The sequence below is a fragment of the Lactuca virosa genome, chromosome 3 (assembly GCF_052849685.1).
Source record: "Lactuca virosa cultivar CGN04683 chromosome 3, Lactuca_virosa_CGN04683_v6, whole genome shotgun sequence".
Taxonomy (NCBI): Eukaryota; Viridiplantae; Streptophyta; class Magnoliopsida; order Asterales; family Asteraceae; genus Lactuca; species Lactuca virosa.
In genome coordinates this window covers 278,122,110-278,194,198 of record NC_136428.1, presented here as the reverse complement: position 1 = coordinate 278,194,198, position 72,089 = coordinate 278,122,110, and the positions used below count along the sequence as shown (strand labels likewise).

Here is a 72,089-nt window from a genome sequence, read left to right as displayed (position 1 = left end):
GCCTCACGAAGCAAACTATCCGACGCATGATTTAGAGCTGGGAGCCGTGGTTTTCGCCCTCAAGATTTGGCGGCATTACCTCTATGGAGTCCGTTGTACCATTTACACGGACCACAAGAGTTTGAGGTACCTCATGGACCAACCGAATCTGAACATGGGGTAGCATCGGTTGTTAGATGTTGTGAAGGATTATGATTGTGAGATCGTTTACCACTCGGGCGATGCCAATGTGGTGGCCGACGCCCTGAGCCGCAAGGCGGTGACGACTCCAATTTTAGATATATGTTTGAGGATGACAGTGATTACTCCATTGCTAGAGTAGATTAGAGAGGCGCAAGTTGAGGGCCTGAAGGAGGAGTGCTAGAAGTGCAAGCGGATTGTAGGCCGAGTGTCCTCGTTGGATTATGACATCCGAGGGTTGTTGACCCTGCATGGGAGGTTCTGGGTTCCGTACTGGGGCGGAGTACGACAGGTTCTAATGGATGAGGCACACAAGTTGAGGTTCTCCATCCATCCTGGGGCAATGAAGATGTATCGGGATCTTCACCTTGATTATTGGTGGCCCTGCATGAAGCGGGATGTTGCTTGGTACGTGGAGCGGTGCTTGAACTGCGGGAAGGTCAAGGCCGAACATCAGTGTCCCCACGGAAAAATGCAGCCGTTGGACATTCCCGTGTGGAAACGGGAAGATATCACTATGGATTTCATTGCCAAGCTTCCGAGGACCGCACATGGAGTAGATTCGATATGGGTCATCGTGGATCGGTTGACCAAGAGTGCTCATTTTATCCCGATCCAAGTGAGCATCTCGGCCGAGATATACGTGCACAAGATAGTGGCACGACATTGAGTGCCTGTCTCGGTGGTGTCAGACCGAGATGTTCGTTTCACTTCCAGGTTTTGGAAGCGGTTTCACGAGGAGATGGGTAATCGTCTCCACTTCAACACCACCTTCCACCCTTAGATAGACGATCAGAGCAAGAGGACGATACAGACTCTCGAGGACATGCTACGCACATGTGTTTTGGATTTAGGTGGCAGTTGGGATACGTTTCTTCCGTTAGCGGAATTTTCGTATAACAACAGTTACCATGCCAGCATAGACCGACCTCCCTTCGAGATGCTCTACGGGAGGAAGTGTAAGACCTCAATTTCTTGGGGCGAGGTCGTTCAGAGAGTCATGGGGAGTACTGAGGTAGTACTCAAGACTACAAAGCGGATCCAGCAGGTCCGGAGTAGGCTCTAGACTGCTCAAAGTCGGCAGAAGAGCTACGTCGACAAGCGGCGTTCAGACTTAGAGTTTTAGGTGGACGATATGGTCCTCCTGAAGGTGTCACCTTGGAAAGGTGTCATCCCGTTTCGGAAACGGGGCAAGCTGGTCCCCAGGTACATTGGTCCTTTCAGGGTTATAGCCCAGGTGGGCAAGGTGGGGTATCGGTTGTATCTACCAGCAAAGGTCAGTCAGATCCACAACACTTTCCATGTTTCCCAGTTGCTGAAGTACTTAGTGGATGATTCATCGATTGTGCCCTTGGAGGATATTCAGGTTGACGACAGCCTGAACTACATTGAGAGGCCAGTGGCGATTTTGGATCGCAAGATGAAAACCTTGAGGAACAAGGTTGTTCAGTTAGTGAAGGTGCAGTGGCAGCATCGCAAGGGTTCAAAGTGGACATGGGAGCCCGCGGAGGAGATGAGGGAGTACTACCCGGAGTTGTTTTCAGACGCAGCAGACTTCGAGGACGAAGTGTAATACAAGTGGGGGAGAATTGTAACGCCTGGTTTCCGGTATACATTTACTCATTAATTTATTTATTTTAGGAGGGTAACTCGACGAGTTGGTGGCCCTAACTCGTCGAGTAGAGGGGCAGAAGATGCGCGGAGTTTAAGCTATCTACTCGACGAGTCAAGAGCCCTCGACTCGGCGAGTAGATCGGACAGAATGAAACCCTAATTTCGGGGTTTTTCACCCTATTTAAGCTCCTTAACCCCCACACCTTGGCCTCATTTCCATCATTCATGTCCCAACCCCTAATCCACGAAACCCTGGAGCTTTATTTGAGAGTGTGAGCTATTTTGAGTGATATTTGTGTACTTTTGTAGCTTGTGGAAGAAGAAGAAGATAGATGGCTCAAGAGGGAAAGAGTAGATCCAGAAACAACACTCCATTTTCTACATTTTCTGGTAATCAAGTTTCTATTTTGGCTATTAGTTCATTAGATCTCTTTATGTCCTCTTTATGTGGGTTTTTGGTCCAACAGTGATAACGTTTGGAGAATGATCGACCCAAGTGGGTATTCTTCCAGATCTTGGACCTAGAGGGGTTGATATGACATAAAGGTGCAAACTTTATGCCATTGGAGCCCCCATGCAAGCCATAGAGTGTCATATTGTCCTTTTTAGCCCCAAAAGGCCATGCATGTGGGGAAAAGTGGGAACTTTACGTGTCCAAGTAGTGTTAGGGGTTTAGATCTGAGGTTGTAAGCTTTAGTTTGGTGTATGGATGGCTTAAGGACCAAGTTTTAGGTCCCAAGGAATTAGGGTTTGAGCTAAACCCTTTAGGAAGAGGTATTAATGGTTAAAGTTAGAAACTTTACCCTTAAAAGGGCATTTTTAGGGCTTATGTGAAGTATGAAGCTTGGATCTGAAGTGTAAGGGCTTAATCCATTAAGATAGCCCGAACAGACAGAGGAACTCGGCGAGTCCAGAAAGGGACTCCATGAGTTGAAGTCGGGTTGTCCCGATTCTATGCCAGTTAGAACTCGACGAGTCTGTGAAGGGACTCGACGAGTTAACTCGGTTGGTTACGAGTCTGAGTAGTATAGGAACTCGTCGAGTCAGGATGTAACTTGACAAGTTGAGTCCGCTGGGAGTTGACCTTCACTTTGACTTTGACCAGGATGTTGACTTTGACTAGGGGTAAAATGGTCATTTTACCCTAAGAAGGATTATCAGATTTTGATTAAGGATTATTGTGAAATTTATAGCCAGGGAGTCGCTGGAGCAGCCGTCAGAGATTCCTCACACGAGATTTCACAGCTAGCATACGAGGTGAGTTTTCCTCCGGTAGGACGGGTCTAAGACACCAAGGCCATCCCGTATATGCATGTTTAGTAGCTGAGTGTGGGCGAGGCCCGTATCTCCTAGTTAGACGAGTGTGGGCAGGGCCCGTATCTCATAGTTTAGTTTGAGCATGGAATTATGACTGATTGATAGATTTAGCTATACTTGTTGTTTGTGTGATACTTGTATGTATGTTTAGTAGCTGAGTGTGGGCGGGGCCCGTATCTCGTAGTAAATGAGTGTGGGCGGGGCCCGTATCTCATAGTAGTTGAGTGTGGGCAGGGCCCGTATGTCATAGCCAGCAGAGTGTGGGCGGGGACCGTATCTCCAAGTTAGCGGAGTGTGGGCGGGGCCCGTATCTCCATGAATGTGGGCATGACCCGTATCTCCTAGCTGTATGTTATTTTGTATGTGGTAGTTTGGCGAGACTCACTAAGCTTTGTGCTTACAGTTTTCAGTTTTGGTTTCAAGTACTTCCGGTAGCAAAGGGAAGAGCTCGGGATGATTGCAGTGCACACACCATTTGTTCCACCTGGGACGTTTTAGACTCTGATATTTTGACATATGATTTTGATACAATATTTTATGATGATGATTCGAGATACATTACTTATGTTTTATGAATGATGGATGGTATTTATGGTTTTATGAATAATTAAAAATGAAATATTTGGACTGTATTTTTAGGATGTTTCACAGCCCCTCCAGCCACTAACATTTTCGGATTAGGCCCATTATTTACCAAACAACCCTTCGTCATGAAATTATTTACATTTTAAGTCCAATTGATACAATTTAGACACCAAATTCCTGAAATTATAACATTTAACTCCCCTGCTAACACTGATCAATTATTACTACTTTAGGGCTATTATTTAATCATTTTATTTATTTAATTTTATTTATTTATTTATTTATTTATTTATATTTTTATTTATTTTATTTTAAATGGAATGTTACATCACTCATGGAACTTCTGATGGGTTATAAGCATAACATCATTCCTATGGTGTTCATGCAACCCTAATTGCTTTGATCTAGGTTTTTCTAAGTAAACATACAACATTGAATACCAAAGCAATAAACCCTAATTAACTAGCATACAAATCTGAAAAACACATATGATTAGGGTTAGAAAGTTTACCTTGATTGTTATGTAGCAATAACAATCACAATCCTTCTTAATATTGACTTCTGAAAGCTTAGTGCCCCAAGTGTTGCACCTCTAATGGAGTCACAAACACCATGAGCAACAAGATGAACAAGGAGAGAGGGAGGAGGCACCAAAAACATCCTATGGTTTCTCTTAGAAGGTTAGACACGTTTTTGGGAGCCTTAGGGGTCCTTATATAGTTGTGAGGGCTGCTAGGGTTTAAGGTGAAACCCTAATTTTCTACTTAGGCCTTAAGCAACCCATGGAGTCCCTCTAGAAAGCCCTTAGACGAAAATCCTATGGGCTTTCCATAGATTTCGTCCAATGCCCTTTCCATCGGAATCCATAGCCCAATTTGCAACTATCACATAATTGCAATATCAGTCCCCTTTATTTAATTAATCTCTTTTAGCCACAAAATTATTTCTTAATTAATTCTTGACTAATATGAATTAAACAATATGATTTCTCTTTTAATATATTATTCATATAAATAAATAAATAAATAAAGCCACCAAGACTAATCCTTATAAGTGTAAGAATACCAAATTCTTGCCACTATTAGAATATGTTAGATTCTAATATTTTATGCAACGATCCTTTTGTAATGTCACAGCACCAAAGCCACCAAGACTTTGCCAAAATACTCTATTGGAGATTGTTACAAGGCAATTCCATAGATATGAAGTCTCACATTCAAATTACATTCCTTTGAACATCCTTCTTGCATAAAAGTTTCTTATCAAGACATAGATTCTTATCGTCCAACTCCCAATATGGAAACATTTCCATATTTTCCATACGATAACTCATTATTAATAGAATCATATCTAATCATAATAATGTCATTATGTTCCATTCAATACGTTACTTCCAACTGCGCACAAGCGACCAATCCTTAGCGAACCTTAGATTGTCCTTGACAGTTGTTTAATCAATTTAGTCAAATCCGGTTCTGATCCTTTTCCCTCTTAATGCACTAAGCATTTGGGAAATCAGAATGGTTAGATATTATAGCATATGCAATTGATCCTATACCCAAAGCGTATGAGACGCGATTCATAATGTCTTACATAAAGACGTGATACTTTACCAGTCTCCTGCTATAATATTTCTATTTGCCATATTCTCATAATTTTGATTATGAAGATGGATGCCGTAATCATAACCAAATTTTGAGAACGCAATTATCCTTTCCATATATAGAATTTCCTTACGTTGAACCATTTCAACATAACATTCATATATATTTGACTACATTTGACTTAAATTTCTCGATCCAAGCTTTTAGATTTTGAAACGAAGTATAATATTCTCTCCCTTAATTATAGAAAAACAATTTTTTTCAACCCCTGCAACTTTGCAAAGTGAAACCTTTTGTTTTCTATAATTAATATTGCTAACTTGCAACATAATAATCATGCTCCCACTAACATGATAATTATTACTTTTACTAGCATAACACTTATGCTTCCACTAGCTTTGACATGTACTCCGAAAACAGGTGGACTTCTAGAAATCAATACTTACTGATTTCCAAAGTTCATATTTCTAATACGAGATGCTTCGATAAAACTTTATCAAGCTTCTCAAACTTATACACCTTTCCCTAGAAATCTCATATGTGTGTCTAAACCATTTTAGAACTTATAGGAATAAGTCTTAAATTTTCAAACTAATTGCCAAATCTCACAATTCGAACTATGAAGAGTGATGTCGTAATCATAATCGAATTTGAGAATGCAATTTACACAATCGCTATCTCCGTAAAATCTTCCTAGTGAAAGCGTTTCCTCACAATTATTTCCATGAAGGAGAGAAACCTTATGACACTTAGATTTTATGGTGTATGTGTTCCTATCCATGCGAATTTGTCATAACCATAATCATAAGATAATGTTCGTGACAAATCCAAACTCTTATGGACAGAACTTGTTCATTCTTAATTTCTTGCCATTAAGGGTCCTACCATTGTTTTCAAGTCTTTGAGTAGCTCACTCCTACTTATCAATGTACTTTCCATTGATCATGGTGCATTTCCTCTATGCAATCAATTGAGAACTCGTAGAACTCATATGCATAAGTAACTTTACTGGAATGGCATAGAAACAAATTTGTGTCAACACGATAGGTTACAAACCTCAAGTCGTGTGCTAGTATCTAACAGGTTTACTCTTGATTAGTTCTTGAATCTTTTCAAGATCATTTAGACTCCCACTGACCTCTTGACATATAAGATTATCTTGTCAAGAAACATTTCTTGACAAACAAATACTCAAGAGTTAGTGCGAATTCTTATCAAGACAAAACCTACATACAATTGGTCTTAGTTGGTCTTTGTCTTATCCAAGACATCACAACTTACCAATTTCAAATGTACAAGAGTAAGAAAACCATTTTTCTACTCCACATTTGATGAGTGTGTTCAACCTTTTCTTAAGACGATGTCACTCAAATCACAATCTTGGAGTACGACTCTAAGACTTGATTTTGGAACGAAGTATGATTCGCCTTTTGATTTAACCATTTCAACAATTACTGATTCTTCTTCTTAGCTATACTAGTGCACTAAGGTGTCCTTAGAGGATCAATTGTGATATGGTTTCATAATCAATAAGATGGTCATAAAACATGATACTAAAGTACTCTCCCATCTTTTCAGATTGGAGAAACTTTTATCTTTCTGCCTAATTGATTCTTCTTATCCGTTCTACCATTCATTGAAACTTTTCAATGATTCATAATTGCACTTAATATTTTAATCATAACCACATTTACTAGACTTTTAGTAAATCATGAAGAATAATCTTATTGTTATTTGTGGTGGAGTCAACTAGTGCACAACATTGCGTACCAGATCTCCTAGTCTTTCACTTGACTCACATACTTATGTGAACAAGGAATTAATCTTAATTTTCTAAGTACCAAGATTTCCATACATCACATGACTCAAATCATATGATTCCAAGCTTCTGTCCTATTGAAACTTGGGCAATGGGAATCTTTCCTTACTTAGAAAATCACGACACTACCATAAATAACACAACTAAAAATCACATCCACTTAATATTGCTTATAATAGAAACACAAAAGAATCAATTTTCACAAATGACATTGCAAAGGGATATAAATAAGACAAAACTCAAAATTTATTTTATTTATAAAAGGTGCGGAAAACTTGTCCTTACAACGCAAATTCGAATGAAAACTATGATATTACATATTCCTAAGCAATCTATCATAACTCTAAGCAGCAGCTCAAAAAATCCGATCTTCGAATCATGCGATCTAAATCCATTTCTTCGTGATCAGACTCAGCTCACTTCTTCCTTTAAGCTTCCTTTCTTTTGTTCGATCCTACAAACATCAAAATGTAATCTTATCACATCATGTATTAAGAATCTAAAATAGAAAACTTAATAGAGTTAGATTTACCTAAAGTAGTTCATACATCTTGACTCTCCATCTCTTAGATCTCTCAGGTAGTCAGGGCAACTTCGTAACCAATGCCCCCTCTTTTGGTAGTAGAAACATATGGATTCTTATGGAATGGTACACGGGACTATCTCAGACTCAGCCTTTCTCTTGCGTAGAGAAAACTTTTCTGGACTTCCAATGTTGCCATTGCCCATAAGAAGGTTGGGATATTGATTTACCAGACAAATTTGCTCGACCAGTGCGCCAAATTATTGCTGATTTAGCAGCAATAAGCAAATAAGTCAAATCAATGAGGGTCACGTCGTGGTCTATCATATAGTACTCTCTAATGAACTCACTATATGATTCGGGAAGTGACTGAAGAACCAAGTCAACAACCAACTTCCTTGAGACATCGACACCCAACATTCCCAATATGTCAATATGCAACTTCATATCCAAGACATGAGCACATACAAACTTTCCATCTTTGTGACTTTTTGCCAATAGGGCTTGAGTGACTTTGACTTTTCAAGTCTTCAAACACGTGGGTCAGGGAGAATTATTGGAGGAGGTGGAGGAAGTGAAGCATGATTTCCATTTCCACAATCCAATCGTGGAACACCATCTTCAAGTGGAAAACTTTTTTCAATGGATTCAGGATGACCATAGTTGTTAGATTTTGACATCTACAAAACGGGAGAAATTCAAGTTAGTTGATAAAATCCTCAATCAGTGTTGCAGAAATCGGCCTTGGCGGCCGATTAATCGGCGATTAATCGCTTGGCGGCCTCGAACCGATTACGATTAGGGTGCTTGGCGGAAATTGGTGAAAATCGGTCAAACTCGGGCTTGGCGGTCCTTGGCGGCCTTGGCGGTCCTCGGCGGTCATAGGCGGGAAATATTTAAAAAATTCAAAAAAAAATAATTTTCAAATATTACACAAAAATTTTAAATTTTTAAATTTTTAAGCTTTCAAATTTTAAAATATTATACTAAAATTTTTAAAATTTCAAAATTTTAAAATTTAAAATTTCCAAATACTTAATTTTTTAGGAAATATTAATTTTTTAAATAATTTTATTAATAATTTAGGGTTCCTGATTAATCGCCGATTAATCCCCGCCGAGTCTGATTAATCGCTTATCGCCAGTCGACCGCCGAGCTACCGCCGAACGATTTTTACAACCTTGTCCTCAATATAGCACCCAAATGAAATATTGAGGCTAGGATCCAACACAATATTCTACAATTTGGAAGAGGGATGCCATAATCCAATTTGCAAAACATTTGAAGGTAGGTAAATGACGATTTACCAATTTCCACCATGAAAAACGAAAATTGAAAATTAGGTTTTAAATGAATTGAAACTCCTAGATCTTTTGAGATTCATTGAACTTTTCAATGGCATGTTTAATCTCGATTATGCCCATCATGTTTGTGACTGGGATGCCGAGGATCACAAACAAGGTGTGGATAACCATGCAAATATACTTGGTACCCCCAATGTTACAGTCACCTAATCAATGTGCCGGTTAGCCACACACGCTCCATTGATCTATGACAAACATCGAGTCACCCTTTGCCCCCTTCGCTAGACTCAAATTAGTGTGTCGGTTAACCAGACACGCTCCACTAACGTCTTGGCAAGGGTACAAAGTGTAATTTCATGGAATAGCATCAATTCCATATTTTTCCTAAAGTAACTAAGATTTGGGAATTTATAAAAGTGTTTAGTTACTTCGTATTTCATTATACTTATAATGGAAGGTTGTGTCCTATCCTACCCGTTCGGCTAACAACCCTCCACTAGTCAAGAGTGCGGTTGGTAAGAGTGGATACCCATTCAATCGCCATTTTATAGGCAATTTCCTTAAACACCCCTTAGAGACCAGCTTCATGAATGAGGCATACTAACGGTAAGACTGACTCTTTATTTATACATATATAATATGTTAAACCTCTAAATGTTATATAGTATAAGGTGTATTTTATACTTTTAAAAATACTAAGTGGTTTAAACTTATTAATAAATTAGACCTTTAATTTGATTAATCTTAAACCATATAATTATGATTTATTAATTATCTCTTTTAATTAAAAATTTAATTAAATTAATTAAATTAATAAACCATAAGTGTGTAAATTGAACTTTTCAAAACTTTAGGGTTTTAGAATTTAATATTTCAATATTAATACCTTTTAATTAAAATTAAATTCCAAAACTTGAGGACAATTTTTGAAACCTTTCAAAACATTAGGGTTTAACTATTTAAATTTCAAAAACTAAACTTTTAAGCTCAAATTTAAACTATAAAACCTATAGGGTGCAATTTGAAATTTTTACAAATTACTAGGTTAAATATTTGATTAATAATAATCCTATATTATCCATATTTAATCAAATCCATCAATTTTGATGAGGATAACGATTCCAAACTTTAAAAATCGGATTTTGGCAAGAAAAACGAGTTTTGGCAATTATCCTCAATAAAATCTGGCTAGAAAATCGGAATTCCCGGCACCAGATCCTTGGACTCGTTGAGTCCACTTTGGAACTCGTTGAGTAGGACCTACTCATCGAGTCCATACAGGGACTCGGCGATTCTGGCATACAGAAACCAAAAAATTCGATTTTCAAGATCTTTGGTGGTTCACTTTTGCATCTATTTATTAGAAAAACGACCTAGGCTCTGATACCACTGATGGGTTATAAGCATAACATAATTCCTATGGTGTTCACGCAATCCTAATTGCTTTGATCTAGGTTTTTCTAAGTAAACATACAACATTGAATGCCAAAGCAATAAACCCTAATTAACTAGCATACAAATCTGAAAAACACATATGATTAGGGTAGAAAGTTTACCTTGATTGTTATGTAGCAATAACAATCATAATCCTTCTTGATCTTGACTTCTGAAAGCTTAGTTCCCCAAGTGTTGCACCTCTAATGGAGTCACAAACACCATGAGCAACAAGATGAACAAGGAGAGAGGGAGGAGGCACCAAAAACGTCATGGGGTTTCTCTTAGAAGGTTGGACACGTTTTGGGAGCCTTAGGGGTCCTTATATAGTTGTGAGGGCTTCTAGGGTTTCAGTTGAAACCTTAATTCTCTGCTTATATAGTTGTGAGGGCTGCTAGGGTTTCAGGTGAAACCCATGGAATCCCTCTAGAAAGCCCTTAGACGAAAATCCTATGGGCTTCCCATAGATTTCGTCAAATGCCCTTTCCATTGGAATCCATAGCCCAATTTGCAACTATCATATAATTGCAATATCAGTCCCCTTTATTTAATTAATCTCTTTTAGCCACAAAATTAATTCTTAATTAATTTTTGACTAATATGAATTAAACAATATGATTTCTCTTTTAATATATTATTCATATAATATATTAATAAATCATAATTATTCCTCTTTCTCCTTAGTTCATCCTATCAGTTGCTATGGTGAAGGCAACCCAAAAGGACCATGCTCATAATTGGATCAAGTACATACCAAAATAGTTATGGGCTTAGACACCTAATCCAACAACTTCCACCAACCCTGCAATCATTCGTGCATGCTAATTATACATAACGTTGGATTCCATAGACAGTAGAATACTTGATGCTACCCTAAGCCCACAACTAGACAAGGAACAAGAAATAAGGCTAAATCAAACTTTCTTAGGCTATAAAATCTTAGTTATGTACAACTATGATGCACATACTAAGCAATTTCAGTAAATATGTCAATTCCATCTAGCATACAAGAGATTCTCCTAGGCTATCAAACATCATACATCAGGAAAATCTATCATGCAATGCCTGAGGATCCCTAGCCTACGAACTAGAATGCAATTCTATCATATAATCATCATAAGCAAATAATAATGTGGGTATCTTGGTGTATACTTTCTTACTCCGACTGATCGTACACATCTCATCCTTCATTGGTTACTTTTAAAAACAATTTTGCAAATAATTTTGAAAACAATTTTGAAACCAATTTTGAAAACTTTACAGATCCTTAGTTTGAGTCTAGATTCACACGAATGCTCATCCAATTCTCTCAAACCAGGGCTCTGATACCAACTTGTAACATCCCAAGATCAAGGAAAAAAAATTTCATTTTGAAACTAATGCAATATCCAAAAACATCACAAAATCATAGTTTCCAAAAGTCATAAAACAAGAATTAGAGTATCCCCAAAATCATAATCTCATAAAATCCAGGATGATGTGCATGATCAAGTCTTCGCCTTGCCCCTGTCCTCTGAAGTACCTAAAACCATAAATTAAACCGGTATGCCAAAATTTAGTGTGTTCCCCCAAATTACCACACATAACCAAACCGATAACAACATGCATGCATGAACCTTCAGCCTGACTGGACTGCCTCACATGCCTACAACCTATCTGGACCGCTCTACGGGCCTTCGGCCTGAATGGACCACCTCACAAGGCCTACATCCTATCCAGACCTCCCCGGGTATCTTGGCCTTCAGCACAAAGCAAGACCGCCTCAACCTAACTACAATATGTTGACATATACAACAGATAACCATACACACATATCTAGCAGTACAGGTACCATACTGGTCTACCAATCTATCACATAACAAGCATAACATTATCCTATATACCAGGATATCTAATCCAGTGGGTTGGCTGGTGCGTTTGACCCACAAGTACAGTAAGGAAAACTCACCTCACAGTCTGAAAGATAGTTGAACAGATCACTGCTCCAAATGTTGACTCGACCTGTAACGTCGTGATTTTTACCATAATTTTTTTTTTCTTTTTAAAACATTTATTTAACAGAATACGTTAGCAGAAGACTTAGTTTTTTTTAAATCAAAACATTTTCAAAACCACAACGTTACTTCGAAAACTCAAACATAATTCCAAACCATTAAACTGTAAACAAAAGTATTTTTAAAGTAAATAATCAAAAACATGTCCAAGAGTGGTATCGTTAATACAAATCTACTACCCATAAGAACCCCTCTCACCAAGGCCAATCTTCTAAACTGGCTGTACCAATCATGAGACACAAAAGAGAAAAGATACAAGTGTCAGCCCCTGTTGAGTGAGTTCATGAAGTTGCATGTAAAACATACAAACCCCAAATTGGTCAATCATTCATTTTATGATGAAGCATAAAAATGATAGACAAATACCACTTAGAGAATGACTGCATATTATAATTATTCAGTCACATATTCAACCGCATACATGCATATACGTTTAACCACAATTCTACCACATAACATATATGATAAACCAAATACAACATAAGCAACCGCATAACATATAAATAATCACATTTCATATTTAAGCAACTTTTAATTGTTCAACCTTTTGTTAATAATCAACCTTTGTTATATATTCAACCTTTTAATATGCAACCAACCTTTTGTTACATGTTCAACCTTTTATTAACAACCAATATTTGTTATATATTCAACATTTTAATATGCAACCAACCGTTTGTTACATGTTCAACCTTTTATTATATCTATCCAACCGATTGATAGAAAAGTGTCTCTTAGTGCTACCTAACCCAAGAGAAACACCCCGTTCACTACTTGTGTGCACGGCCAGCCGAATGCTCTAAGTGGCTCATGACTTCCACCCGAAACACCAACCCCGTGACTCCACTTTCGCTACTTCGACTTTGCAAAGTACAAGTACCCCACGGTGTCGTTCAGGATCGGTACAAACGGTGCCAATTCCACCGATACACCTCCCGATTCCCACGTGATGTTTGCGCTGGCCGCGAACGAGGGACGAACATCACTCCAGCCCACAAACACCGAAGTTCCCGCAAACCATGTGTCACACGGTCATCTAGAAAGACCGGCAACTAATCACCGTTGTGGCTATAGCTCTTCCTATAGGTACTCTTTCAACCTAGTAGGCATCCTCAATGATCCGGATAATGTTTTAGGCAAAGATCATGAACTATCCACACCCTCTACGCATAACCCCGCAATGTCATTTATTCATTAAGCAAGTCATATAATGCATACCATATGAATGTGTATTAAACATGCAATGTATTCATAACCAGCACATCAAAAGACGACATACATCATATTTCAAGCAACTTAAGCTAGCATGTTATATACATCAAGTTCATCAAAGTGTAAGCAACATAGCAATTAGGTCATAACATGGCATTAGCACAAAGCATATATTAGCATCACAAATATCATATCATCATCAAGCACACGTAATGTCATGGTCATCCTAAAGTGAATCAAATCACCATCTACGGGTTGCACGTTTCAATCATGCAACCTTAGTGAGTTAAAACTATGAACTCACCTTTAGCCTTGAAGAAATCCTCCTTCTATTCCAAGTCTTGAACTTACTTGAAATTCTCAAGGCTCCACCTAAACACCACACATAACATTCAATTAACAAATAAAGTATATGTTTCAAAAATACAACTTTATTCTAACTTTTATATTAATTTTTATATTTTCCCTGCCCGACCCCCGTTCAGTGTTTTAAGCATAAGACGTAATCTACAGCTCCAATTGGGATGACATTGGACATTCTGGAAACTAGACGCGATTTACTAGAACTTCATGAGACAGGAGCATCTTCCAATTCTGCCCAGATTAGCAGCTATGGCTCTCGGAAGATAGGGAAAAGTTGTTGTGCAAAATTCTAACATTCACCAAAAATCACTATATGCTTCAAGACTTTAGGTAAATGATTATAGTTGCTCAATTTTACACACAAGATGATTGAATGATATTATTAAGACATAAATTGTGTACTTTATGAGAATATCAAACAGATGACACAAAAATGTTAAGAGCAGAATGCCTAAACATGTAAACGAACATTTAGAACAAAGTTCCAGATTTTGACCCGTAACATCCATTTGTTCAAAGACATTTTAACACCACTTAAACCTGTAAAAATTTTATCTTTATTCTATATTCAGGTAGTTCATACTTTTATCTTTAAAAGTACTACTCGCACAGGTCCAACCGATTTTTCTACAATTTTCTATGAATTTTACAAGAGAGCATGTCCGTGCAGCTAATTTCCGACCAGTCAGTGAAAAAGACAATTTTTACCTTGGTTAGGAACAATATCAGATTCTGGGAAAAATCATGGACAAACTAGACACAAAATTTAAACTCTTAGAGTTTACGGATCATCAATCCGACTTCTGATGATTTTCTACATTTTTTCCAAAACAGGGACAGATTGGTAATTTTTCAGAATTTCCCAGCAATGCATTTTGAGGACTTTTTGACCACTTAACCCATTAAGTCACCACCCAAATCGACCACATTGCTGAAAAACAGGTTTAAAACAGTAGCAATATAACATGGGAGTAAAAATTTAGTTTCACCCTCCGACCATGGTCCAAAGTACATTGTCTTTAAAGGAAAGACAACATATGATGTTAAAAGAGAAATACCATCTTGGGTTTGAATTTCTCCTACCAATTCACCATATATGAATACACTTGGAAACTATTTTAAGGACCTTTTGGAGGGTCCAACCCATAGTCATTCACCAAAAATTCCCTCATGAATATGAGATGACAAAAGCATGAGTTATGACACCAAAAGAGAGCATTTGACTTCACCAATTCAACCAACTCTCGGTCACCAACACCAACCCTTAAAAAGAGTTTCTGGGAGGATTTTGACAGAAAAATATTCAAGAAATTGCCTTACCAAAGATTGAAATTCGCCCACTTGATAAATCATAAGGTTTGAAGTATTAGAAATCATGATTATTGACACCAATTGGAAGACAATTGAAGTAGAACTACATGAAGAATGAAGAAAGAATCAAGAATTACCAATTGGAAAGATCGATTTGATTCTTCAATTTTCGTCCCCCTCTGTGAAAGTCGACAACCCCACAACCCTTACCGACTTTCTCTCTTGTGGTCACCAATTCCCGCACGCCTTCCTCACGATCCAACTATTCTTTTTTTCTTCGTTCCTTCTGCCGATCGACGAGCAACACAAAAAATAATAGGGACGATACTCATTGATCGAACATACGTGGCCCAAGAAAAACGTCGGACTCCTCATTACACCTCATAATCACGTCGATTGATTTTTATGGAGGTTTCAATTTGATTTTACAATTACGTCCCTTTTTTATTTTATTTTTCTCTTTTAGATGATGGACGCACAACACCCAAATCAGTTGGGACGAGGCTTCCTCTAATCGTGCATATAAGCCCAAGAAAACGTATGAATCCCGATGGACGCAACCTTAAGGTAGCGTTTGGTAGATGGAACAGAACTGGACTGAACGGAACAAAAAATTTCGAAGAATGTTTGGCATGGATGGAACAAGAACAAAAGAGGTTGTTGACTAAGTCAAATGGGACAAATTCTAAAAAACTTAGTCCTACTTAAAAAGATGGAACATAGTGGGACAAAAAATATTTGACAAAAATACCCAATCTTCTCTTCCTCGTTCATCGTTTCTTCCTATACATTTTTTTTCCTGTTAACATTTTTCTATCGCCTCTTACAATTTTCTATTGTTTCTTCAAAAAGGTTTCAAGAAGAAAAAAAGAATCGTTTATAACAGTGAGTACAACAACAAATTATTTCATTGGTAATAATTGTCTCTTTTTATATATTATATTTTAAATTTGATTGGTGATGCATCTTCCAAGAACTATCTTAATTTTTCTTCATCTTTTTTCTTTATAAAATCAATGATTTATACCTCTTATCCAAAGCAACCGCCAAAGCAAAAGCAATTCCAAATTCCAATCTAATACACATACGAGTAACTTTCAATAAGGTTATTAAAACGTAGGTTGTAAGCATTATACTATAAAACAGGTTAGAAACGGTTTATGAAAATTTTGATAAATTTCAGGATAATTTAGTAATTTACAATTTAGTTCCGTTGAGTCCTAGCTTTGCCAAACGCTATACAAATCTATTAGTTTAGTCCAGTTCAGTTCTGTTCCATCCCGTTCAGTCCGATCCTGTCCAGTTATGTTCTTGTACCAAACACTACCTAAATGCTATTTAGGTGATTAGAAGAGATTTTAAATCCCAAATTACATCATTTACCCCTAACTTTGCTCCTTTGCTCATATTCCACCCTCTAATTTTGTTTGAATTAATTCTAACCTTCACTTATATTAAACATTTTGTTTATATAATTTAATTTAATTATATAGTTTATAAATTTGATTAATTCTTTTAGCTATTACTTAACACCATTTTACCTTATAATTTTAATTTTATATTCTTAGAATATAAATAACTATACAAGTCGTGTAATGGTAAACTAACATCGTTAACAACATGATTTTCAGGTCGTTACACGACCGATCACCTATACTATAAACAAGGAACTAATCTCAAACTACTATTCAAATTACCCAAAATTCCCTTAGTTCAAACTTGGTCAAATCCCTGGTCAAAGGTCAAAATTCAAAAAGTCCCAACTCAACACAGACTGAGCACGCAATGCGTACTCAGTCACTATGCTTGGCGTAGAGATGCCTTCCCAAAAAACAGGACTCTCCACCAATACACACTGTGCACCCTAAGGTACGACCAACGTATTTACGTCCATTTCACCTTCTTCTTTAAGTGCTTCATCCATTAAGACCCTACGTCCAGAACTCATATCTAGTCCCAAATATCATTCTAAGTCATAACGTTTCCAACTTTATTACTTTTCGTGGCTAGATAGGGTCCAAAAACAAAACCCTAACTTATTACACAAACCCAACTTTCATAACTCTTGCATGGAAGAAAGAAAGGGATCGAGATCACATTTTTATGGTTCCTAACACTCAATAACATCTGAAAGGACAACTCCTTTGGTCTTGAGTAAGCCATATTCATATTTACCAAGATCATGGGACCAAAATGCACAAAAAATCAAGAACTACCAAGATCTAAAGAAACATTCGTCAAGTTCCAATCTTTGTACCTTCTGGGGATGCTTGAAGGTGAGATACTTCTGGATCTAAGTTGCCTTGAACTTCTAAGTTGATCTACCACCTTCTTCCTCCTTCACAAGAATAAGAACACACACTTTCAAGCTCAAACACACACACCAAAGAATTAGGGTTTGCAAGGAACATTTATCGGAGATGGAGGTTGATGTGAGGAAGGTCTCAAAGGAGTTAAGTCCTTTATATATGGGTTAAACCCTCAAAACTTGGTTTTTACAGATATGACGAGTATGCCATGCGTACCCATGAGTATTCCCAACGTACTCTCATGCATCCGTGATCCTTTTTACTGAACTACGCCATATGTACACCCCAAGTATGCATGACGTAAGGACTATTTTTGAAACAATTTTTATAATTTAAAAAATAATGGAAATACCTAATTGGTTGGGTGTTACATAAATATTCATATTTGAATTCTTATTAAATAATAATTCAAAATAATTATAAATTTTTATATTCAGATTTAAAGAACTAAACTGTCACACCCCCGGACCAGACGGCGGAAACGTCCGGAGGCGGGTGACTTCATTGTGCAGTATCATAACAATTGAATATAAATGAAACAGAGCAATCCAAACATCATACATTGAGATAACAAACTTACATTATTTACTTATTGTATTTGTTCTTCGAATTACACAAAAGAGACATAAGCAGAAAAATCCAAGCTACAGCTAAAAGTCTTGCATCCGTGTCCCTTGTTACCTGCTTACTAGATACCTGAGAATACAAGTCGTTTTGAAAAGCGTCAACTAAAAAGTTGGTGAGTTCATAAGCAGTTTTGTGTATAAAATCGTTTACACTTGTTTAGAATCGTTCTTGTTGTACTTTCACAAAATCCGATATTTTCTATGAAATCGTTTGAAGTCTTGCCTTGAAAATCATGAATATGTGAATGCATGACATTACTTTTGTTCATCCTTATAAGGAGTGATTTTGAAAAGTAGTGTGGTTTGTAAAAGCGAGCTGTGTCCGACAATAGTTCGTTTGAATAGTAACAATCAATCGTTTCAAGAAAAATCCCTTATTTTCAAAAAGGAAATATGGTTGAAAATCATGTTCCTCTTATCGAGTAAAATTGAGTGTGTGCTTTCCAGTTTATCGTTATCCAAATCGTAGAAAAATCGTTTTCCCCAGAAAATCCTATATTTTCTGCTATAAAATAATCGTAAGTTCTAGTTTCCAACTATGTATATGTGTGGGTTAGTTTATCGTTATCAAAATCGTTTACAAACGTTTTCCATAGAGTCCTACGCTTTTTAATTTGTAAAAATAGCAGTATTACGACTCTATACTTGTAGGAGAAAGAATCAACATGGCTATTGTGGACATTCTACGCGATGAAGAAGGACAATCAACACAACAAATGTGGACCATCACCTATCACGAGTAGGACAGTCAACACAATGTGCAAAAGTTTATTTATGAGGTTTTCCTTACATAAATTTCCAGTTAATATAACATATTCTAGTGAGTCGTTATAACCATACTAATTTGACGAAGTGCCTGTTTTGGCGTTTCTCAGGCGCCCTCGGTTTGGAAAAAGACATTTGTCACCCTAGACTGGCCTGTCTAGCTGTAGCGAACAGCGAAGGTGCGGGGTGTCAACCCCGTATAGATCTATACACAAATTTCCGCTCTCCCTCCAGGAGATTCTGGCTATAACTCCTTACAGGACTTAGACGTACACTAATATTTTTATATTTAGGTACTTTTGAGATTTGTCTGACTAGAATATTAACAACCTTTTGCGCAATCGTTAGAGATCCATTATTTGTTAGATAAAAAATGAAATTCGTACTCATTGAATAGAAATATCATTCTCGTTCCATATCGTTGATTGTGCTCGTTAACTAGGTGCTCGTGTTTGTTCCTTTTCGTTTATTGAAAAAAAATAAGTCATTTTAGTCAAGAGAGAAAAAGTGTCAAGTTATAATTTATATAAATTTATAACTGCCGTTTATGACACGCATTTTCTGTTTTATGACATATATAACATTACTTATGTCCTTGGAGGTTTTATGACAGCAGCTTATGACATGCAAATGTTTCTGTCATAAAGGCTCTATTTGTATATTTTCTTGATGCACCCTTTTATGTTGAATATTTATAAAATACTCCCTGATAGTTTGCAAAATAGTCACAAAGTTTCTATTTTCGAAAATCACTAGAAATGGTGTCCACTTAGTAAGGTTCCTTTTTACAACTTTTATCTTTAGACATGAAAGCATAGATAAGGGGTTAAGTTGGACACACTCAATAGTTGGGAGGCTCTTTTGCACAAAGTATCCTCTGTTCTTTATGAAATTGAGAAATCCTATGTTCGTGAGTATATTACTAAAATATTAATTTAATAATATTTCACACACACATACAATCATACGTATATAAGCAATTCTTCAAGTATTTAGGCAAGATTTGACTTGTACTCTCCCCCAAAAACATTAAAATATTGAAAATGTGGGGTATGAAGCTCACCTTGAGTTAGTTGAGGAGTTGTCTGGAGTTAAGGAGTGAAGATCTCAGGCTTAAACTCTTGGCTGAGATGAAGAACTTCCTTGGGAGAAAGTTATCCTAAAGGTGTTTTTTTTTCACATATTATTATGAATAAAATAATATGGATTCATCTTGAGATATTATAAAATATTAGATGAGTGGAGGAATTTACCTTACAACTCCAGGGAGAAATTGAGAATTTTGTTTTCAGCAAGTTCTTGTTCTTGCTTGGAGATGAGTTTTGAGAGGAAATGAGAAAAGTGAGAGAGAAAGTGGAGTCTCAACTCCTTCACTGTCGTTGCTTTGGAGTATAAGGAAAAGGAAAGGAATCTTTGATGCATGGGGATCTGGTGGTCCATGCGTGGATATTTGGTGGGTAAAGCATGGAATACCGTGATTTGCATGGGAAATGAGGAATTTTATTAAATCACAAAGTCAACTTCCTTGTCCTTTTCTTGATTTAGGATAAGGTTTTCCTAAATCCTAAACTTTTATTTTATGAAGAATATGCTTAAAATAATTAATTTTAGCATAAAATAGGAGTCTAAGGGGTTTAGGATAGGAAAAATAAGAGTTTGATGTAATTTCCGGCCTCAAAATGTCCTAAAATGGTGAAAAGGTCCGGAAATGGCAAAAATCCGGAGCTTAGAAGCGAAATCCGAAGTCATTATGAAATTTCCGGAGCAAGGGAGTAAATTCCGAAGCAAACAGTGAAGTTCCGGAGCAAATCTCGCAATTCCGGAGTGCTCTTCTCGGATCCGAAGCCGCATGATCAATTCCGAAGCCATCTTCCAAATTCCGGAGTCATGCGAGTGAAGTCCGGTCCGGCCAGCAGTCTTCCGAAGCGAAGTTCCGAAGCAAGAAGGGGGGGGGGGAAGTTCCGAAGTGGTGAGTCCTCTTGGTTCCTTAGGAGGCATTCCGGACTAAGAGGTTCCGGACCAGGAGGGTTCCGGACCAAGAGGGTGTTGAGTGTGAAGCCATTGGGTTGGTCAAAAGGCAGAAAACATGGCAGAAAACATGGAAGAAAAGCAAGTCAAAAAGGTGGAAAAGGAGAGGTGATCCATATTTCCCGGATGCATGTTTCATGGCTGCTTTTCTTGTTCAATTGTTTACTTCAGACTCTATATATGAGTCTCATCTGTATTGTAAAAATAAGCAACAAAGAGTGAGTGCAGATTAGCACCAAGAAATATAAACTCCTAGTTACCGGTGGACGTAGGTCAGAGAAGGACCGAACCACGTTAAATCCCTCATGTTCATCCTTGTGTTCTTGTTTTTCGTGAGCTGTGTGTGTGTTTAGAGTCGTGTGTTAAGTGTCTCGATCCTAACAAGTGGTATCAGAGCAAGGTTTTAGCTTCAGAAGGTGATTTTCAGTTTTTGGTCAAAAAAAATTTTCGTCAAAAACGATTTTGGTGTATACCGTTGGAAAGGTCTCGTTCCGAAGATTCCGAAAATATTTTTTTCTGAATTTTTTGACCACCGGAAGACGTCCAAATCGCCGGTCAAAGGTTGCCGGAATAGTTACCGGAAAAAAAACCAGTTTCGCCGGAGAAGACGACACTGTAGCACCGAAGTTCCGCCGGAGAAGACGACACTGTAGCACCGAAGTTCCGCCGGAGAAGACGACACTGTAGCACCGGAGTTCTGCCGGAGAAGACGACACTGTAGCAGGCACTGTAGCACGACGTCAGCGGTGACGTCAACAGAACTGTAGCAAGCACTGTAGCACGACGTCAGCGGTGACGTCAGCAGGAACTGTAGCAACACTGTAGCAGATTTGAAAAATTGCAGTTTAGCCCCTGAACTTTCAGAAAATTGCAGTTTAGCCCCTGAACTTTCAGAAAATTGCAGTTTAGCCCCTAATCTTTCAGAAAATGGCAGAAAACAGTAAGCTTCAGATTGAGAAGTTTGATGGGAAAGATTTTGGTTGGTGGAAGATGCAAATTGAAGATTTGCTCGTGCAGAAAGACTTGGACGCAGTTTTAGGTGAAAAACCGGAGGCGATAACACAGGCAAACTGGGAGATTTTGGATAAGAAGGCCAAGACATTTATTAGACTGACGTTGTCAAAGGATGTTGCCTTCAACATTTTGAAGGAGACCTCGGCAAAGGGAATCATGGAGGCATTGTCTAATATGTACGAGAAGCCGTCGGCAGCAAATAAAGTCTTCCTGATTCGGGAGCTAGTCAACACGAGGATGAGGGAAGGAAGTTCAGTTACAGTACACATCAACAATTTGAACTCGATTTTATCCAGACTTGGGTCAGTGGGAATAAAATTTGAGGACGAAATTCAAGCTTTACTACTGTTATCATCATTACCTGACAGTTGGTCCGGAACAGTTACAGCCGTTACTAGTTCCTCAGGATCGAAAGAGCTCACTTTTGAGGGAATTCGGGATTTAATTCTAGGCGAAGACGTCAGACGAAGAAATTCTGGGGAATCATCAAGTGAACAATTGAATGCGGTCAGAGGTAGAAAAAATAACAGAGGTAGTGGGAGCGGGAACAGGAGAAGGAGTCAGTCGAGGACTCGAAATGATGTGACTTGTTGGAACTGTAAAGAGGTTGGACATTTCAGGAATCAATGTCCAAAAGACAAGAAAGAAGTTAACGCTGCAGTAGACCATTCAGATGATGATGTTTTGATCTGTAGTGTGGAGAGCAATGTGGATTCCTGGGTTATGGATTCGGGTGCTTCATTTCACGCTACCCACAGCCGTGAAGCACTGCAGAATCTAAAAGAAGGAGATTTTGGTAAGGTAAGACTGGCGAACGATGAGGTTCTTGATGTGACGAGCATAGGTGACTTAGTTTTGAAGACTCCAGTTGGTCCATGGACTTTAAAGGATGTCCGGGTAATTCCAAGTCTGAAGAAACAATTGATTTCTGTTGGGCAGTTGGATGAACAGGGACACGAGGTTAAGTTCAGGAATGGGCAGTGGAAGGTTGTCAAAGGAAATCTTGTGATAGCTCGTGGACATAAGAAGGGTTCATTATATATGGTCAGATTACCATCTGAGGGAGTAACCATCCCAGTTCAGAAGAAAAACAAAATCCGGTTCATAGAGTCTCGTGGACAGAAGAAGGTTTGCTTTGCAGATGGCAAACCCAGAGTCACAGGTCAGATTCAGGTTGAACGTGTTTGGAACGGTTCAGAAAAACCAGTCAAGGGCATTCATAGCAGTGGGAGCAAGGGTTGTGCTTCAGCTAGAATACCCAGAACACAGTGGGTTAAGAGAACCAGTATTCCATCTGTAAAAGTCTCTCCAGATTATCTGCTTCATATGGAGAGTGTCGTTTGTTCTCAAGATGTTCCAGGATCGGGCAGTTCATTTCAGTGGGAGCCGGTGGAGACAGAGAACAGGTCAGTGGCAGACTTAGTCATGACTGATGTGTTGGAGCTAACGGAAGCTTCAACTAGCCTTCAGGTAAATTGAAGAGAAGGCCAGGGTAACTAGGAAGGAGTCAAGATCAAAAGTTTTTACAGAAATACAGATACACAGTTGAAGCTATGGTGAAGATTGTTTCGTGGCTTCAAGTGGGAGATTGTTGAGTGTGAAGCCATTGGGCTGGTCAAAAGGCAGAAAACATGGCAGAAAACATGGAAGAAAAGCAAGTCAAAAAGGTGGAAAAGGAGAGGTGATCCATATTTCCCGGATGCATGTTTCATGGCTGCTTTTCTTGTTCAATTGTTTACTTCAGACTCTATATATGAGTCTCATCTGTATTGTAAAAATAAGCAACAAAGAGTGAGTGCAGATTAGCACCAAGAAATATAAACTCCTAGTTACCTGTGGACGTAGGTCAGAGAAGGACCGAACCACGTTAAATCCCTCGTGTTCATCCTTGTGTTCTTGTTTTTCGTGAGCTGTGTGTGTGTTTAGAGTCGTGTATTAAGTGTCTCGATCCTAACAGAGGGTTCCGGCCAAGAGGGTTCCGGACCAAGAAGTTTAGGACGAAGAGGAGTCCGGACCAAGAGGGTTCCGGACCAAGAGGTTCCGGACCAAAAGGGTCCTTTTGGGGTTTCCTCTTCCGGTTTTGAGCTGTTTTCGACTAAGGAAGGTACTTAGGGAGATTTGAGAGAGATTTGAGATTCGAGGAGAGATTTGGGAGAGATTTCACATACTTGGAGAGATTTGGGAGAGATTCACTATTCTTGGAGAGATTTCGCATATGGGAGAGATTTGGGAGAGATTCACTATTCTTGGAGAGATTTAGCATACTTAGAGAGATTTGGGAGATATTCACTATTCTCGGAGAGATTTCGGATACTTAGAGAGATTTGGGAGAGATTCACTATTCTTGGAGAGATTTCGCATACTTAGAGATATTTGGGAGAGATTCACTATTCTTGGAGAGATTTGGGAGAGATTCACTATTCTTGGAGAGATTTCGCATTCTTGGAGAGATTTGGGAGAGATTCACTATTCTTGGAGAGATTTGGGAGAGGTTTCACATACTTGGAGAGAATTGGGAGAGGTTTCACATACTTGGAGAGAATTGGGAGAGATTCACTATACTTGAAGAGATTTGCATTCTAACACTTTATGGCTCCTTAGGAACTCATATTGTACACTTAGAAGTGTTAGCAAAAGTCTCACAATAGTACTTACTTACCTGAGGACAAAATTTTCTAGCCAAAAGTGCTAGTTGTGACATAAACTAATATTTTAAGCAAAAGGCTTATCTCCTGTTTTTGAAAAACAATCAAAATTCGGAATTTGATAACTCACTAGATGTGCCGTGTTTAGCAGGGGGCGCGTCGCGCCTATGACTAGTAGATTTCATGATCTTTGATTTTACAAAGTTTCTGCAATTAACTAAAAGCTATTAGGCTCTGTTACCACTATTGAGTTTTATTAGCATCAATACACTATCTAAAGGTAGCGAAAACAATCAAGATTTACCTAAGTGTACATAAACTATAAGATCTAGGTTTTATTACTTATAGCAAAGAACTTTAAAAATCAACTAGAAAGAAACATATTAACCTCTTGATTGCTCGATTGTGATCTCGTATGTGCTAGTGGTTGCAATGGATGAAGGATCCAAAGTAGAACCCCTCTAATGTAGTGATACCCACAAACACCAAAAGCAAAAGGAACAAACCCTAGATTACGGTTTATATGAAATTCATTAACCCTAAGAGGGGGGTTATGAATTTTGTCCACTATGAGAGAGAGAGAGAGAGAGATAGATAGATAGATAGATAGATAGAAATAGAGAGAGAGAGAGAGAGAGAGATAGAGTGTGTATGTGTGTGATAGAGAGAAAGGACGAAAATATAAGAAGGAATCAACACATTGGGTTTAACCCTAACAATCTATTTATATGGTATAGATAAATCCTTAAGAGATTCAAACTTTTCATGATAATCCTTACCTTATCCAAGACTTACCATATCCCTATCAGGGACCCTATCAAAATTGTTCATCATAAGGTATACACAAGCTTCTGGAATATTTTGATTAATCTCTTGGACTAATTAATGTTCAAACTCTTTAATTAATTAAAATAATTTAATTAATTCTAAAATAATTTCCAATTAATTTATTAATCCCTTAATAAATTAATAACTTGTTTATCTGAATTTCCTTATTGCTTATTGGGTCATGAGGCGAACCCAAAAGGACCCTAATTAGAAATATTACCAAATAGTTAGTAACATTGGATACTATTTCCAACAATACTTTCTTCTTCATCCAATTCCTGTAAAAAGGGAAGGTCACAAATGACAATTGAGATAAAATAAAGGTTAATAAATAAACATAAAGTTATTCCATAAATGAAAAAATGGGAAAAGGCTCATTAACTTAGGTGATCAAGAGAAAATGGAGGGGGGTGCAAAAAAAAAAAGAATGCAACACAAAGTGCTTAGACATGATGCAAGAGAGAGTAAACATATACAAAGCTAACCTGCATAAAAAGGAGAAATGTGGAAATCTATCGGTAAAACAAGAGAACTTGTATATAAGGGCATACCTCATTAGTAAACAGTTACTTGTTTAATCTGATGTACAAATCACTTGAACAACCTCAATGTGATTTTGAACTGAAATAAAGAGGCATAAAAACATACCTAGTTAAAGAATGTAGCTTCCCTAAACATGCACAAACATTTTCAAATTTTAAAATTGGGAAATCAAGCAACAATTTCAAATTTAAAATGTTAGTATTCATTTGCATATGAGAAATCAAAACTCCAACAACCCCTTAACTCTTTACTCCTGTTATTTGAAATCAAGAAGCCCTTTACTCTATGTTATACGAATAGAGTAAAACAAAAAAGGTTATATGATCAAAGAAGAAAGAACTACCAACTTGGAAAAGGGATTTGAATATAAAAATACAAACATAGGAATCAAAAGGCAAATATCAAACCTGAGAAATCAGCAAGACCACGGTGAGGTAGTAGGTCAGCTATTCAGTGGTGGTAGTGAAGCCTCTAAATAATGATGACGACCATGGATTGTAGAAAAGAGTATAGATAATGGTTCTAGAGAGAGGGTTAGAGATCGCTCCAGTTGAATTTCTCTTTCTCTTTTTTGTTAGTCCCCGATGTTCGAAGGTGGTGAAGTCAATGTTGATTGGCGGCTGCTTTACGGTTTCTAGATCGATGGAGGAAGAGATAGAGACAACTAAGATGGGAAACTATGATGGTTAGGGTTTAGAGTGATAGAGATGAACCCATGATGAATTTGGAGAAAACATTATCTAGAAGTGGAGCAACAAATCCCTCTCATTCCTTCGTACTTATAGTTGTTATTTAAACAAGCCTCTAACTTTCAGCTAAGAAAATACCGAGGTATTGGAAAAGATAAGAACGTCGGGTCAAAATGAAAATGAGATCTTTTATATATTGAGGAACCAGATCAATAAGACGATAATATTTGACTATTGAAGTATGAAATTTATTATGTATTAGATACTTCTAGGTATTGTATTATCATTTGGATGACTTAAAATTACAATATTATCATATTGATGGTTGTTGTAATTTCAGTCTAAAATTTAAACATATTAAAATTATATTATTATTATACTGAACCTATTTTTAAAAAACCAAAATTTATTTATATATTATATTGATTAGACATCAACAAGTTACATTAATTTCTATTTTCAAGGCATTCATCATTTATCCATACAAAACAATACAAAATATAATCATTTATCCATACAAAACGGGGAGTGGTGCTTGACTAACCAAGCTCCACCTCAACCATCTTCATTTCTACTTCTTTTTGCTGAAGTTCATGCCAAACAGAAGGAATGAAATAAAATAAAAGAGAGGAGGTTCCCGAATAGGGAGAAGAAATGAGGGGAAGAAGAAAATAAACTCACCACAATCCTACCGAGTTTGGTCATCGAACTCGTCAAGCCGAGTTGATGGCCCGATCTTCATCGAGTCCACGTTGGCAACTGCCGAGCTTCACCAAATCAACACCGCTTGGCCTAAGGGATATTTTTTGGAAACGGCAAATGATTAAACGGAAGCCTACTCGCATATTTCAACGAGCACTCCGGGTTCGAGCTTCTTTACAGACAAAAAAACATGTCTTTAATAATCCAACATGGTTGCAACATTAGTTATTTGGAGTTATATGTTCATGTGTACCATTTGACCAATCAAATTTACTATTCCAATTAAGTTTACTTTAAAATTAATTAAATAATTAAATGGTAACTTACATGAATTATGTATTCTTTAATTAAAAATATGTTTGATTATTTGACTTCCAAAAGCCAAAATGGAGTTAGTTGATAACACAGTAATGAAATAGTAACTTACCGATTTCACGAGATTGCATGGTTGTACCTTACGATTCATATATTTTACGAGATTGTATATATTCCTTAAAACAAAACAAGTTATAGTTGATAAATTAAACATTTAAAATAAACAAAACAATATCGAAAAAAAAACATATAAACAATAACAAACAAGATATACAAAATTTAACTTTATCATAAAAAAATATAAATGTAATCACGACTATCTAATCACATTTGTTTAGGATAATCAAATATTCAAAAATTTAAACAAAGATAAATTCTAAAAAGATGATTTAATAAGTCAATACATGATTCAAAAAAAATGTCGCAGGATTTTGTGGCTATCTTAACTCTACTCCTCTCACGGATTCCTTTGAACTGTTTTTCTGTTACTGGTGATAAGAACTAGCTCCGCCACCCAACTCCGCTATCTCCGGTACCATCATGAACTATATAAACACCTCCAACACCACCACTTCAAATCATCGCTCTTCGAAATAAACATTTTTTTCTCTAACTCCAATCTTAGAGAAGTCTCTGCAGTTCTTAAACTCAACAAACAACCCACCTTCTTTCTTTCCCATTTTCCGATGGCTCGCCATATGGTCGTTCTTGCTCTCCTCGCCGTCGCCCTAATCGGCTTCGCCTCCGCCGACAGTCCCAGCCACTCCCCTGCCTCCTCCCCATCCGTCGCCCATTCACCCCATTCAAGCAAAGCCCCACCAACCCACACACCGAAATCCGCACCGTCACCAAAACCCGTTAAGAAGTCACCGGCACCGGCGCACACACCAAAATCCGGCAAAACGCCTTCCCACCCAGCTCCAGCAAGCTCCGCCGGTGAACCACTATACAGGAAGGCATCTCCACCTGCTCCATCGAAGCTCAAATCCGCCACCCCATCCCGTTCACCAGCATCTGTTGCGGCACCAGCAGACGCACCGTCGGCCGGAGCTAGCTTAAAGGCTTCTGCAGCCTCCGGCGCCATTGCTTTGGCGAGTTACTTCTTTTTCTAGATTTTTAAGTGATGATTTTGATGGGTTTTTTTAGGAGATGGTTAACATAAAGGAAAACACATATAGGTTTGAATGTGTGTTTCTTTTTATTTTTGTTTTGTTTCGGATTTTGAATTTGGCATTCTTTTATATGTAGCTCGTGTAATGTGGGCCCATTTTTATGAATTATGAAATGCCATCGTTGGTGAGCTCTTTTCAATATATCATCGTCTCTATTTCTTTTACTTATTTCAGTATATATAATTTTTGATTTTTGATTTAGAACACAATTTAACAATCAAAAGTTGAATATAGATTTTATTCGGTTTGGCCTTTAGTTATCGAAAAGTTCTGAGATTAAATAATTGTTTGATTTTATTCGGTAAGTAAGGTGATTTAAAATAGTGAATGCTTAAGATGGTGGTATTTTAGTCATTTTACACCACATAAAAGTCACGCGTATCTATTAAAGTTTCGTCCTTTTAGGCTTTTATTAAAAGTGCCATTTAAGGGTATGTACATAAGGTTTTTACATGAATTTTTGTTTTGGCTGTGGACTCAAATTTACTTTCTTTTTACTTTTCCGCTTGAAGTCGAACCATTAAGAAAATCAGCTATAAAATATTATTGTTAATGAAAAGAAAATTATAAACCAAAATATCATACAAAGGTGTTATATTATTCGAAATTAATTGGATCGAATGTATTTTTTTTTGTTTATATTAGTTTATTTGAACTTTTTCTTATAATTGTAGTTATATTTTTTAGTTGTATCTAATATACAATCACTTAATTTTTTAGTTGTATCTAAATCCATTCGGCTATCCTGCATTTAGACCTTATTTACGGGAAAAAACAATTGTGTGGTGAATCTAGGCCCTAGTCCGAACTAACTAGAGGTTCGGTTTCAATTTGCATGATTTAACCGGGGCATTGTTTGTTGGGAGTTCCATAAAGACGTAAGAGTTATGTAATGACATAATGGGTAATGCTGTTATTTTAAGATCCGGTCTCCGTATTTTTGTATCATGTGCGGTTCCCTCTCATCCGGTAAATATAAATGTAAAACACATATTAAAATCATAAACAACCATGATATTTTGTGTGACATATCCCTTTCGACCAGGGCCGGTCTATTGTTTTTTACTACCTGGGGTGAGATAAAAAAATTATGCCCTTATATGTGTACCGTACAATAACAAAAACATATAATCAAACAAATGCAGTAATTTCTAATATAAAAAATGCAGTAATTTTAATATCAAACAAATAATACAAACAAAATATACAAAAAATCATCTAAAACGATGTCTTCGTGTATTTTTTGAAGCGAAAACATATTTTATTTTACAATAATCAATATTTTTTTAAAAATCATTTTCAATACTTAAAATTGTTAATCCATTCAATATTTTTTGAGTCATGGTACTTCGGAGATACGATTTCAAAAGCTTCAATTTTGAAAAACTTCTTTCCACGGAAGCAACCGTAACCGGCACCGTCAATAATATCCTATATGCAACCAACACATTAGGGAATATATCCATTCTTCTTGCATACTCCATTATTTGAATAGATGTCCAAGGACTTCGACTTTTGTATGCTTCATCCGGCAACATTTTCTGCAAAAAATTTAACTCAATGAATAAACCATCTCCATCAATATCATAATCTTCACCATTTTTCAAATTGGACTCAAGATTTAAACAACATTTCTTTAATTCATCATCAACTAAAGAAACTAATTTGGAACCATCAAACAAAAAACCAAATATCATTCATAATATTGCATTTGTTCAAATCTACTTTTCAATTGAACAAAAGTCATATCAACAAGAATAAAAAAATAATCCCTTTTAAATGCTTCTTGAGAATATTGGTGTTCTCTTTCGATATTTGGAATTTCATCAAAATATTTTTTTTCTTTTTTTATTGCGTTTTTGAGGAAATTCGGGTTTAGCTTTAACACTATTTGTTATTTCTTTTGCTTCGGTGATAGCAAAGTCAAACCCACTTTCCCTATATCCTTCAAAATAATTAATTAACCCCTCTAAATTTTTTACAGCAACATCAAGAAGCATTTCTTTGGATTGTAACTTTTTGCTTACCAATTTAATTTTGTACAAAATATTATACCATATAACTAAACTTAAAATAAATTCAAAACTAGAAAATTCACCATTTACTAGTGAATTAGCATCTCTACACACTTGTCCATTATCACTTATTTTAGATAATTTTTTTAAAGCTTTTCTTATTTGATAAAATTATGTTTTTATTGCTTTAACACATTCAATATGACTTTCCCAACAAGTAGTTGATAATGATTTAGGTGTTAGATCATCAATAAACTCAAGTAAAACACTCTATCTTTTGGTTGAATTAGAAAAAATATTATAAATTGTTTGACATGTACCAAAAAAAGTTTTTGCCTTTTGGCAAGAATTTGTCATATCACACAAAACCAAATTTAAACTATGACATCCACAAGACATATAAAAAGCTCTATTATTTATATCAAGCAATCGTTTTTGAACACCTTGGTGTTTACCTTTCATATTTGCCCCATTATCATACCCTTGACCACGAACATAATTAATATCCAAATCAAGAGATTTTAGGACATCTTGTAAAACATTAAAAAGACCTAGACCGGATGTATCTTCTACAATTATAAACTCTAAAAAAAACACTTCAACTTTTAATGGAACACTTTCCAAATCTACACATCTTATAATTAAAGTCATTTGTTCTTGGTGACTAGCATCCGAAGTGCAATCAAGAATTATAGAAAAATATTTTGCATTTTGATTTTTTTAATAATTGCACATTTTACCTTGGATGCTAACATTTCAATTAATTCATTTTGAATTTTATGACTAAGATAATGATTATGTGTTTCTTTGTCTTGAATCATTCGAAAATGTTCTTTCATTACCGGATCCCACTCCGCAATCGATTCAATTACACTTAAAAAATTGTCATTTGAGTTTTCATAAATTTTTTCATTTGTACCACGAAAAGCCAAGTTATTTTTTGCTAAACATTTTACAATAGAAATAATTCTAACCATAGCTTCTTTCCAATGTTCGGTATCTTTTTTTTTTATCATTTCTTGAATTTCTTTGTCAATTGTTTCGTTTTTATTTAACCTAATTTGCGTTTCATTCCATGTTCTTAAATTATCCATATGATCGGAACTATTTTCATGTTGTTTTAATGTTTCACTAAGATGATTCCAATCTTTAATTCTTTCGGTTGCCAAACTACTTTTAGTTCGAACGGTTTTAAACAACTTACAACAAAAACAAAAAACTTTATCAAGTTCTTTTGAATACACTAACCATTTTCTATCAAAAGAATCACCACTTCTTAATTTCCGAATAAAATAATCAAATGAAAAATGTCTACCAAGTGAATCTTTTGGAAAAACTGTGTTGATATCAACTTCTCTATTTGGCCCTTTTTCTATTAGTAAATCTTTCATTTTTTAATCTAAATCGTCCCATACTCTAGGATCAAAAATATTAAAATCACTTGGTTTATCTTTATCAAAAAAATCATTTTTTTCAAAATCATTGGAAATATCAACCGAATCATTGGAAGTACTAGGTGGAACATTAAAATTATTAACCAGATCATTAGAATTTTGATTTCTAACAAAATATATATTCAAAGACCCTCTTAATTGATTAGCCTCTTCTTGTTCTTTTCTTTTTTGTTTTCTATTTTGAGCACCCGATGGTTGTTTTCGGGAAACATGTTTAAAAATCAGCAAATCTAGTTATAAAAGCGAAGCAAAGAAAAAAAATCAATAAATCTAGTTATAAAAGCTAAGCAAAGAAAGATACAACCTGACCAAAGTTTTCGTTTTTATTTCCCACTTTGAAGATGTCTATAATCTGAAAAACAAAACATAAAATCAGAAATACAAATCCATTTTCAACAACTACTGACTAATAGCACTACAATGAAATAAATATATACCTTTCAAGAGACTAAAATAAACAAAAATCAGCCTCCCAAGTCCTGGTTCACATCACAGAAACAAGAACAAACTTTAGAAAAGTAATTCACAAATTTGTATCATAAACAGACCATAGTAATCAGAAACTATACCTGAAGTAAACCATAAATCTCATATACAAACAACAGAATTTGATGCTTGAATTTGTATTAGAAACAAAAGATGACTTTTTTTATTGTAATCCAACTGATGAAATCCAACAGGTAATAAAAAAAATTCTTGAATCCTAAAACAAACAGATGATTGATGGCTGCAAGTTTAGAGGTGATAGATTGATGCAACAGGTTTGGTGTTCAAACAGAAATTAAAAAAAATCACTTGAAGAAAAGTAGAAAACTTACCCTAATCAGTTGAAGAGCAGAAGATGAGAAAAGAATTCAGAAACCGAGAAACCACACAGGTCTTTCGTTCCTACAGCAAATCACAATAATCAATTAATCATATTAAGAACAAAGAACCGGTGATTGATGGCAGCAAGTTTACGTATTTAGCAAAATCACAATTAATTGAAGAAAACTCACCCAAAAATCTAGTGGATGAGAATGAAGAATAGAAATCGGCAATCAGGTTGTGTCTCCAGTCTCCGGGTTGTGTTTGATTTCTCCAGTCTTCGGGTTGTGTTTGATTACTTCGAACTCAGTAATTAGAAATCAAGAATCAGAGATGAAGATCGATTGAATGTATCAGACTATCAGTTTTAGAGAAGATTGAATAAGAAATTGAGAGGAAGGAATGGGAATCGACAAATCATACCACAGAAAAAATACTTCAGTCGATTTGAACGTTCGTCGACTCCTCGATCTCCCCACTGTCCGATTTTCAAATTTTTTAGCTTTTTCATTTGACGATTGTGTTCTCACAATTCGCGCTCAAGAATCGGTAGTGATGCCCCAATGTTGCCGATTGTTGTTTATTATTGAATTGGAGTAATTGGACTAAATTTTTGGGCCAAAATTATATATATATATATATATATATATATATATATATATATATATATATATATATATATATAGTAGGTTAAACCCGTGGAACCCACGGAAGTTAATTTTAAATAGAATTAAAACCCGTTGAAATCCGTTTTAAAAAGAAAAAACAATATTAATAATTCAAAATCATAATGACTAACTAAATATTTGCAATAAAAAAATATCAAAATCGTAATAACTACCTGAATATTTAAAATAATATATTGTTTAATGTAAAAAAAATAATATTTAACTTAAAAGGAAGAATATATATATATATTTTTAGAATCTCTTTCACTTTCTTCCCTACAATTTTCTTCACTTAATGCCTTTTTTTGTAAAAATGTGGGTTTAATATCTAATATGTTAAATATAAAATAAATGTACAAACATATATAAATAACGAAAAGTAAGGAAAACGAATTTGTTAAGAATAACCGTAACATGAATGAACCAATCACACGCTTAATTAACAATTACAACTGAAATTGTAACTAAAACTTTTAAAAAACAAAATAAAATATTTAAGTAGATCTTTTCTTATAAATACACAATTATATATAATATTTGACACAAAAAATTGATTGATAACTTAAACTAAACATAACATTTAATTAATTATAATTCAACATTAAGGAATGAGAGACTAAAAAACTTATATAGTTATGAACATTTACATTTACCTTTTGTTGTACTTTTTAAAATTGTTTAAAGATGTATTGTATATTGATAGAAATAAATAAACAAAGAAAGATGTAATAAAGAAAAGTTAAAAGAGTTAACAAAGAAAAAACTGGGAAAAAAAATGTTTTCCACATGAAGTTCTAACCTTCTAAACATTTTCTCATTTTTTTTTGGCATAATCACTAAAATGACAAAGATTAGTGGTTCCATTTTAACAAATAGAACACAATATATGTTGATACTGAATAAAACTTGGAACAATTGACGTAAGATCATATCTTGTTGCAAGATTACATTTTTGCACATCAAGCCTTCATCAAGAATTGATGTTATCACATGTACCATTATCACCAAATTATGGTTTAACTTTTAAGACATGCAATTTGATTATTATTTAAAAAAAAGACATCATTCCTATATGGAATTAATCCATTATTTTATTTTGTATAGCTTGGCTACGTACGTAACTGCATCACATATAATGATTGCCACCTGAGTTAACAAATCCTTTTAGTTAAGCTTTCTAATATAAGGAGGCTATCCTTTCTTTTATCAACTAAAGAATCTCTTAAAACCAAGTATTGTACAAAATAAAGATAACAACATCCATTTCCATCTTAGGACAAGAACCTATAGAATTAAATTCTAGATTTAATTGATCAAATATCATGTCAGGCTTAATATGCATACACAAAATGCCAACTCCAAGTAAATAATAAAAAAGGAAATTGGAGGAAGAGAGAACCAAGATTAATTAAAATTAACAAAAGAGAAAAAACAGAATATGATTCAACTGTATCATGTTGATTAAAATACATTAAATAGGAAAGAGACACAAGGCACATACATGCACACTATTCTTCTTGCATATGGTGGATATAAGCTTTGGTATTGGATTATTTTCCTTGTGTCCACTGGTTTGATGGCAAAAACAAAGAAATTACAAGAAAAATTCTAAAATCAGGCAACAAAACCAATAGACACACTAAACCAAAACATGTACATAGAAAATACATGCTCCATCATCATCTCCGTTGAGGAATGAGCCTGCCATATTGGATTGCAGGGTTGTCTGGCGAATCTGGATTCCACCTCAAAACAACCTCTGTAGTAATTTAAAAACCTCATTTTTAATATATTACTATGTCATAGAGTAGTAGACAATAATTCATACCTCAATGGGATTAACATTACTTTTAAAATCCTTATTGTAGCTTATCATCTTCAGGTCGTAGTTTCTAGAATCATACCATAATACTTTCAACTTTTTCCTTATCATCACCATCATTATTTTTGTAATGAACACCATCAGTCATAAGGGTAAGTTTGTCATTTTGAATGAATGTTAGCAAATCTTTGTATGATTAATCTTATCATGCATCAAAGAATGCAAGAATAAGACCATTAAATACATCATGCATCAAACAATCAGACTTACATCATGCCCAAAGCAAATGTTGCAGCCATTGACACTATGTTTTGAATAGATACTTAATTACTGAAAGCACAATTCCAAAGGGATAAAGTAGACAACACAGTCAATTTCACATGTACTAACAATAACTATTACTCCATTCCCATAAAAAGATATATTATGACCTCTGAGGTCAAATTTATAACGCCTCAAACTCAATTATCAGCTTTTTATCAATTTAATCAAATTGTTCTAAAGAACATTGTAGATTTTATTGCATTTTTTATCAGGTTGTACTTTGATTGGGTTTTTTCAAGAACTGAAGCTTGATAGAAAGGAACTGGAGTGTGAATATTATTAAAGGGTACATTTGGATTCAGTTTAACAATTTTATCAAGCAACAATAAGGCATAAGCGAAAGTATAAAAGTAGGACAACTTCAAAACAAACTATTGTCCAACTCCAGATGTTATAACTTATATGGAATTTTAATTCTTTTACATTTTAAACAATCAAAACCGAGTATATTTGAGAAATTATAACTTTCGCTGTTTCACATATTTATTTATTTTTCATTTTTGACAACATACAAGACAAAATCAAGTACTCACTATGAAATTAGACATTTCATCAAACAGTTAACCTACAAACTTAAAAACTAAAAGTTTCATCAAGCAAATTTAAAATATTCATCACCTGTACTGTAAATTGGAAGAAGATGAATGATAATTATACTAACCTCAATTTTTGAAACTGACAATGGTTTCCAGAGTTCGTGGATAATAGTTTTCATTACCATGTAATCTCTTCTTGGCATCCTTCCGGGCTCTACTCAACAAAAAGCTTTAATAAAAACATAATACCAAAAGAGTAGCATAAAAAGTAATTAAACTGCATTTTTGTAGAAACTATAAAGAGAAAGGAAGAAATAGAGATTAAAGGTGCACAAGTAGATTAAAGGTGCTATGGAATTCCTGATCTTTTGCTATCGCATTCGAAATTGATCGCGGATAATTTGGTATATCAACTGAAACGTCAATATATAACTTTAATTCGGAAAAAAAATTGAAAGTACAATGCCATTTATTGTATACTTGTGAAGTTTTTTTTTTCGTTTTTTCCTGTAAAAGATGTAGAATTTCAAGGGCAAATCAGTCACATAAAACAAATCAATATACCTTCATATGAAAAAACTGTTAAAAATCAAATTTTTATAAAGTACAATGACATATTCAACATATTTTTTAATGTTTCATTGATTAATTTATTTTTCTATATAAAATGCAGAAAAAAAAGATAATATGATAGAAATGTGATTGATTATAAAACTCAATGGCTAAGAGAAGATCTATGTTCTATAAATGAACTGGAAGTAAAACTCAATGGCAGCTTGAGAGTTTACATAAATCAATGCGAATGGATTAGGAAAAAAGCTTGATCTTTCTTAGAATTTTATCCCCTTTTATTACATCCAATGTTTGGACTGCCATAATATAGTCTTGAATCATGAACATCAAGTAGCTCTTATAGGGACAAAAAAGTCCATTGTTGCCATTATAAGCTTGCATATGCATCTAAATTTAAGCCAAATGTAGTAGCTACCAAAAACACAATTGTTTCAGTAACCCAATTGGAAAAATAGTCAGTCCCCAATTTTAATTTTATCCTTAAGGAAGAGCCAAAATCAATGGAAGCTTGTACATATTCCTTGGTGAAAAAAATATAGAAAGTTGAGAGATGAAGTATGTGACCCAATCTTCCGTAATTAGAATAACGGTAGAATACTGGAATTAATGTGGATCAAATATATATGATCAAGTCAATCCCCCACCCCCTCAGAAACTTAAGAAATGTCAAATTGACACAAATGCCCATGTTACCACTTAAACTTGAAAGATTTATTCTATTTATGCCTTTAATATGGTCTTAAGCACATAAAAATTACAATTTTTTAAGAAATTCATTCTGGCGTGATAAGATTGCATAATTTTCATTTGCCCATCTTTTTTACTTTCATTTCCAATTTTACTTTTTTTAAGAAAATCACAACAACCTGGTGAGATTGTCTCAAGCTTTTTTGACTCACTTACCAAAAAATTAGGTTGATTTAGATTAGTATTTTATATTCATCCACATACCAGATGAGCAATTTTACTAATTCTTTTCAAATCAAATGAGTGAAATAAAAAACTTATTTAAGAATCTAACACATCAGTACTTACTAAAACTTTGTACTTTAGTTTTAATTACAAGGAAATAAATACTTTAACTTTCTCCACAGAGAGATTCTTGTGAAAATTATGATTAGCACTGTTAAAAATCACGTTTTTATTAATGAATGTTCGATTTAAGTTTCTAGTTTATCAAGAACTTGTAAAAAGAAATATACATTGTGGAATCTAAGTAAGTCTTAAACTTTTCTAAAGTATATATATTAAGAATATCATACTAAAAGCCCTAATTTTAAAATATAATCATATGAATTGGCAAAGTAATCGATAGCAAAGACTGTATATGTTTAAAAATTATCCATTTGAATGTAAGTAACATAACTAACCTGTCTCTAACATTAAGTTCTTCGACATTAGCTAACAGGCGTTGAACTACAACAACATGAGAAAAAGAGAGATTAGGGCAGATGTGTTAATAATGAGAGACATCGAGAAATCTCAGTGAGGATGGACAGAAAATAGGGTTGGAAATTGAAAAGACTAAGAAGAAGAATACGAATTCACCTTGTTATAAAACCAAGACAAAAGATGATCTGAGCCGACCATTTTGTTTCTTTGCATAAAAAAATCCAAAGGATGAACAAGAAACGCCAGGATCCAACACCATCGAGAACACCAAACACCACAAAATCACCACCGTAACACCTATTAGTGCCACCAATCGCAACCCTTAAGCCACCATCACTACCAACCATCCAGCACCATCACCTTCTACCTACCACCTCCTCTATCTAAAAACAGTGGTATACCTCACTTTCTCATATGTGTTATTACTACTGCCAACACCACAAACCACTTGCCACTTTAATACCATTCTTTTACCACTATTGCTCAAGCCGGATTTCACCATGGAACCAATCGAACCAAGAGAGAAACGAAATAAGGAGAAAGGGGCCCATAATTAGGGATTTCAAAAATGATATTCAGATTTCACCTCTCATAGAGGTTGAAGAAATAACGGGATTAGGGATGGAGATTTTAAATTGGCAAAATTTAAGGAAATCAATAGAAGAGTTTCTGATTTTAAAGAAATCATAGGGTCATTTTCGGAAAATCACTTTGAGAGAATAGGCGGGAAAAGAAGCTTGGGAAGGGGCTAAGTGATTGCCACGTGGCATATTAGTACTGTTTTATTAGGATAGGGGATATATATATATATATATATATATATATATATATATATATATATATATATATATATATATATTACTTGCTGTATAGAAAATATGCCCTAATTTTTTTGATGCCCTGGGCTTAAGCCCAACTTGCCCATGTAGTTGGGCCGGCCCTGCTTTCGACCAATGTATTTTGCTTCTTCAGATTGTGGAACTGATGCCATGTGTTCCATCTATAGCGCCAATACAATCCTACAAATAAAAAAAATATCATTATTAATTCATTTGTAAATTGTGAGTAAAATTAAAGTAACTAGAACATTAGATTATATATTGAACATTTGATAATACTTTGGACTCTATAATATATATTCGGGTACGACATTATTATAGTTAGTGGTTGGCTTGATTATGTCAGCATTCATCTTGAGAACGGCTGCCAAAACTGTAATAAAACGCCTATGAATTGTTTCCCCCGAATGATTAAAAAATTCATGTAGCAATTTATTCGTACATCCATGAGCCAAAGCTATTAAGAAGATTTCCTACCGACTGTTCAACATAAATATGATGTGTTCCTTTCAACCTGTAATTTGTAGCAAGATCAAAACATAATTGTCTAAATATTGGTATGTGCAGTCTAAACATATTGTAACACCACCTACCACTCACATTTAAAATGTCATTAATAAATACGTTCCTTGTGTGATCCGATGTGTGACATGGAATACGTGTGTTACGTATCTTATGAACAATTATTATCCTTGTGACAGCTAATCCACATAATCTTTTGAATTCTAAATCCTCTTTCATACAATATTCTTCATTATCATCATATGAATCAGAGTCATCACTATCCATCCTACATAATAACAGATCATGTCAAAAATAATATATAATGTTAAATGGTAACACATCATATAAAATGCCAAGTACATAACATCAAACAATAACACATACAAGGATAAAACACATAATGTCAAACGAGAACACATAAAAGGATAACACATAATGTCAAACGAGAACACATAAAAGGATAACAAATAATGTCATACGAGAACGCATAAAAGGATAACACATCAATTGTTCAAGCGACACATCAATTCTTCATAAGTAACTTAAGGAACTCCATCTTCGCATCGTTAGTCGTTGGAAACATAAAAGCTTCCAGATTTTTCTTTTTGAAGAAGACAAGTAATGCTTGTGAATATTGTGTTGAACCTTCATTGAAACTTGGAAAAGTGACCAAAATGTTCATGCAATCTGATAGTGTTGGAGAGGGATTAGTTGGTGGAAAAGTTTGTATGCTTTTTGTTAATAGGGCATCCAATACAACTTCCAGTTTTTCCTCAAGATATGAACTTTTAGTCTTGGTTGAACGGTTGTTGGAAATATCCTTAGACTTTTTCCTTTTACTCGAACTAGTTTGAAAACTTGGAAAAGAAGGCTCATCATCATCTAAATTGATTTCCTCATTATCTTCATTTCCCTCCATGTTTTCTTCACATTCATCATCGTTTAGAAATTGTAATGGAGTCATGAGTGATCTCCAGTAGCAATGGAATCCCGAAACAAAGGATTATATTATGTCTTATATATAGACAAATCTGTGCCCCTAAATTTGGCGAAGTCTTTATCAACCTACAAGATAAACATATGACGTTTAATTCATAGATTTCACTACGAATGATTAAAAATAATGGTAAATGTTACCTTTATTTTCTCATCCCACTACTCAGGTGATGCATCTAATAAGATTCTTGTCCCACCGGTTCCAGTTTCAAGCCTTATTAAGCAGTCATAAAGTTTCCATTCTTTTTTCAAGTTGTCCCATTTGTTTTTAATTTGTTTTGGAGTAAAGACTTTGCATGCTTCTTCCTGCATGCCATTCTCTAAATTCTCCCACCCAAGCTTATTGAAATGAGTACTGGGTCTATGCCCATTTTCTTTTCAGTCAAGCACAATTTGATATACTTCATGGAAGTCTCATTATCCCAAACAACTTTTGGTTTATTTTTTTGACGTAAGTGTTTCACAATTAACAACATTTTCGTTCATTTTCTGAAAAATCAGATTCATAATCAATCAAACAACTTCACAATCATAAATCATAACAATCAAAAGGATTCAATCAGCTATACTCATCAAATATGCTCCAATATTGAAGCTGGAATTATGAAGCAACAACACATCAGTTTCAAAACAAGTTCAAAATCAGAAATCATAACAATCAATATGTCAAACAAATACAATTAAAAATCAGCCTGTAAACTATGAAACAGATTGAGAAACTACAAAATCAGAAATCATATGATTTCAACAATCATTCACAAAAACTAAGGATGATCGATCAAAAAAATATGCAAAATCAGCTTTAACATCATATTCAACAATCAAATTCAACAAGCAGTCACAAAAATAAGAAAGCAAGGCGATGGAATATGATTGCAGGAGATTTAATCGATCAAAAAGAGATTATGAAATCCTTCACAAAGATTATGTAATTATGGGTGTCCCTTTTTCAAAGAATTTCCATTTGTTGTTGTTACCTATGTTTATTATATTTATGAAATGGATATACATAGTAGTGTTTTCAAACCTGTGACGCCAAAAGTTTTCATGTGCGACTTGAAATCTATTTATAGGATATTGTCGCCTTGGACACATTAAGAAGAAATGCATGAACATAATTTGAATTAGAAATAACTTTGTATTCAACTGACTATAGTCACTTGTTTTGTGTGAGTCTTGTGATATGTTCAAGTTAAATTGCCAAGGATCTACTAGGATACATACATATGATATATGTTGGCCCTATAGAACGATGTTTGGAAATAGTGAAAACTACTTCATTACATTTACTACCATATATTTTTTTGTTCCTACTCATTTAGAAATTATCATAAAACTTTTTGAATTATTTAAAGTCTTCCCAAAATGAAATAGAGAATCATCTTGGTAAACTATGAAATCAATTCGATCAGATTATCGTAGTGAGTATTTGGTTCAAGAGTCTCCAGATCATTTGATGAATTATGAGATTGTCTTATAGTTCTTTTCACTTGAACACCACAACATGATAAGGTGTTTGAAATAGTGATATCAGACTATATTATATATGATTTGATCCATGTTAAATTTAACCATCCTTGGAGATTAATACCTTAGAGTATGCATTGTGCATTCTTCACAGATTCCAACTAATGAAGGTGATTAAGACACTATAATAGTTTTGCATTAGGAAAACTTCATATGGTTGTCTTACTTAAGAATCTAGAATTATGAAGCACACGTACGATATACTACTTATGCAAACCTAATATTATCAGATATATTATGGAGATTTTCTTTTACATACCAACCAACAAAAAAGTTGTTTGGTGTGTAAATTGATGAGTAACTAGAGAGATAAATTTTTACAAAAGACGAGTGACAGGTTGGTATATCTTGGAGAAATCCAACAACCATATTATACCACACCTTCTAACGTTTCAAGAAGAAAAAATGTTAGGTCCATGCACTTTTTTTATAGAGGTGCATCAAAAGAAAAAAACACCAGGCATTCAAGTTTTAATAGAATCTATGATTGGATCAAGAAGTAATATAAGATTTATATTAGGTCTGTTTAATATCAAGAAACTTCCTACATGATAATAATTTGATACTGGGTTTTAAAAAAATGAATGCATAAATTTTGTACTTAAAGAACAATCAAGTCTAATACTTATTTGATATTCTATAAGCATCAAGTTTTTTTTATAAAATAATTTTAATGTAAAAGAATCATATGGACGATGAAGTAGATACTTGTACGTTTGATCTGATTCAATCCCTTTTCCAAAAGTATAATATATAAGGAAAATTTTCTTCTTTGATAATAATAAAATTGGTAATATAGATGTCTATTGTTCATTTTCTCAATACATATTATCAAGCATGACACACTTTTTTAAAAATACATTTTTGAATGGTCACCTTGGTGAGGAAAGATTCATTGGTCCGTCAAAATGATTTTGGAAGTCTATATATCATAATGAAATGTACATGCTTTATATGAATCAAGCATCTATGAGTATATCCAGAAGAAGATGAAGAGTGTTAATCTTACGCTAGACAAAGAGCTGTAGGTTTTCATCGGATCTAATAGGAGCACTACCACCTTCACATATAGTAACCATATATATATATATATATATATATATATATATATATATATATATATATATATATATATACACACACGCTTAATTTTGATTATGCTATTATTATATATTAAATTTGGTTTACTTTATTCATTATAATTGACATTGTTTTTGTTTGGATTTAGATTATATAATGATATTGTAACACCACAAAATTTTCAAACTTTAAAATGCTATGGTTTAAACAAAATCATTATGGGTATTGACCTACATTTAACAAAACCAGTCCCACAAAAACATCTATGATTAAAACATTGGGTGTTACCATTAAGCATCATACAAACCATAACAAGCAAATAAGAATTACATCGATATCATTTAAGAAGGAACTTAACAAGTTCTACTCCACTCTCTGTCTCGTAACTTCTATCTTCTATATATCATCTTTTTCTCCTTAATTAAAACCTAGGATACATGGCATTAAAAAGTGATATGTAGGTCAAAAATTTATCGTGAGCTATGCGGGTTTGTGAACCAAAACATTTATCTTATTTACATTAAAAACATTTCATCTTTGGAAAACATATTTCAATAAACATTTTCCACAATTCGTTCCATATCAAAACATTTCCTTAGTTATAACATAATAAAAAAGACAATTCTTTTCACATTTCATTCCTTCTTTCATTAAGGGCTAATTCTGGTGTTACATTGTTGCCATTTTTATACTTAGGGCCTAGAAATATCTCCAAGTCTATACCAAGGTGGAAAGAACAAAATCAGTCCACCATAGCATCATTTCCGTGAGGGCATCAATCTCGCAAAGGGGAGGCGCCGGCCCGATAGAGTGTAACTTGAAGTTATCACTCTAATGTTTAATTGTAACATACGCTTGTCCCAAATAACCAACTTCAACTACTTTCTTAATCATAAATTTGCAATTCCATTTCTTGTCCCATTTTAGACTTTTACTAAAAGTCAACCGTGTCCCGTTTTAGCTAAATGTTTGTTAAAAATTTAAATACTTAATTCACTTCATTCCCTGGCGTTTTTAACTCATTACCAATGATACTAAAAGAGTACAAACTTGATTTTGAATAGCTATCATATGTATACCAAGTAATTTTCATTTTTATACTAGTTGTTTGACTTTGATAGAAAAGTTAAAGGTGTCAAAAAATTTCGTTATCTATTAACATACTTTAAACTCTTTCACAACTCTTATCTGATGCAAGTTATATGTTCATTAAGTCCTTAACTCACCCAGATCCTTACCATATTTCACAAAACCCCTTCATGGTTCCACCAAGCTCGTGTATGTATCATGTGTTTATAATAGTACAGGCCCTATACTATTATATTCATATCATATATACCTGACCTTGACTTCATCAGTTAGGAGATTTGATCCATTGGTTTAGACTGTATATACCCTAGTCATACTTCCATTACTCACTTTAGAAGCACTTAATTTAGCATTCTACAAGTTCATCTAACTTGTCTAAAGCTTCATAATCATCTAGAATTTCAATTCCTTTCTATCACTTGTTGCACAAGATTCTATTAGACTCAAGGAATAGCAATCCTAAAATCCTATGACTCATTCATACTTTCCATAAGCAAAGTCTAAGCCTAGGAGTGGAATAATCCAATCCTTATTCGCCTAAACTATGGCTCTGATACCAAACTGTAACACCCTAAAATTTTCAAACTTTTTCAAACTTAAAAATGATGTGGTTTAAATAAAATCATAACGAGTATTGACCCAAATTTAAAAACTAGTCCCACAAAAACATTTATGACTAAAACATTAGGTGTTACCATTAGTCATCATACAAACCATAACAAACAAATAAGAATTACATCGATATCATTTAAAAAGGAACTTAAAAAGTTCTACTCCATTGTCTATCTCTTAACTTCTATCTTCTATCTTTTATTTATCATATTTTCTCCTTAATTGAAACCTATGATACATGGCATGGAAAAGAGATACGTAAGAAAAAACTGGCGCGTGAGCTACTCGGGTTTGCGACCCAAAATATTTATCATATTTACATTAAATACATATCATCTGTGCAAAACATATCTCAATAGACGTTTTCAACAATTCGTTCGATATCAAAATATTTCATTAGTTATAACATAATTCAAAAGACATTTCTTTTCACATTCCATTCCTTCTTTCCTTAAGGTCTAAGTCTGACGTTAAACCATTGTTATTTTTATACTTAAGGCCTAGAAATATCCCCAAGTCTATACCAAGGTGGAAAGAACAAAATCAGTCCACCGCGACATCATTATGTTAGGACATCTACCTCGCGAAGGGAAGGTGACAGCCTGATAGATTCCTTTATATCCCGTTGCGGGGATATCATCGCTCGAGCAATATATTCATTTCATTACTTTCCGTGCTTTACACTTTTCATACATTATCATATTTTCCTTCCATGCTTTACACCTTCTATGTATTAGTATCAAAATACTTATTTCAAAAGTAAAGCACATATATTCCCAAAATAGTTTGAAACAAATTATCAAAAACATTTATTCTTTCAATATATTCATTACTTGAAAAAACATTCTTGCCTTCAAGGCATTCTTTACTTTCAAAAATTTTCTTGCCTTTAAGGCATTCTTTCAAAACATTCTTTTGAAAATCATTTTCACACTTCCATTTCAAAACATTTCATATATCAAAGCATTGGTATTTTATTATCATAAAAATAATTTTGCTATGTAGCTCAAATTAGGAAAATGCCAACACATACTTACCTCAGTCACTTGAAGGTTGGCTAGTCCTCTTCGATCCTTAGAGCAACACTCTCTAATAGAACCTATATAACATGAACATAAGTCGTTAAAATGACCAAAATACCCCTACAAGGGTTCTCCATTTTCCTAAGCTTTAATATAATAAAGGTATATGTTTAAAAGGTTTCGGGAATGTTTCAGAACATCAAAGTGAAAAACAAGAGTTTTTGGGACAATGTTCACCGTATTTACAGTAGGGTCTACCGTAATTGGGGGAGATTTTACTGTAACCCTACGGTGAACCCTACTATGCTCCAAAATGTGTAGTTTTTTCTCATTAAATCTATTTACTTCACATTGTTCTTGAATGCCCTTTCTAGTTCACTTTGTATAAATTATATGGGTTCTCACACATGGTTACGAAGTGTTTTATCATCCTAAAACACTCTTCTTAACTCCTTAAGTTCTCATTGAACACCCTTTAAGATCATTTCAATCCTCAAATTCCACAAGAAGTGTTATCCTTTCTATTGTTCACTTGAGCATTCCAAAATTCAGAAAGATTGTTCCCAACTTATTGTATACTCAAATGGGTGTTGTTAAGTACATAAAACCACAATCAATCTGATTTTATGTACCTAATGTAACTATGGAATCCTCAATTCCATTTCATGTTCCCAAATTACCCTTGGGCCAAAACGATCACTAGAGCTAGAACTTCATATAAATTAATGATATGATTAATCCATAATGATTTAATTATATAAATCATCTTTTATTATTTACTTTATTAATTTAAGAACCTAGGCTTAAATTTCTAGAATGTTACATATATTATTTGAGTCTCATATTTTGATTGCATGCATACATGCATCGGGTTGGGTTTAGACTTGAAAGGTCCATATCTTAGATAGATTGGATAAAGAATGGAGGGAAGCTAGAAAGACTGAGAATGATGATATAGTTTGAGAATGTTTGTGTTGGGTTTTTATTTTAAAAAATACTTTCTAAAACTCAAGATTAGCAACGGAAGCATTTTAAGTTTGAATACTGGTATGTGCAGTCTCAACAATGGGGTATTTATATAGTGTGCTAGGGGTGAAGGTTTGTTGGATCTTGTACACACAGATGTGCGTGGACCCTTCAGAACCACCACAAGGGATGCTAACCGCTTCTATGTGACTTTTACTGATGATTTTAGTAGATATGGATATGTCTACTTAATCAAGAATAAGTCAGAAACATTTGAAAAGTTCAAGGAGTTTAAACAGGAAGTGGAGAATCAGTTAGGAAGGCACATTAAGATGCTTCGATCCGATCGAGGTGGTGATTATCTTAGTACAGAGTTCCTTGACTATCTTAAGGAATGTGAGATTGTCTCACAATTGACACCTCCCAGGACACCGCAGTTGAATGGTGTGGCTGAAAGGCGAAAATCGAACCTTGTTGGATATGGTTCATTCCATGATGAGTAAAGCTTCGCTACCAATCTCATTTTGGGGGTATGCCTTAGAGACTGCCGCCCATATCCTTAATCTAGTCCCTACAAAGAAGGTTGCCAAAACACCTCATGAGATGTGGACTGGAAAAGTTCCCAATCTAGATCACATCAAGATCTGGGGTTGCGAGGCTTTTGTGAGGCGTGAGACTCACAATAAGCTCGAACCTCGAAGTGAGAGGTGTATTTTCATCGGCTACCCATAGAGATCCTTTGGTTACCTCTTCTACAGACCCAGTGATAATGTGGTCTTTGTAGCAAGGAGAGGAGTCTTTCGAGAGAGAGAGTTCATAAGCCAAGGAAACAGTGGGAGGCAAATTGACCTTGAAGATTTCAAGAGTCAAGTGGTGAAGGAACCTCAAACCCTAGCAATCAACCTGAGGAGGAAACTCTTGTTGATCTGACAGATGAGTCTGTAACTCTGAGGCGTTCCACGAGAGTTAGGAATGCACCTGAGCATTACTATGGTTTCCATATTACTGCAGAAGGTGATACACTTATCAATGATAACACACTGATAAGTATGGATGAACCTAACAGCTACACGGAAAGAGGCTATGGACAGCGAGATACAGTCCATGTATGACAATCAAGTTTGGAACTTGGTTGACAATGTACCAGGTCGTAAGACAGTAGGGTGCAAATATATCTTCAAGAAGAAGACCGACATGGATGGTAATGTACACACTTATAAGGCGCGACTGGTTGCAAAGGGCTTTTCTCAAACTCCGAGAGTTGATTATGATGAGACCTTTTCACCAGTAGCAAAGATTAAGTCTATCAGGGTTATGCTAGCCATTGCTGCGTTTCATGACTATGAAATATGGCAAATGGATGTCAAAACCTCTTCCCTTAATGGAAAGCTGGCTGAGGATGTTTAAATGAGTCAGCCAGAGGGTTTTGTCAGCGCATAGTACCCTAAAAGAGTGTGTAAGCTTGAGAAATCCATCTATGGATTGAAACAAGCACCTCGCAGATGGAATCTTTGTTTCGATGAGAAAGTCAAAGAGTTTGGCTTTTCGAGGAGCGAAGATACGTCCTGTGTATATGTCAAGGCTAGTGGGAGTATATTTAGCTTTTTGGTATTGTATGTGGATGACATACTACTCATAGGAAATGACTGTTGGGTTTTAAGCATTCTAACACTCCTATGGTGTACATGCAACCCTAAATACTTTGGATCTATGTTTTCTCTATTATACATGCAAATATCAATTATCCAAGGTATTACCCTAACTAGCATACAATCATATATACTAGGATAACAAAAACTAGATAGAATACACACCTCTTTGTTGTAGCTGGATTCCATGGAGCTTAAGAACCTAGTGCCTCAAGTGTGACACCTCAAATGGTTGACACAACATCATCAACATTTGGAATAACCGTGAGAAGAGATACTTCACTCTAGAAATCGACTTGCCCATTTGTGTATGCACTAGTGCCAATTTCACCAACCAATGGGGTCTTTATATAGTGTGCACATTAGGGTTACATCATGTAACCCATGACTTTACCTATTCCTTATGCTCCATGGGTTTTAACCTCCATGGAGTATCCATGGGTTACCACATGGGTTAAACCCAACATAAGGAATCATGGATCATAAGCCCACATATATAAGAATGAATGATTTACACAATCAATCCCCATATATTTAATTAGTCTCTTTTGATCAATAAATTAATTCCAAATTAATTCTTGATCAATACTAATTAAAGAATATGATTTCATATTAATATATTAGAACTTATAATATATTAATATGTCACATATATCCTCTTCTCACAAAAGGTCTATCCAAATGTTCCGATGCCATGCAACCCAAATGGACCATGCCGGATTGGGTCAAGTATATACCAATTATAGTTATGGACTTAGACACTAATCCAACAGTCTCCTACTTGGATAAGTCTAATAACTATTATTGCAAGTACGACTTCATAACCCGACTTGCAATCGTAGCTCTTAAAAGCCGTTGTTGAACTCTGAACAAATCATTGACGCGTCCATTAGATAAGTGATCATATATTCCTCCATTCTACATATCATATGGACTGAGACATGGATTATAATCATTCTCTCTGTCCATTTGTTGTTTCCCGATTTTCGATTTATGACGACTGACTAATTGAACAAATCAAATCAGTCCAGGCTTGGCCAAGCACTTAGGGGGGCCATCATTAAATCATCGAGGGGCCCACATATATCGCTTTCATCCCTTTAAGGGTAAAAGGAATGGATAAAATTTGACTCATATACTTGTACTAACTACTTGTTGAATCATACACAAAGGCACGTTTTATAACATCGAGTTACCAATGCATTTTCATGTAATCAATGTATAACCAACTCATAGTCAACAACTCATATCTCTAGGTTTGAAGAATATAAGATATTATCGTCTCATGATCACTCGTGATAAAATCCATGAAGTGAGTCAAATGAGCGTGGGTTTAATCCAATACTCAGAACTTATGAGCACTCATGAATGTTGTAGCAACTCTTTGATATGTCCAACACTTTAGACATCTACAAGCCAGCTTCATGACAGTCTTTATTCATATCTACTTCCAACATATGACCGACTGTGGATGGTTTGAATAACTTAGTCATTCAGGAAGAACGAGCTAGTTATTCTGGAAGTCAAAACATGCAAAGTGAAACACAAGAATAATACTAATCCTATATGGCCCCAACACTTTGAGTGTAAATAAAACACCTTTTATCAAAGCACCATATTGATTACTCATTATTCATTGTATAATGTTTCGATTTATCATCTTAATACTTGAATTAAAACAATAGGCATGCAATGCTCCAAGCATGCACACTATGTTTGTCCAAACAATAGCTATGCCATACTCCAAGTATGCAAACTATGTTTTTCTAATGATCCTTACTTTGTGAAACAGATCGATTGACAATATTTCAATGATGCTCATTTCACAATCCCAGTCCTTATTGTAAATGTAAGAATACCTAATTCTTGCCATTTACTGTAATCTGTTAGATTCTAAACTTATATGCAATGATCCCCTTGTAATGATTATTCCCGAGTCATAAAGACTTGGCAACAAACATTACAAAGTATTCCAATGGAGATCAATTCCATTGGAAACTAAGTCTCACATTCAAAGTACATTCCTTTGAATATCCTTCTTGCATTAAGTTTTCTAATCTTACACAGATTTAAAGAATAACTTCCACCTATGGAAACATTTCCATATGCCCATTTTGACTATCACTTGTGAACAAGAGTTGCCTCTTTTCAGAGTATGTTAATATGGTTCTTTCCAAAGTTTAACACTATACTTCCAACTGTCCCTGAGCAACCAATCTTTGGTAAACTTTAGATTGTCCTCGACAATTGCTTAATCATTTTAGTCATATCCACTTCTAATCCTTTTTCCCTCTTAATGCCCCAGAGATTTGAAAAATGGATGAATATTATAGCACATGTAATCGGTCCTATACCCGAAGCATATGGGACACGACTTACATAAAGACATGATAATTTACTAGTCCTTTGATTTGCCATTTTATTTTCCATGTTCTCACTATTCAGATTATGAAAAGGGATGCCATAATCATAATCAAATTTTATAACGCAAATAATGTTCCCATATATAGAATTTCCTTATGTCCAACATAACATTCATATATATATATATATATATATATATATATATATATATATATATATTTGACTAAATTTGATTAAAATCTCATGATCTAAGCTTTTAGATTTGAAATCAAGTACAATTTTGTCTCCCTTAATTATAGCAAAACAACTTTTTCCCAATTGAAACTTTTGTTTTCTATAATTAAAATTTGCTAACTTGCAACACTTATTATAATTATCATACTCCCACTTGCATGATGATTATTAGCATAACTCTTATGCTCTCACTAGCTTTGACATGTACTTAGAAATCAGCTGGACTTCTAGAAATCAATACTTTATTGACTTTCTTACCAAAGTTCAGATTTCTGATACAAGATTGCTTTGCTTTGATAAGCCTTTATCAAAATCATACACCTTTCCTTAGATAGCTCACATGTTTGTCCAGACCTTTTGCCATTCTCACTAGTTAGTGTGCCGGTTAACCATACACGCTCCACTAACGACATGAAAATGCAAATATCACAATTGCTATCTACTTAAAATCTACTTAGTGAAAGCGTTTCCTCACCATCATTTTCATGAATCGGAGAGAAACCTTATGACACTTAGATTTTTATGGTGTATGTATTCCTATCCATGTGAATTTGTCAAAAACATAATCAAAAGACAGGGTTAGTGACAAACCCAAACTCATATGGACTGAACTTGTTCAATCTTAATTTCTTGCCACTTGGCAGCTCAAGGGCCTACCATTGCTTCCACATTGTTATGCAAACAATTTGAGAACTCATATAACTCACAAGCATAGTCAACTTTAACTGGAATAGGCATAGAAATAAGAATATGTCAACACGACAGGTTACAAATCTCAAGTCGTGGGCTAGTGATTAACAATACTCTTGATTAGTTCTTGAAACTATCTCAAGATCTTTTAAGACTCCCACTGTCCTCTTGACATATAAGATTCTCTTGTCAAGAACCATTTCTTGACAAAACAAATATTCAAGAGTCAGTGCGGATTTTTATCAAGATAAACACTTTTCACAATTGGTCATAGTTGGTTTCTGTTTTATCCAAAACATCACAACTTACCAACTTCAAATGTACAAGAATAAGAAACATGTTACTCTACATTTGATAAGTGTTATAAACCTTTCTTAAAATTATGTCACTCAAGTTACAATCTTAGAGTATGACTCTAAGACTTGATTTTGGAACGAAGTATGATTTATCTTTTGATTTAACCATTTCAACAGTTCATGATTCCTCTCCTTAGCCACACAGATGCACTAAGGTTTCTTTAGAGGATCAATTGTGATATGGTTTTATAATCACTAAGATAATCATAAAACAAAATACTCAAGTACTCTCCCATCTCTTTAGATTGGAGAAACTTTTACCTCTCTGCCTTATTTGATTCTTCTTATCTGTCCTGCCATACATTGAAACTTTTCAAATGTTTTAGAATTACACTTAAACTTGTAAGTATAACCATATTTACTAAACTTTAGTAAATCATGACGAATAATCTTATCATTCCTTGTGGTGGACTTGACCAGCGCACAACCAAGTGTACCCAATCCTGTAGTCCTTCACTTGATTCACACATACATATGGACAAGGACTTAGTCTTAATTTCCCAAAGATAAAAATTCTCATTTATCACACAATACAAGTTGCATGATTCCAAGTTTCTATCCAACTGAAACTTGGGTGATGAGAATATTTCCTTATTTGGTAAATTATGACAATACAACAAATGAAAGAATCAAATCTATTTCCCAATATTGCTTTCAACGGAAACATATAAACAACAATTTTTCACAATTGCCATTGTAAGGATACTTAAAATTAATAAATCAAATATTTTTTTTCTTTTTATTTTAAAACTTGCGGAAAAATCTTATCCTTACAATTCAAATACATATGAAAACATGTTGTTGTCTATTCCTAAGCAATATATCATAACTCTTAAGCAGCAGCTCAAAATTCTGATCATCGAACTATGCGATCGAAATCCATCTTCGCGATCAAAATCAACATACTCTTTCTTTAGGTTTCGTTTGATTCTTTAAAAACATCAAAATGTAATTAGATTACATTATGTATTAAGAATCTACAAAAGATACTTAATAGAGTTATGTCACATCCCCAAACCAGAACGGCGGAAACGTTCAGGGGCGGAGGACGTCATGCTCAGTATCATAACCATAGTGAAGAAAGTAAGCACAACCATCATAAATATAATTTAAAAGGGTTACATCATTTCAAAAGTACATGTTTCCAAATAAATTACATATGATGTCAAAATATAGCAAAAGAATCTACGCCTTAGCGTCTTAACTTCAGAAATCTTGTGATTTCCGGTATTACTGATTACCTGAGAATACAAGTTGTTTTGAAAGAGTATCAGCATAAAGCTGGTGAGTTCATAAGCAATTTATGAATGAAAAATGAATGATGTTCCTTTTTGTTTGTTACAAGTTTGTTTCCAGAAAATCCAATATTTTCTAAAGGTTTGTTATAGCCTTAACTGAACCAAGACTTAGTGTATGTAAGTAAATCATCATACTTATGTGTGTGGTTTTATATTTGAATAAAACTCCTTTGTGAAAAATCTTAGAATTCCTGTGAACTGTGTGTTTTGTTAATACCCCATGTGAGATGTTATAACCATGCTTAAGACTCGTGGGCCTCGTATACGACGTTCTTCAGGCGTCGGAATGTTATGACGATTGTCACCACAGACCTGCCGGTGTAGCTGTTGCAAGCAGCTTAGGTGCGGGTTTGTCAGACCCAATATAGATCTATACACAACTATCACGCTCTCCCTCCAGGAGATTCTGATTATAACTACAGGACTTTTCTGTGGTACTTAGGAGTACCCCGAAGGAGAATGTCTCACAAATTTATTCATTAACAAGTTCACGTAGCATGTAATGAAATACTTGTTTTGTAAATCGATTGTGTTACTGTTTTCTTTGTTAAGCGAAGTGCTTAAACTATACCTATTATAGTTTATCAAAAGTGTTGTGTGCTTGAATGAAACCTTGTTATGCATGTCTTTTTATTTCAATAAAATGAAAATGAAAATACAAAGCGTAAATCGTACACACCTTGCTCAGCATGTTACAAGGTGTGAATAACTTTTAAACATGTTTTTGACAGTTTTATCCTTAACTTTCACTGTTTTAGAATATTCATAGTAAAATCATAGTAATTCGAAAACTGAATCCGTAAACTCCAAGTGTTTGGAAAAAAGGTCTACTGTATCCATAAATTTTCCTATAATTTTTGGTGGTCTCAAACTAGTGTGAAAATGTTCATCTTCACAACCTGGTCCGACTTTGATGCTGCAGTGATAGGCAGTTTTGTAAAAATCACCATAAATTGTAGAAAAATCGTATGGAGATGTGCAAGTAGTCATTTTAAAGGTATAAACCTGAACTATTTTCATATTAAACAGTTTTGAAAAATATTAAGTCTAAGTTGGGTAAAATAGTTCGTGAACAGGTCACAACTTTTCTGTTGTAAGCTGTCAAGTTAAGTTTCAAATATGTTTTGGTGTTTTTAACTTGTATCCCCCCTCCCCCCCTGAAAACTAAAGAAAAATGGAAAATGTAGGGGTATGAACTCACCTTGAGTGATTTCTAAAAGAGTGGAAGGTTGAAGTCGAGGAGTATCAAGTCAAGAACACTTGATGAACACGTGGAAGCTTGGATGATCCTAAGAATGATTTTTGGTGTTAAGATATGAGTCGATGATCCAAGAGTGTTATCAAATTATGGAATAACACTGGAGTTTAGATGGAATACTTACCAAAAAGTGTAGTAGTAGCTCAAGAACACTTTCACAAAGTGGTGGGAAGTAGAGAGAAAATGAGGCTCTTTTGGTGTTTTGAGAAGTGTAAGTGTTTGAAATGATCAAGTAAGCCAAGAAATCCTCCAGGGATTTCTATATATATTGAAGGTTGCTGGAGCAACTTGTAAATTTAAAGTGATGTTTGCCTTGGTTTGTGTGATGTGAATAAGGTTGGCTAATGAGAGGATGACACATGGAGGCAAGTGGGCACACTTGACCCACTTGTGGGGTAGAATACTTCTCTTATTATAAAATAATGACTTTTAATTAATAAATCCTTGAGAAATAAATAAAATATGAGTTTTGGGGGTTTAAAATGGTAAAAATATGAATTTGGTGAAAAAATCCCGTCAAAAACGTCAAAAACGGGCTTAGGAAGCGAAAGTAGTCGAAAACTGGGCATTATGGACCGAACCTGCGAGGCTTGGCTCTTAGAAGGTGAGAACCGAGAGGAAGGGAGAAGGAACCGAGAGAAGGGAGAAGGGACCGAAGGTGGGGGTCTCGGTCCGAAGTGGTGAGGGAAGCGAAATAGGCCGAGCCCTCGGTCTATTTCGGTTGTAGCAAGGTTCGGTCCTGCTGAGGCTCGGTCCGAGGAGGGTAGTTTGCTTTTGACAAGTTCGCCTCTGACATCTTCGGTTCCTAAGAGGTTCGGCTCTAATAGAAGGGTTCGACTCTAAGAGGTTCGGTTCCTAAGAGGTTCGGTTCCTAAGAAGGGTTTCGGCCGTAATTTGCTGTTTTTATATATAACTCTCCGTTTCAAGCGGTTTTTGGCCAAGTTAAGGGTCGGGATGACTATAAAAAGTTGAGAGAGATTTGGGAGAGATTTCACATACTTGGAGAGATTTGGGAGAGATTTCACATACTTGGAGAGATTTCACATACTTGGAGAGATTTAATCTTAGCCATTATTATCGTATAATCTCGTAATGCAAGGTTCGTGAATCCCGTTATGCTTCGTTTATGATTGTTTTAAGTCCCCGAAAGGGTCCTTAGTCGTGTTTTGATGCGTTTAACTCCCTTTTTAGGGTTTTTACATTGCTAAACACATAGATTCTTCGAGACACTTGAATTCTTGACATACAAATGCACATTTTTATACATAGAATAACTTGTAGCATACAAATACTAATTAAGTTTGACCGGTTTGACTTGTTGACTTTGACTTTGACTTGGATTTGACGGTTGTCACAATATCCCCCAGTTAGAAAGAATTTCGTCCCGAAATTTGCATTTTGAGTGGGACTTCAAGGGTTGAGGAATAGATGTGGGTGCTTTTGTTTCATTTGGTCCTCACGTTCCTAAGTAAATTCGGGTCCTCGCTTGGCGTTCCACCGGACTTTTACGATGGGAATGCAACTTTGTTTCGTCGATTTGACCTCTTGGTCCATGATTTCGACAGGTTCCTCTACGAAGTGGAGGTTCTCATTGATCTCTATTTCTTCCAAAGGAATGACAAGGGTCTCATCAGACAAACATTTCTTCAGGTTTGACACATGAAAGGTAGGATGAACGTGATTGAGTTCCTGTGGTAATCGTAGCTTGTATGCCACCGGGCCAATCCTGGCGAGGATTTCGAATGGTCCAATATACCTTGGATTTAGTTTCCCACGTTTTCCGAAACGTATTAAACCCTTCCAAGGTGATACTTTTAGAAGTACTTGATCTCCAACTTGGAACTCCAAAGGTTTTTGTCTCTTGTCCGCGTAGCTCTTTTGTCGGTCTTGCAAAGCCTTCATTCGTTCTCGAATTTGGAGGATCTTTTCGGTTGTTTCCCTTATGATCTCCGGCTTCGTGAATGAGGCCTACTAACGGTAAGATTGACTTTATCTTATACATATCTATCTAATTAAAATTATAATAATAGTATAAGGGTTGAGTTTTAAACTTTTAAAATTCTAGGGTTTGATTTGGAATTAAAGCATTCATAAGGGGTAAACTTTACAAATTCCAAAACTTGAGGGCAAGTATTAAAACTATTCAAAAACTTTTCAATTCCATAACTTATGTATTTAAAGTAGTTTTAATGAAAAAACTCTTCAAGTTCCATAACTTGAGGACAAGTTATGGAAGACTTTAAAACATTAAACAAAATGAGACTCCCCATTTTTCATAACTCATGGAAATCTTATGAGTTTTAATAATCATAAATGTGACTTTACATATAACTTGAGGACAAGTTACAAAAACACATTTTATGAATGACTTTTAGATCAATATGGATTGAAATAACATTATCTCATAACTTTTCTATTAATCTAAGCTAACTCATAAGAACAAGATAATTCAAATCATCAATCTTCAAGAAATTAGCATGAACATAAAACTAATACAAATCTTGAAATTATGACAATTATCTTTGAAATTGGATTAGCATGAATATTACCACATCAAAACAAGTTTATAAGTTCAAAAACAGCTTAAGGTAATGTTCCTAGTCCAACTCCTGCCTTAAAATTCGAAAATATGCTGTCAGGGGCTTCTACTCGTCGAGTGTATGAACCTACTCGACGAGTAGGATGAATTTCTTCATGGACTCGGCGAGTCCAGTGCCCAGACAGCCAGAAAATCGATTTTTTTTTCAGCTTTTTAAGCAATTTGCATCAAGTATAATTGAAAACAAGCCTAGGCTCTGATAACACTGTTGGGTTTTGAGCATTCTAACACGCCTATGGTGTACATGCAACCCTAAATACCTTGGATCTATGTTTTCTCTATTATACATGGAAATATCAATTTTCCAAGGTATTGTTCTAACTAGCATAATATAAAGTACATGTAATATAAAATTTAGTAGAAATACATACCTCTTTGTTGTAGCTTAATTCCATGTAGCTCAAGAGCCTAGTGCCTCAAGTGTGACACCTCAAATGGTTCACACAACATCATCAACATTTGGAATAACCATGAGAAGAAGATACTAGACTTGTTACTCTATGAAATCGGCTTGCCCTCTTGTGTATGCACTAGTGCCGATTTCACCAACCAATGAGGTATTTATATAGTGTGCATATTAGGGTTAAACCATGACTTTACCCATTCCTTATGTTCCGTGGGTTTTAACCTCCATGGAGTATCCATGGGTCACCACAAGGGTTAAACCCAACATAAGGAATCATGGATCATAAGCCCACATATATAAGAATGAATGATTTACACAATCAAATCCCATATATTTAATTAGTCTCTTTTGATCACTAAGTTAATTACAAATTAATTCTTGATCAATACTAATTAAATAATATGATTTCATATTAATATATTAGAACTTATAATATATTAATATGTCACAAATATCCTCTTCTCACAAAAGGTCTATCCAAATTGTTCCGATGCCATGCAACCCAAATGGACCATGCCAAATCGGATCAAGTACATACCAATTATAGTTATGGACTTAGACACTAATCCAACAATTGATTGTACGAAAATGCATTGGTAACTCGATGTTATAAAACGTGCCTTTGTGTATAATTCAACAAGTAGTAGAACAAGCATATGAGTCGAAGTTTATCTGTTCCTTCTTGGATTAGAAGCGATATCTGGGCCCCTCGATGATTTTGTGTTGACCCATGTACCGTTCCCGGTCAGAACTAAATTTATGTGTTCAACTAAGTTCTATGTCAAACAAATCAGATATCGGGAAACAAACTGCTGGACGATAAGTAAGACATTGTTCCATGTATTTGTATGGCTGATATCTAGAACAGAGGATTTATCTAAAATGGCGCTTCATAGTTCCTCAGAGTTTTAAGAGCTACGATTGCCGGTCGGTTCCTGAAGTCATGCTTGCAACTATAGTTATTATACTTATCCAAGTAGGAGACTGTTGGATAAGGTGTCTAAGTCCATAACTATATTTGAGATGTACTTGACCCGACCCGGCATGGTCCATTTGGGTTGCACTTCACCCGAAGAATTTATATGGATAATCTTTTGAGAATAGTATAAGTCATGATTTATTAATATATTATAAGTTCTAATATATTAATATGAAATCATATTATTTAATTAGTATTGATCTAAAATTAATTTAGAATTAATTTGGTGATCAAAAGTGTGACTAATTAAATATGGACTCTTGTATTTATATAGTGTGGGCTAATGCTTATTTAGAATGGGCTAGGCTTGCATGGTAAGTCCATGGATAGTCCATGGAGCTTTAACCCATGGATCTCATGGAAATGAAAGGTCATGGGTATTAGGGTTTACATGGATGTAACCCTAATCCACCACACTATATAAAGGAGTCCTTGGCACTTGAAATTGGACTAGTTTTGTGCGTGAGAACTAAGGGTGGCCGATTTCAAGAAGAGTTCTAATATTCTCTCAAGTTTCCAAGGTTTGTGGTGATTTGTGACTTCCATTTGAGGCATCCACATTATTGGTGCTAGGCTCTCAAACTCCAAGCAATCAACAACTACTAAAAGGTATGTAACTCTACTAGCTTATTATGTTTTAAAGTTCCCAATGCCATGGTAGTTAGGTTAAGAACCTTGGAAAAACAAATTCGCATGTATCTTAGTAAAACATAGATCCAAGGTTTCTAGGGTTGCATGTACACCATAGGAGTGTTAGAATGCTCAAAACCCATCATAAACGCCCCTACTCGACGATTTGGACTCCCAACTCGCCGAGTCCATGCACCAAAAACCCTAAAATTAACTAAATCAAATAATACCTGGAACAGGTGTTACAAGTCTCCCCCACTTGAACTAGACTTCGTCCTTGAAGTCTGCTGACCTAAACAAATCCGGATAGTGCTCTCGCGTTTCCTCTGCCGGCTCCCAATTCCATTCGTAGCCCCTCTGATGCTGCCATTGCACCTTTATTAGCCATACTTCCTTATTCCGAAGAACCTTGGTCTTCCTATCAAGGATCGCAACGGGCTTCTCGATATAGTTCATGCTCTCATCCACCTGAAGATCGCCCAATGAAATGACTGCGGACTCGTCAGGGACACACTTTCGAAGCTGTGACACATGGAAGGTGTTGTGAATCTGGCTAAGCTCATCCGGTAGCTCCAAGCGATAAGCTACTTTGCCCACCTGGGCCAAAATCCTGAAAGGGCCTATGTATCGGGGCCCTAGCTTGCACCTCTTCCTAAACCTGATGACTCCCTTCCATGGCGAAACCTTTAGTAATACAAATTCCCCCACCTGGAACTCAAGATCCGATCTCCACCGGTCAACATAAATTTTATGACGACTCTGCGTGACCTGCAGCCGGTCGCGCACCTGCTGAATCAACCTAGTAGTCTTCAGCACTACCTCAGTGCTCCCCATGACACGGTGTCCAACCTCGTACTAACTGATATGGGCATATTTAGTTATAAAATTCATGCATTATCTTAATACTTTATGTTGTTTTTGTCTCATTTAATGAAAAAAAGGTGCTTAATTAGTTTAATATTTCATTTTCAGCAATAATGACATGCTCGGAAGGAAAAGGAAGCGGAACTAGCGATTGGAGGCTTGGATCTTGGAGTTTGAAGAGAGAAGGATGTTGCTGGACAGCTTGACCCCTCGTCAGTGTTTTGTCCATATCTCATGAACCGTAACTCCGATTGAAGAGATTTAAAATGTTCTGAAAACTAGACATAATTTTGGACGACTTTCGTGTTTTGAAAAAATGCTGATTCCAAACGGACTCGACGAGTTAGGCATCAACTCGACGAGTTGGGCATCAACTCGACGAGTCAGGTCGAACTTTCGCGATTCTGGACGCTAACTTGCCGTGCATAGGTTTTAAGTGACGGACTCGACGAGTCACCTCTGTTTTGTGAAAATTTGTATAAAGGGCATTCCTGCCCGATACCCTAGCATAGAGAAGAAACCCTTGGAGGAAAGCTGTGATTAGAAGACCTGCTAAGGCGCTGGAAGTCAGAGAATCAACCCTAGATCCAATTTTGAGAAGAATCAAGGAAAATTCAAGTCCATTCTTACTTATTCTTTAAGTTGAACTATGTTTGAGTTACTTGACTTCGTTTTTGATCTTAGTTTTACTGTAATCATGAGCTAAAACTATTATCTTCTATTTAGGATAGATGACTTTATGATTATGGTATGATTTTATGGTTGGATTGATTTAATTTGGTGCTCATGTTTTGCTAAGATTGTTAAAGAACCTTATGTGTTAATTATAACTATTATTCTGTTAATCAACCAGTATATTAAGTTGCATGACCATCTCTTAATTGCTAATCTCATATGATTTATGTGAAAACATTGTTATATGCCTAGGAATAGCGAACGTGAAGCTAGGGTTAATAGAAAATAGGTAAGTTAATGTGTGAGCTTGTGTGACGAACCATCAACAAGAGATTAATTGAACGACCAAATTAATTAACCACTACAAGTCTTACTTAACCCGAATCAATAAAATAGAAAACCTGTTAATTTAATAAACTGGCCACTGTTTGAATTGATTTGTTTTCTAAGGATTAGAAATAGCGAACGTGAACCTAATCGCACTAATCGGTAGCCAATGAAAAGTTAATCCATTGCACTTGCCATAAAATCAACCATAGGAATAATGGATTCAAACCTAAACAAAAGTCTCCTTTACCATTGAATTTAGTTGATTTTTACTCTCTAGCTGTTATTTGTTTTGTTTGAGTTTTAGTTAGATATTTAAGTTTTGTAGTCTTGCAAAACTAGAGAAAACCCCTTCTTTTATTATTTGTTTTTAGATAGTACTAGTAGTTAATTTAAAATTTACCGTTCCCTGAGTTCGATACCCTGCTTACTAAAAACTATACCACCAATTGACAGGTACACTGCCTATTGTGTGTCAAATTTACATTAGAAAAGTAGGATTAAAACTAGTTCGTTTTACACACATCAAGTTTTTGGCGCCGTTGCCGGGGAACGGTTCTAAAATTTATTTTAATTGCTAGTATTATCGATCCTTTGTGTGAGATTTATCTCATATAAAGTTACGATTTTTTTTGTTTTAATATTTATTATGTATTTTCCAAATCTTGATGCTTTTGATGCTTTTCTTGAGGAAGTAGTACATGAAATTGAGCAAGAAGATGGGGAGTGTGATTCAGATGATGATTTGAAGGAATTTGGAAGATGGTTAGATAACATCTGGCCCAACACACAAAATCAATCTGAGTCACAAGAGCTAAATTTACAAGATGAAGAATTTAATCCAGAAAAAGATTTGGAGGAGCTGGAAAGGTTGCTAGCAGAGAGGTCAGACGAAGAACAAGAACAAGCTGAATTGCAGGAACCAAGTTGTTGTTTGACCATTACCACGACATGGCCCCCTGTTCTTCCGGTTTGTATTTCGAAGCATAGGGTGATGATTCCAACTTTGGAGAAAGTTCTGAAGCGCGATCCATTTCTGATTAGTACCCGACCGGTCCCAACCCTTATCAAGATTCTTGGGTTTTACAAATTCAAGCTTGTTTGGCCAATTTTAGAAGCAAAGAGCCAAATTTTACAATTTGGTCCAAAGAAAATATTCAATGCAACGGATGGATTGGCATTGAGTTTATTGGAAGTTTATTAAGTTGGGAGTCCAGCTAAAGACTCACATAAAAAGAAGCGCTTGCGGGAGGCAACCCGTCATTAGAGTTTGCTTTTCTTTTTCTTTCTAAACTTCTAGTATTTAGGGATAATTTAGGATTTTTATTTTAATTTTTTTATTACTTGGTATTTGTTTTTGATCTTTTCAGAATATAGGGCGAGGGATAGAATGAACGAATAAAGCGTGAGGAATAAAACGTAGGATCGAGTCTAAAATGAGTAGAATGGGAGAATTGAGTCTAATTACGAGTCGGGTAATTAAACAGCTGAAGGGATGTGCTTTTACTGAAGAAAAATGAGGGGGAATATTGCTATAATAATCTCCTCAAACCCCATAAACAAACCTGAAGTAGGAGCTAATTTTATTTACTCAGTGTAGAAAACTCGTCGAGTTCCATTCAGATACTCGACGAGTCCATGCGAAAAAACCCGACTGTTACCACTTTTATTGACTTAACTCGGCGAGTTTACTATTAACTCGACGAGTTACTCTTTCTCTTACCTTCAAGATTGGCGATTTGATTCCATTCGACATGGGCATTGCTTATATTTTTGAAGATCATTTCCGAGCATTTCCAAGAAGCTTTTTCCTCGATATTTTGGAGCTGTCAACCACACGAGACGAATGACACCCAATGCATGGATGAGCTGTTCCCATGTCTAAAGTCAGCTGAAGATGGAGGTTTAAATGAAGAAGATCAACCTCGCAACTACTATCCCAGGGGAGTTTGTTCCAATTCCCACTTCTTTTTATTGTTCTTTATCATGCATAATATGCAATGGGGACATTGCATAAATTAAGTGTGGGCTAGGGGGTTGGTTACATTAGTTGAAATTTTAGTTAAAATTTGAAATTTTTGCATAAATATTACTAGGATTAATTTAGGAAATCTTGGTAAAAGTAATTAGGATTCCATGCTAGTGTTATGTTTGATGATTGCATGAAGACCCAAATGTTTAGTTGAGCCTATACACCTTATAATGCATTTGTGACCCCCTTTATTCTAGTGAAATCATGGGACAAAAACACAACCTCGCTTAGTTTGAGGGATGAAATATGTTTAGCATCGTGTACTTGAAATGTATCCAGGAAAACTAATACTTTAATCAATAAAGGTTGAAGTTGAGTGCCCTTGCTTAAGCATGTAGGTATTGAGTGAAAAAAAGTGAGTTACATGTAAAAAAAAGAGAGAGAATTACAAGAAAAGTTGTAAGAATTTTGGAGCAGTTAAAGTGAAGATCAAAATATCAAAATTCCGAAGATTCAAAAAGTTGAAGATACCAAAAATCAAACAAAGAAGGTGGTGAATTCAAAGAAATCAAAGATCAAATTATCAAAGAAGTGAAGAATTCCAAAGAGCTCCATAGTGGTATCGAAAAAAGTTGTAATTTTTTCTAGATTATGTATGCTTGGGTTGCTTGACCAAAAATACCTTGAGGTTAGGAAGTTTTCTGCGGATGGATTCGGAGGGATGCATAAAATGAGCGTTGTTCAAAAGAAGTGGGCGAGTGTTTATGAGGATTGTAAGTATTTAGGATTAAGGGGGGTCCTTAGGAAAATTTTTAGACATAAATGCATGCGTTGCGGTCTTGACATAATGGTTGGGTTTGATTGGGATTGTCGTATGTGATATTGGTGTGCTAAAATTCAGTTTTGCTTGGGGACAAGAAAAAGTCAAGTGTGGGGTATTTTGATATGGGCATATTTAGTTATAAAATTCATGCATTATCTTAATACTTTATGTTGTTTTTGTCTCATTTAATGAACAAAAGGTGCTTAATTAGTTTAATATTTCATTTTCAGCAATAATGACATGCTCGGAAGGAAAAGGAAGTGGAACTAGCGATTAGAGGCTTGGATCTTGGATTTTGAAGAAAGAAGGATGTTGCTGGACAGCTTGACCCCTCGTCAGTGTTTTGGCCATATCTCATAAACCGTAACTCTCATTGAAGAGATTCAAAATGTTCTGAAAACTAGACATAATTTCGGACGACTTTCGTGTTTTGAGAAAATGATGATTCCAAACGGACTCGACGAGTTGGGCATCAACTCGACGAGTCAGGTCGAACTTTCGCGATTCTGGACGCTAACTTGCCGTGCACGAGTTTTAAGTGACGGACTCGCCGAGTCGGTCACTGGACTCGACGAGTCACCTATGTTTTGTGAAAATCTATATAAAGGGAATTCCTGCCCGATACCCTAGCATAGAGAAGAAACCCTTGGAGGAAAGCTGGGATTAGAAGACCTGCTAAGGCGTTGAAAGTCAGAGAATCAACCCTAGATCCAATATTGAGAAGAATCAAGGCAAATTCAAGTCCATTCTTACTTATTCTTTAAGTTGAACTATGTTTGAGTTACTTGACTTCGTTTTTTATCTTAGTTTTACTGTAATCATGAGCTAAAACTATTATCTTCTATTTAGGATAGATGACTTTATGATTATGGTATGATTTTATGGTTGGATTGATTTAATTTGGTGCTCATGTTTTGCTAAGATTGTTAAAGAACCTTATATGTTAATTATAACTATTATTCTGTTAATCAACCAGTATATTAAGTTGCATGACCATCTCTTAATTGCTAATCTCATATGATTTATGTGAAAACATTGTTATATGCCTAGGAATAGCGAACGTGAAGCTAGGGTTAATAGAAAATAGGTAAGTTAATGTGTGAGCTTGTGTGACGAACCATCAACAAGAGATTAATTAAACGACCAATTTAATTAACCACTACAAGTCTTACTTAACCCGAATCAATAAACTAGAAAACCTGTTAATTTAATAAACTGGCCACTGTTTGAATTGATTTGTTTTCTAAGGATTTGAAATAGCGAACGTGAACCTAATCACACTAATCGGTAGCCAATGAAAAGTTAATCCATTGCACTTGCCATAAAATCAACCATAGGAATAATGGATTCAAACCTAAACAAAAGTCTCCTTTACCATTGAATTTAGTTGATTTTTACTCTCTAGTTGTTATTTGTTTTGTTTGAGTTTTAGTTAGATATTTAAGTTTTGTAGTCTTGCAAAACTAGAGAAAACCCCTTCTTTTATTATTTGTTTTTAGATAGTACTAGTAGTTAATTTAAAATTTACCGTTCCCTGAGTTCGATACCCTGCTTACTAAACACTATACCACCAATTGACAGGTACACTGCCTATTGTGTGTCAAATTTACATTAGAAAAGTAGGATTAAAACTAGTTCGTTTCACACACACCACTAACAAACCGGAGTCATGCACCTCTGACCATATAACATCTCGAATGGAGCTCGATCGATATTGGCATGATAACTGTTATTGTACGAAAACTCTGCCAATGGGAGGTATGAGTCCCAACTCCCTCCAAAATCCAATACGCATGCTCGAAGCATGTCTTCCAGCGTTTGGATCGTCCTCTCTCTCTGGCCATCAGTCTGGGGGTGATACGTCGTACTAAAATACAACTGAGTGCCCAGTTCCTCGTGGAACGTCTTCCAGAATCTGGATGTAAACCGAACATCCCTGTCCAAGACTACCAACACTGGAACCTCGTGTCTAGCCACCACCTCTCGTACATAAATATCTGCCAAATTCTCTGCGGATATGCTATTAGGGATCGGAAGAAAGTGGGAACTCTTCGTTAGTTTGTCTACGATCACCCATATGGCGTCCACACCCCTTGCCGTCCTAGGTAACTTCGTAATGAAGTCCATAGTGATCTCTTCCCACTTCCACATGGGAATAGGTAGCAGCTGAACCTTGCCATGAGGCCGCTGATGCTCGGCCTTGACCTTCCTGCAGGTCAAGCACCGCTCCACAAACCAGGCGATCTCCTGCTTCATGCAGGTCCACTAGTAACTCAGCCTCAAATCTCTATACATTTTTGTAACCCTGGATGTATAGAGAATTTGGACTTGTGCGCCTCCTCCAGTATCTTCTGTCTCACTCCTCCAGTCACCGGTACCCATACTCGGCCACATTGTGGCAATAGACCATGAATATCCTTAACAAACAAAGGGTACTGCCCACGAATCCGCTCTATCTTCCAGTTCTCCTTCTACACCCCCTCGACTTGAGCTTCCTTGATCAAATCCAACATTAGAGCTTCCTTGATCAAATCCAACAATGGAGAGATCGCAGTCATCCTCAAACAAACGTTTTCAATCGGGGAACCTGCCGCCTTGCGACTCAATGCATCGGCCACCACGTTGACCTTCCCCGGATGGTATATGATCTCTCAATCATAAGCCTTCAGCACATCCAACCACCTCCTCTATCGCATGTTGAGGTTCTGCTGATCCATCAAATACTTCAGACTCTTGTGATCAGTATAGATAACACCTCACCCAGTACAAGTAATGCCTCCAAATTTGAGGGAAAACACCACTACCCCCAATTCCAGGTCGTGAGTGGGGTAATTCTCCTCATGAGGCTTCAAATGCCTCGAGGTGTAAGCTATCACATGCCCTCTCTGCATCAGTACCGCACCTAACCCTGAAATCGACGTGTCACAGTAAACCACCAAATCATCTAACCCTCGGGTAGCACTAATATCGGAGCCTCACATAATCTCTGTCTCAGGGTTTCAAAAGCTAACTGCTGATCCGTACCCCAAAGAAATGTCACATTCTTCTTGGTTAAGCCGGTCAACGGCACAACAATCTTGGAGAAATCCTGGATAAATCTTCGATAATAGCCCACTAAACCCAAGAAGCTACGGATCTCGGAAGCATTCTTCGGTACTTCCCACTTCATCACTGCTTCAACCTTCACTGGATCAACCGAAATACCCGCCTGGTTGATGATGTGCCCCAAAAACTACACCTCCCGCAGCCAGAAATCACACTTGGAGATCTTTGCATAAAGCTTCTTCGCCTTCAGAGTCTCCAGTACCTCCCTCAAATGCTGCTCATGCTGCTGCCTGGTCTTAGAATAGAACAGGATATCATCAATAAAAACGATCACCGACCGATCCAACATCGGTCTACACACCCGATTCATGAGATCCATGAACGCAGCCGGGGCAGTGGTGAGCCCAAACGGCATCACCACAAACTCATAATGCCCATACCGAGTTCTGAAAGCCATCTTTGGTATATCCTCATCCTGAATCCTCATCTGATGGTAACCCGAGCGAAGATCAATCTTGGAAAACCAAGACGCACCCTGCAACTGATCAAATAAGTCATCGATCCTTGGTAACGGATAACGGTTCTTCACCGTCCGGTTGTTCAACTCTCGATAATCAATGCACATCCTGTGCGACCCATCCTTCTTTTTCACAAACAAGATCAGACCTCCCCACGGGTAACTGCTCGGACGAATGAACCCTCGGTCTAGCAGCTCCTGAAGCTGCATAGATAACTCCTGCATCTCGGGTGGTGCTAGTCGGTATGGTGCCGTCGCTATCGGAGCGACACCTGACACCAACTCAATGCGAAACTCCACCTGCCTCTCCGGAGGCACTCCTGGTAACTCTTCGGGAAAAACATCCCAAAATTCCTGTACAACCGGCATACTGCCCACATCTGTCGTGCTCTCAACCCTCGTATCCGGGATATAAGCCAGAAATCCCATACATCCCTGCTATAGAAATCTCCTTTCCCTCGCAGCCGAACAGAGGGTCGGTCCCTGCGAGGCCCTCTTACCATGTATAACCAGTTCTCTCCCACTTGGGTTTCGAACCCTCACTAACTGACGCTCACAATCGATCCTGGCCCCACTGGCCCCCAACCAATCCATCCTGATAATCACATTCAACCCTCACAACGGTATCGGAACCAAATCAGCGTGAAACCTCTCTCCAAGCACATTCAGGACACAGTCCCGATACACCCTCGCAACACTCACAGTGCGGTCGTCTGCAATTTCTACATCGAGCGGGGAATCCAAGGTTCACGGCGCATCTCGGAACTTCTTGCTAAGTGCAAGAGACACGAACGATCGGGTAGCACCCAAATCAAACAAAATATGAGCCGACATACCATTAACCAAAAAGGTCCCTATACATATGTACAATGCACACATAAGCAATATAAGTAAATAGTGAGCAAAGAAGGATAAACACGTACCATCCACAACACCTGGCGTTACCCGAGGCTCCTCGGTAGTCAGCTGAAATGCGCGACTCTTCACCGCTGGAGCATCCGCCTTAGCAGGGAGGCCATCCGTAATCCTCATCGTGACGGGCGCAGGCGCCGCCACCGTTCCTCCCCCTCCCTGCAACCTCGGACAATCGGCCTTTTTATGGCCAACCTGATTGTAGTGGAAACATATCAATCCCTTCTTGGGGTAGTCTCTGCTCACGTGGCCTGGTTGACCACATGTATAACACACAGGGTTCGTCCCCCGACAAGCTCCCCCATGAGATCTCCCAAATTTGGCACACCTGCTACGGCCCTGCTGGCCCTTACTAGAGGTATCCGAGGTCTTAGGCTTTTTAGCCTGACCTACTGCTGCTTGTGCCTGCTCAGGCTTCCGCTTGGTGCGGAAGTCCAACTGCATTTCCCGCTCGCGGACCTTTTCCACCATCTCGTTCAGGGTTTTTCACCCTGTAAAGATCACAAACTCCCGGATATCATCCCTCAGCATAGAATGATATCTCGTACGCCTCATATCCTCATCCGTAGCGTACTGTGGGATCAACAAAGCTCGCTCCCGAAATTTGGCGGTGATCTCCGTCACAGTCTCGGTGGTCTGCTGGAGCTCCTGGAACTCCCTCACCATTCGTTGCACCTCAATGGGTGGTGCAAACTCCAAGTAGAATCGCTGAACAAACTTGGCCCATGTCATCTCAGCCACACCGGCTGCTCCCACCTAAGTAGCCACCCCGCCCCACCAGTCTCGGGCTCTGTTTCTCAACATGCATGAAGCGAAACCCACCTTTGTCGCATTCGAGCAAGAACTCGTGCGCTGGGCGTTCTTGATATCCGCCACCCAGCGTCGGCTAACAATGGGGTCCCTGACCCCGAAAAACTCTAGCGCTCCACACACCTTGAACTCCCGAAACGAGGGAGTTTGGGCCCCGATCTGTCCTGCAGCAATCTCGGCTCTGAATGAATTGAGCCTCTCCTCCATAATCTCCATAATCCCCTCCTTGACCGTCCCAAAGATCACTAGGGTAGCGTCAAGGATGCCCTTCATAACCTCGGCTGCGATGATCTCGCGCAGCCTCTCATCAATAGGCTTGGTACCACTGCACGATCCAGATCCAAATCCCGATCCTGATCCTGATCCTGATCCCCTTTTCCCAAATTGTGTCATCACCATGCTGAACTGAAATTTCATAAACCATAATAATCAGGACATATATATATATATATATATATATATATATATATATATATATATATATATATATATATATATATAAGGGATCTTCCCACACTGGTCCTCCTTAGAGCTGGCAGATCTAACATCGGTTCGGGTACGGGTCCTGTGCTTTTAGTAGTACGGGCCCAATACTACCTTCCACACCTACCTGTACCTTTCCCCAAGGCTCTACCTCAGAACTCCATTTCATCTCAAATAACCATACCCCACAAACTATCGCATATCTCAAATCCTAGGCTGCCCTAAGATTTTCCCTACGCACGTCAATCAGACCAATCATACAGGTTGCCTTTATGCATGCAAATTATACACAAAAAAGGATCAAATAGACTTTCGAATAAGAGATTCTACCCTAGGACCACAACCAGACAAGGAACAGGAAATAAGGCCAAATCAATCATTCTAAGGCTATAAACTCCTAACCATATACAAGTTTAGAAGCATACACATAACAAGTTTCATACGTTTATCAAGCTCAAATATCAGTATAACATGGCTAACATATTGGGAAACTACTTACTTGGCACGGCCGATCGCGCGCGTTGCACTCTCTTCTTTTCATTTCTGAAAAGTCTTTAACTTTTATTTTGAAAATAATTTTATCATTTCCTTAGTTTGGTTCTGACACACCCGAGTGTGTGCCTGAATCCCTCAAACAAAGGATCTGATACCAACTTGTAACGACCCAAATTTTCAAAAGAAAAATTTTCATTTTCAGATAAGCAAACACATTTAAATAATTTAATAAATCCAATTGTAATTGTTTTCAAAACATATATCAAATACAACTTTTATTCCAAATATCAGAGTGTCCATAAAAACGCCTGGGATAGAGTGCACGCCGCGCCATCACGCCTTGCCTTTGCCCTTGAGATCTGAAGTACCTGAAACAAATCCACAACCTGTAAGCTAATGCTTAGTGAGTCCCCTAGAGCATACCCCACACACAATCCACATAACACATATTATAATAGCTATAAAAGCTATCTCTACCATATAAGCCATGCATACAACATACAAGGAAGCCCTGGAAACCCTCCAGGGTCTTACACCTAATGCCACGGTAACCCCCACGTGGTCTTATCTGCGATGGGAACCCCCACATGGTCTTCCTGCCTTGGCAAACCCCCACAAGGTCCGCCTGCCTTGGGAACCCCCACAAGGTCTTTACTACCAAACAAGACATAAGGTATACTATACAAGCAGATATGCTAGGATACCATGGAAACCCTCCAAGGTCTTATACCAAATTCCACGGGAACCCCCACATGGTCTTCCATGAAAATGTCATACTATCATATCGCATAATTAATCAACAATCCGCATCACATAAAATGGGCCGGCCTTGGTGCCTTAGACCCATTGGTATGGTGAGAAGTCTCACCTCTCAAAGGCTGAACTGGTAAGCTGAATTCAAATATATCCCACATGCTGCTCCTTCTCAACTGCCTATAATCATCAAGTGCTTACTTAACGCAATCCCATAAATACCCTTAGATCAACCCTGGTCAACGTCAAGGTCAAGGTAAAAGTCCACAATCAAGGTCAACAGTCCATGTTGACCTCGACTCGTCGAGTATAACCAGCCACTCGTCGGGTTCCTTGCTTAACTCATCAGCTCGCCGAGTCACTTTAGTGACTCGTCGAGTTCCTTAATGTTCACGGCTTCAAACTCTCAACTGCAAACCCCTGGTCGTAAAGTCTTTGGCCGTAAACTCCTTGGCCGACTCGTTGAGTTGATTAAAGGACTCGGCGAGTTCCTTTAGTCCTTCTCATTTTCGGCCTTTTCCAGTGGAATCTAGAGTCCCAAACTTCAGATCTAGCCTTCCTTAGTGTAGATGTCACGTAAATTTGCAAACTTTACGTGCATGCAAGGCCTCACATGGCCATAACACCAAAACTAGTCTTCATACAAGGTTCTTGTGCATGGAAAGGGGCTGAATTGCATATAGGGAGCAACTTTATGCCATTGGGGACCTAAAGAGGTCCAGATCTGGGATCATAAGTCCAGATTCAAGCTTGACTCCATTTTTCCCA

At 36.2% G+C, this 72,089-nt stretch overlaps 1 protein-coding gene across 1 annotated transcript; it reads right to left on the bottom strand.

Moving 5' to 3' along the window:
• Positions 1-30,242: 30,242 nt before the first annotated feature.
• LOC145164620 (uncharacterized) lies at positions 30,243-32,362 on the bottom strand. Its single transcript, XM_079083326.1, has 3 exons — positions 31,891-32,362; positions 31,427-31,540; positions 30,243-30,616 (listed from the first exon to the last, which is right to left on the bottom strand). Exons 1-3 carry the CDS (start codon positions 32,360-32,362, stop codon positions 30,243-30,245), a joined length of 960 nt encoding a protein of 319 aa, XP_078939452.1.
• Positions 32,363-72,089: the final 39,727 nt, after the last annotated feature.

Coding starts and splice junctions, on each gene's coding strand:
- LOC145164620 (XM_079083326.1), bottom strand. CDS start 32,362: ATGAAAGATTTACTAATAGAAAAAGGGCCAAATAGAGAAGTTGATATC. Junction 31,541..31,890: donor AAATAACTTGGCTTTTCGTG/GTACAAATGAAA, acceptor TTATAATTGTAG/AAGATACATCCGGTCTAGGT. Junction 30,617..31,426: donor TAATGGGGCAAATATGAAAG/GTAAACACCAAG, acceptor GTTCCAAATTAG/TTTCTTTAGTTGATGATGAA.